This window comes from Gorilla gorilla, chromosome 19 (genome assembly GCF_029281585.2).
Source record: "Gorilla gorilla gorilla isolate KB3781 chromosome 19, NHGRI_mGorGor1-v2.1_pri, whole genome shotgun sequence".
In the NCBI taxonomy this organism is placed as follows: Eukaryota; Metazoa; Chordata; class Mammalia; order Primates; family Hominidae; genus Gorilla; species Gorilla gorilla.
Window position 1 is genome coordinate 35,745,098 of NC_073243.2, and position 72,089 is coordinate 35,817,186.

The 72,089-nt window shown below is 39.5% G+C and overlaps 2 pseudogenes; one reads left to right on the forward strand and one right to left on the reverse strand.

Moving 5' to 3' along the window:
• Positions 1-7,514: 7,514 nt before the first annotated feature.
• LOC109023794 (aconitate hydratase, mitochondrial-like) lies at positions 7,515-18,899 on the forward strand (annotated as a pseudogene).
• Positions 18,900-27,692: 8,793 nt separating this feature from the next.
• Positions 27,693-52,598, reverse strand: LOC101124204 (bridging integrator 2-like; annotated as a pseudogene).
• Positions 52,599-72,089: the final 19,491 nt, after the last annotated feature.

Sequence of the window (72,089 nt, forward strand, 5' to 3'; positions counted from 1 at the left end):
GGAAGTGGGGCCTCTGGGAGGTAATTAGGTTTAGATTAGGTCCTAAGGATGGGGCCCTGGTCTGATGACTTTAGTGTCCTTATAAGAACTGAAATCAGAGAGGTTCCTCTGTCTCTCCCTCTCCCCTGTCTGCCATGGGAGGACATAGAAAGAAAGTGGCCCTCTACACTCCAGGAAGCCGACCTTCACCAGGAACTGAATCTGCTAGCAAATTGATCTGGACTTCTCAGCCTCCAGAATTATGAGAAATAAACACCTGTTGCTTAAACTACCCAGCCTATGGTATGTTGTTACAGCAGCCCAAGCAGACAAATATATATCAAAAGCTGAAAAACCAGGAGGCTGGGGCTGGAGTATATGGTACATTGAGTGCTGGCCCTGGCAATAATGGTGAAGGGTCTAGAAGTATGATTTTGCACTTCATGCTCTGGGGCCCCTCCCATCTTTCCTTTTTAAATGATAGCCTAGTGACAAATGATATTAACTTGTACAAGACATTCCCCTGCCTCTCCCCAGGGTTATGAACCATTTTGCCATTGTCGTAATTCCACCCTTTACCACCCCCAAATCAAGAAAGGAAGTGAGTACTGTTACTCTAGGGAGCTCACAGAATCCACTGTGATTTATGTTAAAAGAGTGAAGGTATTATAAACTTTGGTCCTCAAGTTAGAAACATGTTACTTTTTTGGTAAAAGATATATTGAAATATACATATAGAAAAGGACACTAATCATAAGCATACAGGTTGTCAAATTATCAAAACTAAAAATATACATGTTACCAGATCAAGAAACAGAATATTAGCAGTGCCCCAGACCCCGCTACACTCCCTTCCTGTCACCACCTCTGCCAATGACAATTACTGCCCTGAGCTCTGGTACCACTGATTAATTTTGCCTGTTTTTCGAACTTTATATAAATGAAATCATATCATATGTATCTTTGATGTTTAGCTTTTTTAGCTCAACATTTTAAGATATTCATTCATATTATTCCGTGTAGTCGTGTTTGTAAAACCCCATTGCCAGAAGGTGTTCCATTTTATGATTAAACCACAATTTATTTACCCATTCTACCACTGATGGGCATTTGCATTGTTTCCACTTTATCAGTATTATGAATGGCACCACTTTGAGCATTCTTGTGCATGTCTTTTGGTGAACACATGTATGCACTTCTATTGAGCATATACAGGCAGTTCTCATCTTGCATAGTACCAAAATGCACAAATTTCATTTACCACAGTGTAGTTAGATAACACCAGTCCTCCAACAACACAGTTCAAATTTCAATTACCACTGTATATAAACTATGAGAAATTGCAGAAAGTACTAACTTTGCCACTAGCCATCCAGTCCACAAATCATTATGTAAATAACAGACGGGCATCATGGTCAGAGACCAATCATGTCTCTTCTTTCAAAGTCTTGGGTATTACACATCTGTTATTCAGTTCACACACAGACAGCAAAGCCTATACTTGTGTTGCCTCCTTGTCTCCCAGTGATAAATCCATGAGATTTATCAATTTTTTTAATCAATTATCAATTCTATAAAAATTGATAATTAAAAGAAGAAATTGGCCAACAAAGATGAAAACGCAAAAAAAGAGAGATAATGCTAGAGGTGAAATTTAAATTGAACATAAATGAAGTTATAGAAGAATTACAGTTGGTTATGGGAATGTCGATGCTACCACTGACTGGAAGACCCTAGCCGTTGCAGTTAGAGAAATAGTAATGGCACAGTTTTGTTTTGTTTTGTTTTTTTGTTTCTTTAGACAGAGTCTCCCTGTGTTGCACAGGCTGGAGTGTGGTGACGTTATCACAGCTCGCTACCGTCTCAACATTCTGGGCTCAAGAAATCCTCCCACTTCTGCCTTCTGAGTAGCTGGGACCACAGGTGCATGCCACAATGCTGGGCTAAGTTATTTATTTATTTATTTATTTATTTATTTATTTATTTATTTATTTATAATAGAGATGGAGTTTTTCTATGTTGCCCAGGCTGGTCTCAAACTCCTGGGCTCAAATGATCCTCCCATCTCAGCCTCCCAAAGTGCTGGGATTCCAAGCATGAGCCACTGTGCCCAGCCAGGGCTCGTTTTTTGACATAAATGATGAAAGTGATTGTGATGAAAAAGATGAAGATGTAAAAGAGGAAGTAATGCTGAGAAAAAATCTTCACAATAAACTCTAAGATATTTCACAACATTGAAAGCAAAATGGATAAAATGTTGGAAGCTGATCCAAACTTCACAAAGAGTATGACAATTCACTAAGGCATAGAAAAGATGCTTGCTCCATATGGTAGGTAATAATATGAGAAGAAGGTAATTATTGTTTAAGCTGTTTGACAATATTTTTACAAAGAAATTAAACACTTTAATTCTCAATGTTTTTAATGTCTTAAATTGCTAAATACAGATTAGTGTTACTATCTTTTTAGATTTCTTTATGCCAATGTGACAGAAAGAGAGGGTTTAACGTTTTGACAAAGTTTTCTAAAGATCACAAGACAACTGCAATTTTCCCATTGATTATTAAGATGGTTTTACACAGTTTCAGCTTGTGTGGCCATTTTTATGTCTTCCACTACTGTGCAAAGCAAGGACTGCTTGTGTTGATAGCATAGTTCTAGATTAAGGTAATGAACATTTGACACACTGCTCAACTGGCAATCAGTTCCTCTCATAAACCTCTGTCCATTGGGTTTGCCTTAAAGACTATGTTCCAATGAGAATCAATAGACCAGTAAGTCAACTTTAGTCCTTACAAGGTATAAAGCAAAATGAAGAGTGAATAATGATTAGACACTGGTTCAAGAATATCTCAATACCAGCTATCCCTTTTCTTTGTTCATAACATATAATGGCTGTCTTTAGCCATATAAACTCAAGCTTTGTCAAAGTAATGCCGTCTTTTAGCTGTGGCCCACCCCATATGTCACTGCCCACAAACTTCTGCCTAAACAGGCCTTTAGATATAAAATTGGCTGCACTCTAGTAGCCGGAGCTGAACCAGAAACAGTGACTATTTATGGATGAACCTTTACATACTATTAATAGCTGGAAATTAATTTCACAATTCAAAAAATAAAATATTAAATGGAGTAAACTGACACAATCAAAGTCTTTCTCCAAAGTATTTTCCAGAATTTCCTCAGTTCACTACAGGTAGTGAACCTGTAAAGACATAGACCCAAGGATGATTAAAAACAAGCAAGCAAAAAGCAGAGGAGGACAGTCCCCAGAGGAGAATTGTGCAGATGTGTCAGGAGAAATAGATGTCAAAGAACCTGGGCCCTGGACAGAGAGAGGGAAGACATAGCTTTTGAACTTCCCTACTCCCTTGAGGCCAGATTGCATGAGTTTCCTAAGATTCTCCTACATCCTTTCAATAAACTCCCTTAATTCTACTCATGCTTTTTAAATCAGTTTCTGTTTCATGTAACAAAATATACCCTAATGTCACATCCCAATAATATCTCAATAATTTAGCATAACTTGATGCTACATGAAGCACACATAGAGCTTAAAGTAGAAATCTATAATTTAATCTATCAAAAATTTTATAGTTTTGTAGTTATAACTTTTTATTTCTGTTTTAAAATTACAAAAGTAACTTATGTGTGGATAGTCAGTGTACAAAATCTAAATGATACAGAAATGAATAGAAAACCTGTAGCTATGAATCCTTTTACTTCCTCACCACAGATTAGTCAATCCTATCCCCTCTCCAGAGGTAAACAGTAATAACAATCTCTCTGATCTGTTGCATGCCTCTACATATATGAATGTTACGTATTTCTTAACACAAGTAGTATAATACTATATTTATTTGTTCACAACTTGCTTTTTCAATCATTCGTGTGTCTTAGATAGAGTTCTTGTCAGCACATTTATATCTTCCTGATGCTTTTCAACAGCTCTATAGTATCTATAGTGTTGATAATTATGCTCTTAATTATACCCATAACTTTTACCCTTTCCCTATTGATGGTTATTTTCAATTTTATACTATTTAAAATTACACTGCAATGATTTGTAAAAAAATCACTGTGCGTGGGACTATTTCTGGAACGTAGACTCCTAGAAATGGAATTACTGGGTCAACTTTCAGAGCTAATTCCAAGTTACCTTCAAAAGCAGGTACTTATTTACCCTCCTACCTCAATATATAAGAAACCACATTTCTCCTACACACTAACCAACCCCAAATACTAGATATTACCAATCTTTTTATTTAAAAATTAGTAAAATCTTTACCAGCCTAATGGGAGAAAAATGTTTTGTTGTTTTAATTCTTGTAATTCATAGAGCAAGCACGTAGTGAATTTTTTATTTTATTTAATTCAATTTTGAATATCTATTTTAGAGCACATAACTTCATATTGGAAAATCAAATATGAAATTTCAATCATGTCTGAGAAAAATCAGTATATAAACTGTAACCATATAGGAAACATATTTTAAAAATAGCAACATTTCTTGTAAGTTAGCAGGTAGTTAAATACATTGGTAGCATTTCTATATATTAATATTTTGTGAGCATATGCTCTTTTCCATGATATAACAAAGGTTAGTGCACAAAATAGAGAAAAAAGGATGATGTAAAATGCAAAAAAAAAAAAATGATAACTTTGCTCGATCTGCTCTTGCCCATGATATCAGCATCAATATGTGCTCACTACTCTTCCTTGACTGTCTATAACCCTGTAGAGGAGAGATTATAAGTGCAAATGGCCCACAGTGATCATGTACCCCCACACACCACCATAGGACAATAGAACTCAAAAGCTAAATTAATAAGAAGGCAGTGACACAATGGAACTGATTTCTTTCAGGCCTACATCACTCTAACATCCTTTTTCAAAATTTCTTACTGTAAAACAAGGAAAGAAAGAAACCAAAGCTGAATTTAAAACAAACTCTGAGGCCAGGCACGGTGGCTAAAGCCTGTAATCCCGGCACTTTGGGAGGCTGAGGCAGGTGGATCACGAGGTCAGAAGTTCGAGACCATTCTGCCCAACATAGTGAAACCCCGTCTCTACTAAACATAGAAAAAATTAACCAGGTGTGGTGGTGTGCACCTATAATCCCAGCTACTCGGGAAGCTGAGGCAGGAGAATCGTTTGAATCTGGGAGGCAGAGGTTGCAGGGAGCCGAGATCGCGCCATTGCACTCCAGCCCGGCGACAGTGGAAAAAAAAAAGAAAGAAAGAAAGAAAGAAAGAAAAAAAACAACAACAACTCTGTTTACTACAAAATAAAGCAATGTCATTTGGTCTCGGTGGAGCAAGTTATCCAGTCACAGTCTAATGCAGTGAAGAATTAAGGTGCTCATTGCTCCTGCAATCAGATCATCTGGGTTTGAATCCCAATGTCACCTCTTACCTTGGATAAATCACTTTCAGCTGTCCAAACTCCATAAAATGGAGATGGTAGTAGTAAATCCTCCATACAATAGTTGAGATTAAGTGAGAATTGAATGTGATAATCCTTATAAAGTTCTCAACCTCTGTCTGCTACTACCTAAATGTTAAGTAATAGTGTCTAAATTTCGTTGGGTTGAATCTTGATCCTGTTTTACAGGCTGCCTGTGCCCTAAGGTGAGAGGATATCCCCAAAGGGCTATGAAAGTGTAGGGGAATGAGGTGCCTTTCCTGGAGCTAGATACAGTGGTGAAAGCAAAGTTAGGTTTGGCCAGGCAGGCAAGATGAGAATATAAAGCTTGGACAGATGATAGACAGAAAACTGGAGCAGGCTGCTATAGAAGAAAGGGGTAATTAAGACAGGAAAGTGAGGAGGAAGGCATGGCAGCAGTTGGCCTGGAGCCAAGATGGTTCCTGCTGGATGCAGAAGGTACTTGCCTGTGTCAAAACTTCCAGCTGGGCAACTGGCTACGGTGCTGTTGGTTATCCACTGATGGTCCTGCCCTAGGGTAGTTCTTCCCAGTCTTTAAAGGAGTCTGGCTCCTTGAATAGCGACTTCAAAGAGAAACAGCCAGGAGACTAAAGAAACTCAGGCCTTTTCTTAGGAAGGGGAGAAACTCAGTCCTTTCATTCATTCAGTCAGTATTTATTGAATATCAACTAGGGGACAAGAAAGGGGCCAAATGATGAGGATACAATTGATACAAACTGGCAAACAGAGCATGAGAAACTCGCCTTTGAGAAGTTTGCTGTCTAGTAGAGGAAGACAAACTTAAACACATGAATAAACAAGTGAATATATAATCACAAATTGTAAGCAGTACTATGAAGGAAAAAATAGGATGCTATACAAGAGAACAGGAGAAAGATTCTTATTTATACTCTTAGGTTGGTGATGATGCAGGGGTAGGGTTAGGAAAGGCTTCTCTGAGGAGGTGACAGTCAAGTTAAGCACTAACAGATAAGGAAGAATTAGATAGAGTTGTAAGAAAAACTCCCATAGAGAGGAAACATCAGTTGCATAGACCCTGAGGTCGGAATGAGCCTAATAGGATCCAGGAACTGCCAATAAACTGCAGAGCCATGTGCCAGGGGCAGCAGTGACACAGGATGGAGCCAGAAGTATAGGCAAGGACCAGATGATACAGCGTATTATGATGCCATTGTCATCATTTATTAAAGTTCCCTTTGTATCAGCCCCTGTGGAAGAGGGGAAGGAAGTGAGAAATGGGGGGAACAGGACCTAAGCCTGTCATAAACAGGCCTTAAAGAAACTGGCCATGAACAGGATTTCTGTAGCAATGTGACATGCTCATGACGGCTATCATGCACACTTCTAGAAGTTGTTGGTTTACTGGAGCAGGGCAAGGAAAACCCGGCCCGCCCAGAGTGGAAAACTGCTCAAACCACAGACAATAGCAGGAGCAGCCTGTGCCTTAACAACATGCTTTTGCTGCAGATAATCAGCCAGAGGCTGTTTCTCTGCTCTTCACTAAGAATGCTTTGTTTACTGTAAGGAATGCTTTTAGTTAATCTATAATCTATAGAAATAATGCTTATCACTGGCTTGCTGTCAATAAATATGTGGGTCAAACTCTGTTTGTGGCTCTCAGCTCTGAAGGCTGTTAGCCCCCTGATCCCACTTTGCACTCTGTTTCTGTATGTTTGCCTTAATTCCTCTAGCACTGCTGGGTTCGGGTCTCCATGACCGAGCTGGTCTTGGCAGAGAAAGATGGGGCAGAGCAAGACATGAACTGAGTGGCAGACCCAGATGATAGCCACAGCCGATCCCATGTGAAGCTCTGCAGCTAGAATGGCTATCCAGAGTTGCCCAGAGTTGGCCAAGCCTTCATACTCCCACGATGAGTGGCCCCTGGATGTAGGGCTCCCTGGGAAGAAGGAAGTGGCTCCCTGTGTCTGAGGCCAGCCTGCAGGGGCTGACTGTTGAAGACATCTACCAACAGCATTCCCAGAAGCCAGACTGCTCACTGTGTTCACCATAGCCATGGTCTGGGATGGTTGGGATTTATTCAAATGCAGTGGGAAGCCTTCAAATGATGGGAATGAAGTGAGCAACACAATATGGCTGCTGTATGGAGCCTGGATCAGAGGCTACAGCTTGGAAACAGAGAAACCAGTCAAGAGGCTGCTATTCAGGTGAGGGATGCTGGATGCTGTGGCTAGGAAGGAAGGAGTGGAGGTGGAGAGATGTGGAGAAATTCAAGATATACAGAAGAAGCACAAAGAAAGGAATTAGTGAGGGCTTATTTCCAGCAATATGAAATCCATAACACGTTATGAGAGAAAAATGTGAAAATCAAAGGCTATGCAAAAGAACCCAACCAATATTCTTAAAATCAAATTTTATTTATCCAAGTGGCTTTTGTAGGATATTGCAAAGAGAATCTGATTACTTTGGGATATAGCTTTGAACTTGCTCTCTTTCAACCAGTTAGGTTTAATGTGGCCTTAGCCTTCCATTTGACATAAACATAAAGGGCCAGCAGTGGATTGGCCCCCAAACAAGTGACCAAAACAACATTTATGGGAAAAGCCAGCATTTCTTTTGGAACAAAACTTCCAGACAAAGATTTGCCTACAGTTTACAAAAGTGAGATCAAAGTTACATGAAGTTATAAAGCATTTTGATTGATCGCCACCTTGAAACATAGTGTTCTGGAGCAGCATATGATCCAAGTATCCCATTTTATAGACAGGAAGACTGAGACTCATGGCAGATGATTGACTTATGACCACATAGAAGATTTGTGGCCAAGTGTAAACTAGAATTCAGCTTTCTTCTCCGGAGCATTTCCCACTATGGCTCACATCCCTTCAAATGGTTAGATATGGAGGAAAAGCTGCAGAATTGAAGCTCCTAGACAGTTATTCCTAAAACTAGGATTCTATCTCATTAAGACAGGACAAGGAAGGTTTGCTCATTATTGTTTTTTGTTTTTTTAAAGACCGAGTCTTGGTCTGTCACCCAGACTGGAGTGCAGTGGCACAATCTCGGCTCACTGCAACCTCACCTCCCAGGTTTAAGCAATTCTTGTGCCTCAGTTTCCCTAGTAGCTGGGATTACAGGCATGTGCCACCGTGCCTGGCTAATTTTTATGTTTTTAGTAGAGACAGGGTTTCGCCATGTTGGCCAGGATGGTCTTGAACTCCTGGGCTCAAGCAATCCACCCACCTCGGCCTCCCAAAGTGCTAGAATTACAGGCACGAGTCTCCAACCCAGCCTGCTCATTATTACTCTTCACCAAAGAAACTGATGATCAAATCAACATAAATGGTCCATAAAAGATCTAACATATTATTCTCTAATCTGTCTTATCTTTTGAATATAGACTTTATTCACATTTTCAAATATTTTTGAAAGCTCCCTAAAGCTTTAAATGTGCCATTAGGACAGTGCTCACGTCCATGGATTTCCAACTTTCATATCATCAATTTTCAGTATCTTTATTCTTTTTCATAAAGGTCAGTGAACAAAAATTGCATTCTGAGATGCAATCTCTTGGATTATAGACCTTCTAGAGAATCTGCCTAATGTTCCAGTCATCACACACACACAGCAAAGACAATTCCTGACCCAGGAAAGAAATAACATGTCACTGAGACCTTTTGTATGAATCTTTTTGTTAATAGAACCAGTGAGCTTCAACTGAATTCAATCTTAAATTTCCAGAGCACCACTGCTGGATGCTCACAGAAAAAAACCGGCGCTCCTCTAGGATATCTTAAAATTTAAAATTGGTAACTTCTGTCTTTTTCCAGAATAATGTGAGGAAGCATGAAACTTTTCCCTGCTTGCATTTATTCCTGGTCCCCTTCCCAAACGTCTGCACACTGCACCTGACAATAATATGTCAAGAAGGGAGTAAGGAAAGAGGTAGAAAAGATGAGGCGAAAAGTAGGGGGAGAAGCGGGGGAAGGGAGGGAAGAAAATTTAAGGGTTAGGGAGGGGAGTGGAAAAAATAGTAGGGACTGGAGGAAAAAGGAACAGATCAGGGAAGAAAGCAGAAAGGAGAGAAGGCTTATGAATTAGCTCTCATTAAGCTTTTCCTTTCATTCTTTTCTCCTAGTAGTTAAGAGGAACTTGAAGACATTTCCATAAAAATTTATTTTTGTAGGTACAACAGATAGGACTTTGACAGCAAAAGTTCTGATAATTATCCAAATGTATATTAACAGTCTGTATTCAGGACTTTCAGAGCTTTTAAGATACAACCAATATTTAACAAAACGTAGTTTTCTTCTCTTAAAATGAATTAGATAATAACCATGCTTAATGAGCAAATAAAGACTGGAAACAGAGTATGAGACTACATAAAATAATTTCTATGAAGTGATTAAGATGGTAGCTGGCATGTAGAAGCTCAGCAAACAATAAATTATTGTTATTTGTGTAATGTTGCAACCCAACAAAACTTACAATAAAATTAGTTGTGTACATATACATAAGTGTATATGCATGCGGTAATTAGCCATAAGTTCATAAATGTTAGTGCATGTGGTAATTAGCCATAAGTTCTCATAAATTCTTGTAATTAATATTACCTTTACAGAACCAGATCTAGTTTTTCTGTTTTAGAGCTCTGCATCTTCATAATGTACCACTGTTTATGTTTTCCCTAAATGCAGTTTAATCCTCTTTGCACATTCATGATAATCCCATTCCTAGAGGCCATAGAGGCCAGATAAGTTCCCCCAAGCAGATGCCGCAGCTTCCCCACCATGCCTTAGGCAAACACTCCCCGGGCTCATCTGGAAGGGGGCTGGGCTGGGCACCTGAGGGTAGAAGAGCTCAAGGGTCCTGACTGTGGAGTATGAACTGTGCAGCATTCCCCAGAGAAAGGACAGGTGCGAGGGGACAGGCTGGGCACAGGGAGACTCAGAGCGAGGTGGTTGATGTGTTTGAGAGGACAGAGTGACAGTCAACCCTGGACATAGGGGTGTGGAGCAGAGCTGACTAGTAGGTTGGGTGAGTGGGATCTAGTTGGGCCAGGATTGGATTCAGGCAGGGCTGGGGACACCAGGGAACTTTTTAATGATTTGGGGGAGGCCTCTAAGCAGACAGAATTTGAAACCTAGCCATAATGAGTGCAAAATGGCAGAGATAAGGTCAAAAGAACACAGGGGTTCCTCTCTATGCAGGCAGAGGAAAGAAGCAAAATTATTCTCCCCTTTCTGTCCTGCTTCATGCACTTGTTCTTTTATTAATATTCCAATTGTACTACCCAGGCATTTCCTCCAGTTCTCCCATCTCTCTAGGCTTCAGGATGCAGACTATAGATAGAAGTTGGTAAGGTGAGATGGGGTCTGGGGAGTGGAAGATGGAGAGAGGAGACGGGGAACAGAATTTCTTCCAAGCTTCCTTAAACCAAATTAACCACAGAGGGATCACACAGAGAGAGTAAAAGTACTTAAACTCTGTGACTCCATCACCAAGTTTTGAGGGTTCAGTGCCTACTCCCCAGCCTCTATCTTCAAAAATGGGGATTGTAATCATTTTGGGGATTATATATCCTTCTAAGGTTGAGGAGGAAAAAGCTACATAATCATTTCCCAAGCAAATGCATCTGCATCCAAAATTCTGATTACAATTGCAGGGAGTTCATAGACCTCCTGGATAAGTCCAGGGACCACAAGTTTAAAATAATTAATACCTACATGTGTTTACTGTGAATCACATCCTAATACTAAGTAAATACATGCAGCAGGATAAGGGACTGAACATCATCTCCCTGGCGTTTTCAGGGCCCAAACTGCCAACATTTCTGCAGTTTCCAGTGGATCAAATGAGAGAGCTAAACAATGAAAACAAAACCTGCTTCATGGTCATTTCTCTCAGAGTTTGAAATGAAATAAAATTAATGACAAGGACAAAGCATTTTTTAATGGATACAAAGTTTCTGTTTGGAGTGATGAAAAGTTTTGGAAGTAGATGGTGGTGATGGTTGAATATCACTGCAACCTTCATTAATGCCACTGAATTATACACTTAAACTGTTTAAAATGGCAAATCTTATGTTATATACTGTACCACAATTAAAACAAGGCTAAAAAATTATATTTTAGAAAAGGAGGAAAGTGTGAGTATACCAATAAAAAGGAATCCAATACTATGCCTGGCATGTAATAGACACTCGATGAAAGTTACACTCTTCTCTCCCTCAACCCCAGATATGGGAATTCCTGTAGGGCTACCACACTTCCTGGTCTTTGGTGGCTCCTGTAGAGGGTTCCTTCCCTTGCTCTCTCACCCTTTCTTTTGAAATTTTTTTTAGCTTTATTGAGGTATAACTGATGTACCAAAAATTGCACACATTTCATGTGTACCTCTTGCTGAGTTTGGAAATGTGACTACACCCATGAAACCATCACCACAACCAAGGCACTAAACATATCCATAACCTTCAAAAATGTCTTTATGTTCTTTTGTGGGGTTTGGGGGGTTTGTTGTTATTGTTTGTTTGGTAAGAACACAACGTGAGATTATCCTCTTACATTTAAAAGTATACAATACCGTATTGTTAAACCTAGGTACTATGTTGTACAGCAGATATCTAGAACTTTCTCATCTTTCATAATAGAAACTTCATACCCACTGAAAAATAATTTCCCATTTCCCCCTCCCCCCATGCCGTAGCAATCACCATTCTAATCTCTGCTTGTATGGGTTTGACCATTTTAGATACTTCATATAACTGGATTCATATAGTATTTGTCCTTCTGAGACTGGCTTATTTCACTTAGCATAATGTCCTCTAGGTTCACATATGTTATCAAAAATGGCAGGATTTCCTCATATTTTTTAAGGCTGAATAATATTCCATTGTATGTTTATATCACACTTTCTGTATCCATTCATCTGTCGATGGACATTTGGGTTGTTTCCATATTTCAGCTATTATGAATAATGCTGCAATGAACATAGGGTAGGGAACACATTTAAACCACAGCCCCTTCCAGCTGTCAATCTATAGGGTCCATAGCTCCTCTCCAACAGGAAAATCATGCACTGATATCCACCTGCATTACACATAATCTCATACATTAATGGAAAAACTTATGCCTCGAGTCCTCTAGAATCTTAGATTTTCATATTCAAAATTCAGGCTTTTGCAGTCAGATCTTCTTCTGCCAAATAGTAAAGAGGCTCAAGAGCCCATTTTGAACCTCAAACTTGAGAAGTGGTTTATTATTTGTTTTCTCTGCTGTAATATTCCTTCCAGAGGAAATTGATACCTCTAGTCTAGTTTGAATGGTGAGAGTATACAAGAGATTAAAAGGAACGGGAATTTTTTCAAATGGTTAATATATTAAAATGTTGTACCCTATTCCTCAACTGTGAGTGTTTACCAAAGGATTTTATCTTTGTGTGGCTGTGCATACATGCAGTTTGGCAGGAATGCAGACCATATGCACAGACTGGCCCCCATCAGCCTGTTCTTTTTTTCTGTTTGTCAGCAATATCTGGTTATATGTTCATCAGAAATATTTTGTTTCCATCATTATTATAGTGGCTTGGATTCAGAGCCACTAGATCCATAGAATATGCAGATAAAAAGTAGAATCAGCCTATTCAACATATTTCAGTAGTAGCCAAGAAAATTCAGGCACCAAGCAGGAAAAACAAAAATGGAAAAGATTTATGTGCTTAAGAATTAATAATTGGGTATCACTCTTTGAACCAAAAAAGAATGCAAGAAATACTTTATCAGTAGCAAAGCTCATTAGTTCTTTCAATACCAATTGTAATGTCCCAAATCCCTTCTGTCTTTCCAAAAATGTTTTATTATATTTGATAATTTTTTTCATTGAAATGAACTGAAATAACTCTGAAAGAAACTTCTATACAGCTTGGAGCAGATGAGAGTTTGGGTAAGCTCAAAGATGAGAGTTTGGGTAAGCAGATGAGAGTTTGGGTAAGCCTTGGAGCAGATGAGAGTTTGGGTAAGCTCAGTGAGAATTTATATCTGTGTCAAGCTACCCCGGCTTCTAATTCTTTTCCTAATTTATATACAACTTTGATTGAATATTGCCATTTTCTATCAACCGCAGTTAAGTGAGATCTTAACAGAAGCCATTTCAACCTGAAACTTTAAAAAAGTTCAGATGTTAGTGTTTCAATGTTCAATAATTTTTGTAGACTCCTACTGTCTCTGGTTTAAATATGAGTCAAAGAAAGAGAAAGTCCAACGAAACCCAAGTGATTCATGGAAACCTAAGTTTAACTTGTTGTCCAGTTCATTTCCAGGGTCACATTGCAGGGGATGATAAACCATCTTACTTTAAAAATCTGCATAGAGGTAGATTCTATAATTTTTTTAAATTGCTTACTCTAAGAATCTATGTTCTTTGTGCTTTTTTTGTCTTTTAAAAAAATCTTTTAAGATTATAAAAATATTTATTTTTTAAATGAACATAATATAGAAAATATTAAAGAGGAACTCTCCCTCTCCATCCCCATGATACTGCGATTAGCCTGGTGCTAATCACCAAATACAAGCAGAGTTTGAGCACTTGAGTCCTCGGGTGACTCAGATGTCCCTGGGACATATCTGTTCAATCCCAAGGGCCACCCTCCAGCACTCTGTGTGTATGGAGATTGGAAGGGAACTGTCCTGAAGGAGTGCCCATGAGAAGTTTGACCTAATTCTGCCAGCTACCTATATGGTGTATGGTACTGGCCCGTTCCATTACTATCTGAGTCCTATGAGGGTATTGGGAAATGTAATTAAATATCGTAAAAGTAATTTCACTACACTGTTTACACACTGGGGCCAAGGCAACTATCTTAAGACCCTCTCTCAGATTATGACAAAACTAAGAGAGGGAGTCTTTCCTGGGGTCAGAGGTGCTCAAGTGCCTCTGTGGTGAGCCTGATGGCACAGAAGTCCGGACTTACTGCCCACTGGGAACAGACGTGCTGGTGAGCACATTTTAGAACTTCCCAGCTCCAGGACTGGGGGATTTATTTGGAGCATGTTTTGTAAAGAGCTGTGGTTCCATATAACATAGGAAAGAGGTAGGACCAGAGAAATAAGTGTTTTTACTAATAGTGTAAACCCCTTAGTATCTATAGGCAGGTGAGGGCTATGAAAACTCATATTAAATAACCATAACTTTTTATGATTCAATAATTTTATTTCCTAGGGTGTTTTGTATACTGTATTTTTCATTATTTAATGAACAATTTATTTCATTTAATATTCTTCAAAATATCCTTTTGTTTTGTACTAGCTTCTAGATATCCCATCTTGATTTGGAAGGTCTCCCCCATTCCTAGATTGTACACATAGTCTGTTCGATTTTTCCTATTTTAATTTTATGATCAAACTTCTTTACTCATTTTGAATATACATATATGTATAAATTTTCAAAGAAAGGCCTAATTTTAATTTCCTCCAGACAGTCAATTGGGGTAGCATCATTTATTAAATAACCCAACCTTTGCCCAGTGAGTTAAAATACCACTTTGTCATATATTAAGGGCTGCATAGTATGTTATAGATACCATAATTTATTTAAGAAAGGCAGCATATGTGATAGTTAAGATGTAAGATGTAGATTCTAGAGTCAATGGCATGGGCTTGCCATTTATTAGCTATGTGATCTGGAGTAGGTTTCTTATTTTAGCTCAGCAATTTTTTATTTTTTTATTGTATAAGACAAAAGGTTTGACTAAGAAATACATTTTGAAATGAATATTGTTTATTTCAATAGTTTTTGGGGTACAGGTGGTTTTTGGTTACATGGATATGTACTTTAGTGGTGATTCCTGAGATTTTAGTGCACCTGTAACCTGAGCAGTGTACACTGCACCCGATATGTAATATTTTATCCCTCATCCCCCTCCCAAACTTCCCCCAAGTCCCCAAAGTCCAGTATATCACTCTTATGCCTTCGTATCCTCATAGTTTAGCTCCCACTTCTAAGGGAGAATATGTGATATTTGGTTTTCCATTCCCGAGTTATTTCACTTAGAATAATGGCCTCTAGCCCCATCCAAGTTGCTGCAAAAGACATTCTTTTATTCTTTTTTATTGCTGAGTAGTATTCTATGGTGTATATATACCACATTTTCTTTAGCCGCTCATTGGTCAAAGGGCACTTAGGTTGGTTCCATATCTTTGCAATTGTGAAATGTGTTGCTATAAACATGCATGCGCACGTGTATTTTTCTTATAATGACTCTTTTCCTTTAGGTAGACACCCAGTAGTGAGATTGCTGGTTCGAATGGTAGATCTACTTTTAGTTCTTTAAGGACTCTCCATACTGTTTTCCACAGTGGTTGTACTGATTTACATTCCTAGCAACAGCGTAAAAAGTGTGCCCTTTTTACCACATCCATGACAGTATCTATTGTTTTTTGACTTTTTATGGCCATTCTTGCAGGAGTAAGGTAGTATTTCATTGTGGTTTTAATTTGCATTTCCCTGATGATTAGTGTTATTGAGCATTTTTTCAGGTTTGTTGGCTACTTGTATATCTTCTTTTGAGAATTGTCTATTCATGTCATTTGCCCACTTTTAGATGGGATTTTTTTTATGCTGATTTGTTTGAGTTTCTCATAGAGTGTGGATACTAGTCCTTTGTCAGACGCATAGTTTGCAGATATTTTCTCCACTCTGTTGGTTGTCTGTTGACTCTGCTGATTATTTCTTTTGCAGTGCAGAGCTTCTTAGTTTAATTAGGTCCTGTTTTGTTGTTGTTGTTTTTGTCACATTTGCTTTTGGGGTCTTAGTCATTAATTCTTTGCCTAAGCCAATGTCCAGAGAGCTTTTCTGATGTTATCTTCTAGAATTTTTATGGTTTCAGGTCTTAGATTTAACTAAGTCTTTGATCCTTCTCGAGTTGATTTTTGCATGAGGTGAAAGATTGGGATCCAGTTTCATTCTTCTACATGTGGCTTGCCAGTTTTCCCAGCACCATTTATTAAATAGGGTGTCCTTTCCCCACTTTATGTTATTGTATGCTTTGTCGAAGATCAGTTGGCTGCAAGTATTTGTCTTTATTTCTAGGTCATCTATTTGGTTCTATTGGTCTACATGCCTATTTTTATGCCAGTATCAAAGCTCAGCTATTTGTTTGCTTTGTGACCATGGGCAAGTTACTTATCCCTCTGTGCCTCAGTAGCCTCATCTGTAAAATGGGGATAAAATATTTTGTGTTATTTTCATTAGTTGATATGTTCTGCTGTGGTAACAATTCAATTCCCTATGCTCAGTGCTTAACCCATCAAAGGTTTATTTCTTGCTCTAGTCACTGTCCAATGTGGGCCAGGTGGCTCTCTTTGGTGGCTCTTCTCCATGTGATGATTTTGGGATCTGGGTTGCTACAAACATGTGGTTCCTAAATTGCCATAGAAGAGAAGACAGAGCTGAAGTGTCACTCTGAGTGATCTTTGGACTTAGGTCTATAAATGGCATATGTTACTTTTGCCTGTATTTATTGACTAAAGTCACATAATTTCCAACTGAACTGCTAGGGAACCTGGGAAAGACAGTTTTCTTTTATTCCCAGGGTGAGGAAATGTTTTGATTAACACAAAGTGCAGTCTCTGCCATATTAACTATTTGCCTTCCAGAAAGGTTATACTGATTTACATTCTCACCTTTAGTAAATGAGACTACTTACTTCTATTCACTATTGCCTATAGCAGTTGCTATATTTCTTACTTTACTTTTTATGAGTTGTATAAACTGAGAAAAATGGCAACTTCATTTTTTTATTTAATTTTATTAATTTTAAAATTAAAATTAGCCACTTACACTTATTTGTCTTGTTTCGTGAATTTCCTATCTGTTGAGCATAATAACAGCTGAGTTAATTAAGCAGCTTGATAGACTGGGGGGAAGGACTAGATTTTGAATTAGAATATTTAGCTTTGAGTACCAGATCTATCACTTATGACCTGCATTATTTGGTCCTCCTTAACTTCAGTTATTTAAATGTGAAAGAGTATATATATATATTTCACAGGACAATATAGAAGTTAGTAAAATATATGTAAACTATACATATTTTTAATATATATCATTTATCTATGTTCTTATAAAACTTCATACATTCCTTTATTGAGTCATATATTCTGTTTTTGATGATTTCTTCTATCTGTTTCTTCCACTAGACCATGAGCTTTTTGAATGGATGCATTTGCGTTTGTATTCCCGGAGCCTACTACAATTTCTAACATACAGTAAACTTTAGATGATTGTTTCTTGAATGAATGAATGAATGAATGAATAAACAAAGTGATGATATTGGATCCATTTTAGACTTTACAGGCTTAAAAAAAACCCTGCTATATATTTGTTTATTGAATCTTCACAACAATCCTTGGCACGAGCTTGGTAGATACTATGAGCTTCTGAAACAAAATGCTAGAGAGCCTCAAATATTTTATACCCTCTGTTCTTTGCTGGGTATAGCCATTGCTGTTTACCAACAGATAAAAGGGGGCCCCTGCATTGGCCAGTGGGACAGGAAAAACATCAAGAAGGGGGAGAAGAACACAATTGTCACCTCCTACAACAGGAACTTCACGGGCCACAATGACACAAACCCCAAGACCATGCCTTCATCATCTCCCCAGAGATTGTCACAGCCCTGGCCATTGCAAGAACCCTAAGTTCAACCCAGAGACCAACTGCCTTATGGGCAAGGATGGCAAGAAGTTCAAGCTGGAGGCTCCAGATGCAATATGAGCTTCCCCAAGCACATTTTGACCCAGGGCAGGACACCTACCAGCACCCCCCAAAGGACAGCAGCAGGCAGCATGTGGATGTGAGCTCCACCAGCCAGCACCTGCAGCTCGTGGAGCCTTTTGACAAGTGGGATGGCAAGGACCTGGAGGACCTGCAGATCCTCATCAAAGTCAAAGGGAAGTGTCCCACTGACCACATCTCGGCTGCTGGCCCCTGGCTCTAGTTCCACGGGCACTTGGAGTACATCTCCAACAACTTGCTCATTGGTGCCATGAACATTGAAAACAGCAAGGCCAACTCCGTGCACAATGCCCTCACCCAGGAGTTTGGCCCCATCCCTGACACTGCCCGCTACTACAAGAAACATGGCATCAGGTGGGTGGTGATTAGGGATGAGAACTACCGCGAGGACTCGCGCAGGGAGCCCACAGCGCTGGAGCATCACCACCTCAGGGGCTGGGCCATCATCACCAAGAACTTTGCCAGGATCCATGAGACCAGGGCCTGCAGGGCCTGCTGACCCTGACCTTCGCTGACCCAGCCCATTACAATAAGATTCACCCTGTGGACAAGCTGACCATTCAGGGCCTGAAGAGCATCTCCCCTGGCAAGCCCCTGAAGTGCATCATCAAGCACCCCAACGGGACCCAAGAGACCATCCTCCTGAACCACACCTTCAAGGAGATGCAGATTGAGTGGTTCCGCGCCGGCAGTGCCCTCAACAGAATGAAGGAGCTGCAGGAGTGAGGGCGGTGCCTCCCACCCACCCCCCACCACCCACTCCCTACGCAGTGCTGGCATCATGTTCAAGTTCAGGTCCACATGCGATATCAGAGGATCCGATCCAGCCAGCCATGGCTTCTTATTCCAAGATGGTGTGACCAGACATGCTTCCTGCTCCCCTCTTAGCCCACGAGGTGGCTGTGGTTGGGGGGGTTTCTTAAAATAGCTTTTTAGCCTCTGCCTTCCTATTTTTAGTTTGGTTCAGATCTCAGGCAGCTCCATGCAACTGCATTTATTTTTGATGACAAGACTCCCATCTAAAGTTTTTCTCCTGCCTGATCATTTGATTGGTGGCTGAAGGATTCTAGAGAACCTTTTGTTCTTGAAAGGAAAACAAGAATCCAAAATCAGTGACCAAAAAAAGAGGGCCCAACCTTTAAACCATGAAGTCAGTACCACATCCTTGTTCTCAGCTCCTAGATAATGCTCTCCACCTGTATAACTTCACCAGCGTTTACTCTCAGAATGCCTGCTGTGCCCTTAGCCCCCTTCTAAGAGTTCCTGTCCATAGATTCTTACTTAAGAAAGTGACGTAGTCAATTCCTTTAACTTCTATGGCCATGTGTTTTACCGCATATCTCTACCACCCACCTATGTTTTGGTCTAGCAGAGAGACCAGACCCAAAGGCAATGAATCTCTGAGCTGACCATTAGTCCAGAAAGAGGCCATATACTTCAGCTTTGTCCGACAGGTATGACAGCAGTTAACCAAAACTTATCAAACTCTTACACTTTGGGAATTGGGGGTTTGAAATACAGAATTTGGCAGAGAGTAAATGATACCAAAGCAGAAAGACAATGAGAATGCTGTACACAATTGTCAAAGTCAAATGCTTGCTGTCCAAAATATCACTACAACAGCCTGTGGATAAGACAAAGCTGAGTGTATTGTTTACCTACTAAGAAAGAACATCAACAAAGCCTTATTAACAGTCAGGATACTGATTGACATTTCAAAGTCTGGTTTAAGGTAGGTTATTTTGATGATGGAGAGGAGTTTAATTAGGATGAGAGCAGGGTTATGATAAAATAATTTAGGATTGTTGCAGACAGCTAGGTGAGAATTTTAAGAGAACAAGGTTTAGGATGCATTCTATAGAAGAGTTCATGGATCTTTGGGGAAGTTACTGGAACAAGCAATAATATTATTTGAAATTTTTATCTTCCTGGGAAAGAATTGCATTTAATAGTAAAGTTATATTGGTGAAGACAGCCAGCTGCATAGACAATTTTGATTCTCATCACAAAGCAAAAGAAGCAAATAAGTAAACAGAAGCATAAGGTAGAAAAACACTGTCCAGAGAAGAAAAACAGAGGATCTGAAACACACTGATAGGGGAGGGCCCGGTGACCAACCTGAACAGCAGAAAGGATGTTTTTTTCTCTCTGATCCAGCCTTTCTTGCTCTAGACAATCTGGATCATCATGATATCCAATCAGTAACTTGTACACTGTTCTCATGTTGAGCAAAAAGAGTAAACCAATCCAAACAGAGTATTCCATACTAAGCTTTGGGATCACAAGTTTAAATTCTCACTTACAGTTCCATTCAACAACTTTGGAGATGGAGGGAATCCCATTTGGATATGAGAGAAAAAATTACGAAGTCAAGAAATCATGAATTCTGCCGGAATGTTTAAAACTTTCAGGGCATCAGGCAGGGAGTATAAGCTCATTATGCAACAAATATCAGAACTCACAGCTCGCTTCATATACGTACTACCCTGTGAACTGAAACATGTTCATATTGGAAGTGCATTTGTTTCCAGTTACAAAAATGTGCTGGTTATGATGGATTTGGGAAATATGCTTGTTCTTCTGCATATCTACTCTGTGGCGTAACTCTTCTTCCCTCTTGTTATCTGACTTCTGCTTCCACTTGGGATATCTATCACTCTTGTTATCTACCACAAGCTCCCAAAATTCCATCATTCAAGAGTTAGTCCTTTTTGTTTTGATTAATAGCAACAGTCTGAGTGGTGGATGATGTGCAAAGAAGAGCCACTCATGAGGGACAGACTATAGCTTCTCACACACACAAGCGGCATGGGCCATAGAGTAGAAAAACCATTAGGTCTGTTTTGTGCCAGAAATCTTTGTGATGAGGAAGTTCTTCCTCATATTTCTAAACTTGGAGGTTTTTCCCCCTTAGAGCCTACATCTTTCATGAAGATATAACATTTGCTGAATTAAAAAGTCACACCAAATTGTTATTGAAATAAAAATACATATGCAACTAGCATTCTGTTCAATAGCTTATAAATTACATAATTTATAGGAAAAAGAATATAAAGCCCCTGTTTATTTCTTCTGGACACACCAAAAAGAAATTTGTCTGCAATTGTTGTATTTACCAAAGTGTTGTAGTCTTGCCTGGGACAATCAATAGAGGGTTACTTTTCCTTGAGTATCACAAGGTAGTGCAATCCCAGCTCTGCGAATAACTGGTTCTGTGACCTTAGACAAGCTACTTAACATATTATTTGTTCACTTACCAAATAAATATTTCTTAGGATTTAACTATTTGCCAGGCTCTGTGCTGAAAACTGGATAAAATGGCAGGTAAAATACAATCCTCACCCTCCATGGCTTTATAGTATAATAATATCTTCAGCTGAAAAATAAGGCAATAACTTCTACTTCAGAAGTTATGAAATTTTTATTTTTAATTTTTGTGGGTACATAGTAGGTATAAATATTTATGGGGTATATGAGTCTTTTATATAGGCATGCAATGTGAAATAACATCATGGAGAATGAGGTATCTGTCTCCTCAAGCATTTATCCTTTGAGTAACAAACAATCCAATTACACTCTTTAAGTTATTTTAAAATACGCAACTAAGTTATTATTGACTATAGTCACCCTATTGTCCTATCAAATAGTAGGTGTTATCCATTCTTTCTATTTTTGGGGGGTACCTATTAACAATTCCCACCTCCCCCAGTCCTCCCACTACCCTTCCTAGCCTCTGGTAACTATCCTTCAACTCTCTATGTCAATGAGTTCAATTGTTTTGATTTTTATATCTCCAAAATAAATGAGAACACCTAATATTTGCCTTTCTGTGCCTGGCTTATTTCACTTAACATAATGACCTCCAGTTCCATCTGCGTTGTAAGGTTATGAGATTTACATGAAATTATTATATGTGAAAAGTGCCTGATTCTGTGAAAGCTCTGTGGTCAATATTTATTTACTGTTATTTCTCTTCTTTTTCTTCCTTAGCAGAGTGTCAAGCATAATTCACTCTGATATAGTGCTAAACCTAACTTGTACATGTCAGAAGTTATATACAGGCAGAGAAGGTAAAAATGCTACACATGCCTGTCAGGTAGTCATGCTGCTTCCAGAGGCCAAATTCGCCGTTTGGGTTTTTTAAAGGTTTGGTGGTGGGCTGGTTAAAAAAGAGTCTGCTATTTTGAAAAAAATAACTATCTTAATTTGGATTCTCCTAGAAGCAGACCCTGAGACAAAGATGAAAGTACAAATAGTTTCACTGGGAGGTGATCCCAGGAAATCTCCGTAGAGGAGTGGGAAGGGAGATAGGGAAGGAAAGGCAGTGAATAAAGGCTGTGTTACCAAGCAAGTCCTGTTGTTGGCAACTAGGGTTCAGTTCTCTGGGGAGCATTTGGAGATGGTGGAGAATCCACAACTCAGAGTTGCTTCCACTGAGGGGTGAGGAGGTTGGGGTATTTGTCCAGGCACCTGCCAACCTCCATTGGCTGAAAGCTACTCCCAGGGCATCACTCCTTGGTATTTTCATCCTGCCCAAGGCTGGCACTGGGGGAACAGCACATTCCCTGGCCAGAAAATCTCCAGAAAGGTGTAAGTGCTGGAGGTAAAGAAGATGATGAGGACTGGGCATGGTAGCTCATGTCTACAGTCCCAGCACTTTGGGAGGCCAAGATGGGTGGATGGCCTGAGATCAGGAGTTCAAGACCAGCCTGATCAGCATGGTGAAAACCCATCTCTACTAAAAATATAAAAATTAGCCAGATGTGGTGGTGTGTGCCTGTAATCCCAGCTACTCGGAGGCTGAGGCAGGGAGAATCACTTGAACCTGGGAGACGGAGGTTGCAGTGAGCCAAGATTGTGCCACTGTACTCCAGACTGAGCAACAGAGTGAGACTGAGTCTCAGAACAAAACAAAGAGGAGAAGGAGGAAGAGGAGAAGGAGGAGGAGGAGAGGAGAAGGGGAGGAAGAAGAGGAGGTGGAGGAGGAGGAGGAGGAAGGGGAAGGGGAGGAGGAGGAAGGAGGAGGAGAGGAGAAGGGGAGGAAGAAGGGGGGAAGAAGAGGAGGAGGAAGAGGATGAGGAAGGGGAAGGGGAAGGGGAGGAGGAGGAAGAAGGGGAGGAAGAAGAGGAGAAGGAGGACGAGGAGGAGGAAGCAAAAGGGGAAGGGGAGGAGGAGGAGGAAGAGGAGGAGAAGAAAAAGAAGCATCTTCTACAATGTTCAAAACGTTTTGACTTGCCACTGAATGACTGTGTTGACTGGAGGTCTTTTCATTCTTATTAGAAGTCAAATAAGATCACATAATACCACAGACCTTGATGTAAGCAATTCTCTGTTGCCTGAAAGATATTTCCATTCCTTAGCCTTTCAGTCCAGTTCTTCCATGAGCTAGCTCTATACTACCTGTCTCTCTCCACTCCTTGATAAGACCCCTTTTGCAAGCACACAAGAGCCCCAGATGCATATTCCTACCCCAAGAATTATATTCATTCTCTTTCTCCTGCTCAGAATGTCCCCTGCCTTGACCAGTTGCCCCTCTTCAAGGCCCACATCAAGCCCTAAGCCTTTCGTTAAGCATCTTGACCACATTCCTGGCCTTAACCTACCCATTCCTGGAGCTTCTTGTCTGCATCACTCACTGAGGACCTTGTACTCCTTGCCCTCCATGGTTTATCATCAAGTGAACAATCCTGTCTCTCCAAGTGGACCACAAATCCTATTCTCATGAGTAGGGAGACTGCATGTTCCTTCTGGAAATAGCCACATCCTTTTTATTTTCATGCTTTCAATAGTCAAGTGCTTAACAAATGTTGAGTTGTTACAGTGACCTGTGTTGCTCATATCTAACTATATATTAGGCAGTCATACCTCTTTAAGTGCAATGAAGTCTCCCTGAAGTGTAATCCAGGTTTCTGAGAACCAGAAAGCTTAATTGATTCAACAATTACCTTGAACTTTAAAAGGAATTACTAAAAAGTGTTTTAAGGAATCCTACTTACTTCATTGTTTGGCAGCTTCTGCATATCAGGTCCCTTTGCATTTATTGGCATTTATTGCTGTAACATGAAGCAGCATGGTGTCATGATTAGGAGTATGATTTCAGGCACCAAATAGATGTGGGTTAAGAGCATGGGCACACTGATAGTTGTGACCTTGAGCAAGGGAAATAGCCTCTCTATGCCTCAGTGTGTTCACCTGTGAAATGGTGATATGGTTTGACTGTGTCCCCACCCAAATCTCATTTTGAATTGTGACTCCCACAATTCCCATGTGTTGTAAGAGGAACTTGGTGGGAGGTAATTGAATCATGGGGGGATCTTTCCCATGCTGTTCTTGTGATAGTGAGTAAGTCTCAAGAAATCTGATGGTTTTAAAAAGGGGAGTTTCCCTGCACAAGCTCTTTTTCTCTTGTCTGCCACCACATGAGATGTGCCTTTCACCTTCTGCCATGATTATGAGGCCTCCCCAGCTATGTGGAACTGTAAGTCCATTAAATCTCTTTCTTTTGTAAATTGCCCAGTTTCAGGTATATCATTATCAGCAGCATGAGAACAGACTAATAAAAATGGGGATAGCATTATCACATCCATAAGTTTTCATGTAAAGCATTTAGCTCAGGCTGTAATAATAGAAACCACTCATTACATGTTGACTATCATTATAAGATAGATCAATTTTATATTATAATATGTACCCAAAATTAAATTTAGATTTGGATATACATTAGCAAAAATTTCAGTTAATTGTACTCTCTCCTATTAAGGAGTATAGCTGGAACTCTCTTAATACACCTTCACTGAACCAGTTCACAAAATTAACAACCACTCTCCATTCCCTCTGTAACAAATGCTGACTAACACTTGCAGGAGGCTGAATTATCCACATCAGGAGGCCATGCTTCTGGACACAACCTAGTACTTCTCTTCCCTCCTGTGGAGCTGTATTTTCACTAAAGATTCAGCTGGGTTTGCTCCCAAACCTGGTTATGCTAGTTCCCTTCAGCATAATAATATAATTTGATTGAATATTACTCAAACTGACAAAATATGGGTATGAAAAAGTAGTAATTATGTTAATAAAAATATAAGTTGAATATTTTGGAAGGAAAAATAAATTTGGTAAATGTTTAAATGAATGAGGTGTGGGGAAGGCAACTATAAAAGAACTCTAGAAGAGTTCTACACTCACATTTTGTTTTTGTTTTTGTTTTTGCAGGAGGCTTTAAATACTCATTGTACTTTAAAGATGAAACTGGGAATCATAGAGAAGACAATATGGGGTTAGCTGACACATGAAAATGATGCAGAGCCTTGATTAGCCAATTCATGCTCAATGAAAAGACCTTAGACCCACATTGGCAAATGGGTGAATAAATGTACATGTATAGGTTTCAAGTTAAAATATAATGTTTAAGGTGTGTTTCTTTTTTAACTATTCTCATTTATGGCCTATTTGATTTCTGACTAGCTATGATCTTTATCACAATAAAAATATTTCTTCCCTAGTTTGCATTTCCATACAAAGGCTGAAATATAGCTTAGCCTCACTTGTAGGCTAAAAGCCCTGTACAAGTAATCTAGCTTTTTGAGAAGAATCCAGAATCTTTTGCAAATATTCACCTTAGGGGCTGCATTTTGACAGCTCCATTTCTGAAAGAGGGCCAAGAGATGGTTCACCAGTCCTGGTCTCCCCAGTTACTTTTCAACACAACCAACCTGCACTCTGGGAGCCAAGAAGTCTCCAGAATGTTCAGTAGGAGCATCCCTATCCCAAGATGTGGTCTGGAATTAGTCTTGTCATCTTACACACAATATACATGTGGTGAACTTGGACCTCTACATACTTTATGAAATACAACCCCCCTCTACTCCAAAACTGTCTACGTCTACCTAATCCCTAACCCTTTCAAGGCTTTCTAATTACTTCCCCGCTTTCCAGCACCTGGACTTAAACCCTCTATGAGCTCACCTGCCTGGGACCCTGAGGCTCAACTTGCTCTTATTTATACCATGCTGTGTGAGCTGGAACTTTCCCCTAGATGCAATGGCATATTCAGAAGCATGATACAGTTATCTTCCTGATTTCAAGTGTGGTCCATGTCTGGAGACTCCTAATTTATATCCTACTCACTGGATCAGATCCTGGGGACCTCCATACCGGCCAAACCCACTTTCACCCTGCTGGTTAGGATACTATCACTTGGAAAGCCCTGCTGGTTAGAACACTATCATTTGGAAAGCACTATCATTTGGACTAGATTCCTAGGCTGGGTCCAAGCCTCTGACTCCTTATCCCTCACTGGCCTATTCCTGTGGCATGGTTTACCTCATGGGAAACCTAGTATGGACTGACTATGCCATGAATGAGGGCCATTCTTGGATTCTTGCCTTCATGGCTTCCACCATATTCTAAATCAAATGCACTCTCCTGCCATTTGGGAAAACAAAGAGTTTAGCCTATTCTAGGTTTATTCCAACTCACCTGGCTTGATCATCTTCTTGGGCAATGTAATTTTAGGATATAGACCAAAATCTGTTAAGCAAAAGTACCTTATTTTGGATTTATCCTGAAATAATTCTGCAGAAATTTTCTGTGGAAGACTTTAAAACAATCACCTGTTTTGGTTTGTTTACTCTCCTCTACTTCATGAGCTGTTACCTAAGATAAGAAGAAACATAATAGGGCTTTCCAGAGTTTTCATGTAAGGGCCCCCCACCCTCATACCAAGTAATGTTTAGAGAAATGGTATGAGGTCAGAGCAAGAATGGGGTCATGTCTGATCCTATCCTACATACTAGTTATACTTGCTCCAATAGTTGCATATTTTTTGACATTTTTTACAGTCAAGAGTTGTGGGGGGTTTTCTATTTCAATAAGGAGAAAAAACAATTTTATTTTTGTTTTTTGAGACAGGGTCTTACTCTGTCACACAGGCTAGAGTACAACGCTCCACCCCACTGCAGCCTTGACCTCCCAGGCTCAAGTGATCCTCCCGTCTCAGCCTCCCAAGTAGCTGGAACTACAGGTGCCTGCCACCACACCCACCTAATTTTTGTATTTTTTTTTGTCAGAATCAGACTTTATTTAGCAATCTGAAAATGTGTTCTTCTGGCTTTAAGTCTTACAAAATGGGTCATAAGTCAAAGACAGATTTGTTCACTATCTCTGAGTATGTGTGCTTATGTTTCTGTATAGACAGGTGTCTATCTATAGATGCTTTTGCTTTTTATAGTGATTATAGTTCCACTTTAGTTAATGTATAAAGTCTTATTCTAATAATGCTAAAACCTGAATTAAGTATTCCTTGAGTCTAATGTTCTCTTCTCCTTAGCCTGCCTCTCTCCACCTCTCCCATAAGGCTTCTCCTCCGCCTCCATTAATGTCAGGTCTTTAGAGTGCACCAGCATTCCTACTGAGAACCCAGGGATGGTTGCTGGCTCTTATATCTCTCTGACCTATACCCTCTGGTTGAAGAGCTTCTTTGGGGAGGTGTGGGGTGAGAGGAGTCTTGGCAGTTTCTCTTCAGAGTTGTGCATTTTCACTTGTAGATACCTATTCTTGAGGTTCAGGTGCTGTGAGGTTGCTCTTGTCTGGTACTGTGGAGATTTAAGCTGGTCTTGGCCCTCCGAGGAGTCAGCTAAGACAAGCTTATTATCCTCTTTCTTGTCTTCCATCTTCTTTGCCTCTCCAGGCTCTGAAGCAATCTGAGATGTCATTAAGGTGGGAAAAGTGCAAAGTTCTTCAGGGTTCTGATTGTGGATGTTTTCATTTTCTTTGACCTCAGGAGTTCTTACTGGCTTCTCTTGTAGTTCTGGATTAGGGGAGAACTCTAGGGAGGTCCTAGGACTTGGAGTCTCAGTCCCCAAGGAGACCCTAGGGCCAGTGGTTGAACCCCCTCCAGAGGCTGGAGGACTGGAGGGTATGTTCCCTGAGGAGGTCCTGGGGTTTGGAGTGGCTCTGGGTGGAGAAGGCCTACTAGGGGGTGCTGAGGTCCTCTGGATATAGGTTCTCTTCTTTGGTTGTTCAGATCCTTCACTTTCTGTGCGGGTTTGGAGGACTACTTCTGTGGCAGATGATGAAGGCTGCCCTGAAGGGCTCAGGGTTCTGCCTGGTGATGGAGCTGGGGAGCTAGGGAGAACTTCCTCCTGGGACTTGCCACTCCCAATGGTAGGAGAGGGCTGGGCCTAGGCAGGGCCACTGCAGGCTGGTAGAGGCTCTTCTTCCTCAGAGGAGCTTGCGTCAGATCCTTCCTTCTCTATTTCCTCATCTTCTAAGTGCTCCTTGATCTCAGAATTATCTTCCCCCGGGCTGCATCAGGTGCCAGATCTTCAGTTGTTGTGACAGATTCACTCTCACTCTTCAAGGAAAGTGTAGAGGGACTAGTAGGTGAGGTAAGAGGACTGGAGGCCATAGATGTTCGAACTGGGGGATAAATGACTAAAGAGAGCCTGCTGCTGCTTGATAGTCCCTTCACCACAAAGACTTTATTGGAATATTGCTTCTGCAGTTTGCTCATCACCTCATAGAGATTGCAGTTCAGCTTGCTCATTTCCCTGTAGAAGACATCCCTCAAATTGGAAATGTTTTGGAAGATGGTCACATAGCAGCCAATATGACTATTATAAAGAATAGGCAGCTCCTCTAGTAGTTTTTGGTTCAGATCTTCAAACATAGTCTGGGCTTTGTTGAACTCTTCCTCTGCCTTGGCAGTCTTGGCCTCATCTTTCTTCTTGGCATTCTGCACTGCATCCAGGTGATGTTGGGCACCATCATAATCCACGAGTTTTCAACCCCACTTGGCAATTCTCTCCTCAATCTCACTGAACTGGGTGAAGTAGTAAACCAAAGGTGAACAATTTGAACAAAGCCCCAACAACTTCTACCAACAACAGGCAGAAGACCACAAGCTATACAAGGACCTCAAGAACTTCCTTAGTGCAGCTGAAGTGATGCATGAAAGTTCAAAAAGAGTATCAGAAACCCTGCAGGAAATCTACAGCAGCGAGTGGGATAGTCATGAGGAGCTGAAGACCATTGTAGGGAATAATGATCTCCTTTGGGAAGACTACGAGGAGCAACTGGCTGTGAGGACCATGGAAAACTAATTTTCTTATTTTTTGTAGAGATGAGGTTTCGCCATGTTACCCAGGCTGGCCTCGAACTCATGCAATCCACCTGCTTCAGCCACCCAAAGTGCTGGGATTACAGGCTTGAACCACTGCACCTGGTGACAAAACTATTTTAAACTGGAGAGAAGTGGATGGAATCAATCAAATGTTTGTTGAGCCAACTGTGTACACTGATTCATTCATCCCACAAGTATTTATGGAGTGTCTGCTCTGTGAAGTCCCCATGCTGGGTGGGCCCTGCCTGAAGATGTACAAACTAACAATAGGGAATAATCCTATTGACATGGAGTTTACTGGGCAGGACAAACTTATATCAAACACCGGCTATTATTGTGCCTGTGGATGGATCATCCTGACATCTTGGTATTTCAGTTGCTGAGTGGTGATTGTATAATTTTTGTGATTTTTATGTCTTTTGTGAGGAGGATGGGCAAATAGGTGCAATTTTACCATGTATTATTTTGGAAGTTGGGAGGATAAATGAAAGAGATGAAAGATAGGTTAATTGGTTTGCATATTTAACAGTAGCTTACAGGAAAAAGGAGTTAAAATGAAAGGTCAAAATGAGAATTAAAGAGAAATGTGTATTGATGCTTTGCATGCTCTCCTGGTTTTCCAACAGCAGTTTAATGGAAAATCAGAAACAATTTTACCACTTTACAATAGTTAAACAAAGAAAACATTACCAAGAACAAAACCCTCCCTCTGCTACCTTGAGCCCACTTGTCTCCCCTCTTGCTGGTGTCTCTCTCTCCCACAGACAACACTTTCCAGTCCTGGCACTCCTACAGTATGTCAACAGAAATAAGAGCGTGTGCCCAGCAGCTACAATTAGCTAGTCACAGAGACTGTGAAAACCCATTCAACTCCCTGGCTTAGACTAAGTGGCATTTTAAATATATCTGTGGTACTAGAGGAAAAGCAGGCAGGAACAAAGACGCCAGTACTGTCTCCAAATAAGAACAAGGCTTCAGTGTCCCTCCACTGGGATAGCAAAAGGATTCAGGACCCTGACACACATGCACAAGTGTTTTCTTTTGCAGACCAATCTGGCCACATTTTGCTGTGATTTGCATGGCACTGTGGAAATCAGTGTGGTGCCTTAGGAAAGAGGAATGGAGGATCTGTCAGGAAACCTGGATTCTGGAGCCAATGCTGTGGCTTCCTCGAGGCTTCTAAGTCTCAACTTTTCTGCCAAGTGAGGACAGTAATGTTCAACTTCTCACCTCTCAGCACAGAAATGAAAATTAAATGGGTTAATATGTCAAAGTGATTTTTCAAATCGTAAGGAACGATACCTATAGGAATCATTAACACTGAATGACATTGTTGAATGTCAAAGGTTTTTCAATGCAAAATAAGGCAACTACATAAGAGTTTATTATACACAATTATGCTGCAAATCTCTGCACTGCTGCAGAAGTTATCTAGCACTTGAAGAGGTACTGTTTGAGGCTGGTGGAGCCAAAACCACTGACAATGATAAATCTACAGTGTCAGAGGAAAGGACAACACAGGAACTAACGATATTGCAAAAGGTGCTGAGTAGTCAGCATAACCAAATCCAGATGTCCATGGAAGAAGGGCAGGGGGCATTTCTGACAATTGAAATTTGCAAACAAGCCCTGAGCCACCATCAAGTGAAAGACGTCTCTCCCCTTCCTACCATATGGCCAAAGTGACTTACAGGTAGCTCAACCATGGCACAGGTTTGGCCTCATTGCTTTCCTTGCTCACCTGGCACATAAAACTAATAAAAATCATTGCTGGAAACAACCCAAATGTCCCTGACTGATGAATGGATGAGCAAAATTTGGCACATTTCTATAATGGAATATTATTCAGCCATAAAAAGGAATGACATACTGATATATACTACAGTGTGGATGGATCTTGAAAATACATGCTAAGTGAAAGAAGTCAGATACTATGTGACTGGTAAGATACATAATATGTGACACAAAAGGCAACATATTATGTGACTCCATCTGTATGATATGTCCAGAACAGGCAAATCCTAGAGACAGAAAGCAGATTGGTGTCACCTAATGCTGGGGAGTTGGGGGAAAACAAGAGCGACTGCCAATAGCAGGTGTTAAAAATTATCTAAAAATTGATTTTGACAATTGTTGCACATATCTGTGAATATACTAAAAACCATTGAATCGTGTACTTTAAATGGGAAACTTGCAATTTTTTTTTTTAAGTCACGTTCCCTCTCTGACCTGTTCCTAACTAACACTGGCATTCTCTGGCCAAGGCCAACAGCATCACACAGTTAAATCCAATCTCTCCCATTAGGGCTCCTATGAAGAGATGGCTCTGTGTGCAGGGACAGGGCTCTGAAACCTTATTGCAGACCCATGCTGCAGTTCTCAGGCGAGGCTTCCTCAGGGCACTTTTAATAGTCTGTCTTCCTTCAAGCCTCTATTAAATTAGAACAATTTAGGTATTTTGGTTTCTCTGTTTTCTTTCATGGTCTTCTCAGAATCAGATTAGAGAGACAAAAATAAACAAACTCTCTGCTTTTCAAAACCAATGACTATTTAAAATGGATCTGTCTAGGTTAGGGACAGACAGCCTTGGTCCCAACCAGTAGCCACTAGCTGACATTTCTGCACAAACCCACAGTTATCACCTTTGCTCTTACTTATGCCTTATGATGTTTCCCATTTACCCAAAATAGGTCATTCTTATTACTCTCTCTCATGGGCTCTTCTCTTTCTTAGCAGTTTTGTGTGGGTGTTTGCTTATATCCCCATATCCCATCCTCCCCCCACCCCACCGCGCTGCTCTATAGCCTGCAAGGGTTACCATAGTGTAGCAGCTCTGACAGTGAAGTTCACATTCCTGGCCCCAGAACCTGGCACAGACAAGACCTCCAATAAACATTTACTGAAGACATAATAAAGCCCTCAGAGTGCTGCTTTGGAGGTGAGCCATGATCAAGATTGCCTCATTTCCTTTAAGTAATAAGTAATATTTAGTCAAAACAGTCTGAGCTCCTCCACCTGTCCTTAAACCAATTTGTAGTGAGCACACATTTTCTCCCAAGTGTTCTTCCCTTTGGAGACAACCCATCATCTATGGAGTCTTGAGGGGTTGGTCGTTTGGCCCCACACCTGGTCAATGATATGGCCAGTGGTTGTTATTCTGGCCACTGTGATTGGCTAAAGGTTGGGCACATGACTAAAACTTGGGAGATTGGAGTCCTCTTGAAACATCTCCACTAGCACTTTCTTTTTTTTTTTCTTTTCTTTTTTTTTTTTTATTATACTTTAAGTTTTAGGGTACATGTGCACATTGTGCAGGTTTGTTACATATGTATACATGTGCCATGCTGGTGTGCTGCACCCACTAACTCGTCATCTAGCATTAGGTATATCTCCCAATGCTATCCCTCCCCCCTCCCCCCACCCCACAACAGTCCCCAGAGTCTGATGTTCCCCTTCCTGTGTCCATGTGATCTCATTGTTCAATTCCCACCTATGAGTGAGAATATGCGGTGTTTGGTTTTTTGTTCTTGTGATAGTTTACTGAGAATGATGGTTTCCAGTTTCATCCATGTCCCTACAAAGGACATGAACTCATCATTTTTTACGGCTGCATAGTATTCCATGGTGTATATGTGCCACATTTTCTTAATCCAGTCTATCATTGTTGGACATTTGGGTTGGTTCCAAGTCTTTGCTATTGTGAATAATGCCGCAATAAACATACGTGTGCATGTGTCTTTATAGCAGCATGATTTATAGTCCTTTGGGTATATACCCAGTAATGGGATGGCTGGGTCAAATGGTATTTCTAGTTCTAGATCCCTGAGGAATCGCCACACTGAATTCCACAATGGTTGAACTAGTTTACAGTCCCACCAACAGCATAAAAGTGTTCCTATTTCTCCACATCCTCTCCAGCACCTGTTGTTTCCTGACTTTTTAATGATTGCCATTCTAACTGGTGTGAGATGATATCTCATAGTGGTTTTGATTTGCATTTCTCTGATGGCCAGTGATGATGAGCATTTTTTCATGTGTTTTTTGGCTGCATAAATGTCTTCTTTTGAGAAGTGTCTGTTCATATCCTTCGCCCACTTTTTGATGGGGTTGTTTGTTTTTTTCTTGTAAATTTGTTTGAGTTCATTGTAGATTCTGGATATTAGCCCTTTGTCAGATGAGTAGGTTGCGAAAATTTTCTCCCAGAGAGATGTTCTAAGACAGAGTTTCTCAATATTGGTGCTCTTGACATTTTGTTCTGGAGAATTGTCTGTTATGGGAGCTGTCTTGTACATTCTAGGATGTTCAGTAGCATTCCCAATAGATGCCAGTAACAAGCCCCAGTTGTGACAACCAAAAATATTTCTAGACATTGACAAATTTCCATGGGGGTGGGGTGCAAAATTAACCCTAGTTAGGAACCACTGCTGTAAGATGTGCCAGTGAGGACAAAATAAACTGGACTTGCCTGCATCTGTGCTCCTATTGGCTCCCTGGAAGGAAGCTTCCATGGAGAAGCCATCTGCAACAAGAGAAGTTAAAGTCAGCAGAAAAAGAGAAAGAAAGCTGAGATGTGGAGAAAGAGACCTAATAATATCTGTTAAATTTCACCTGAATTTGATTTTGGGGGGTTACTTGCAACTAAAGTAGACTCTTGACATATATAATCCCTCCATCACCTTAATCCATAACAATCCAGTTTTTCTTCTAGAAAGCCATTTGCCTATTCTAACCGAATAAGATGAGCTGGTCAAAAATGACCATGATTAGGCAAAAAAAAAAAAAAAAAAAAAAAAAGCAGACATAAAAACCTCCTGCCCATCCTTGGATACATCTTGATCAACTTTTGTATTCTTCATACCTGTTTTAGCACAGTGTGGGACACAAAGTAGCTATCATCCAAAGGAGGTAGGAAAATTTCCTGGCACTGCTGTAACAAATTATCACCAATCGAGTGGCTTAAAGGAGCAGGAATTTATTCTCTCACAGTTCTGGAGACCAGAAGTCTGAAATCAAGGTGTCAGCAGGATTGTTTTTCTCTGGAGACTCTGAGAGAAGCCTTTTTTGGTTGTCACAACTGAGGCTTGTTACTGTCATCTACTGGGAATGCCTCTGCTCCATGCCTTTCCTAGCTTCTGGTAGTTACCAGCAGTCCTTGGTGTTCTTTAGCTTGTAGCTGTGCCGTTCCATCTCTACTCTCATCATCACACGACCTTCTTTCCTGTGCACCTCTGTGTATGAGAGTCCTCTTATGAGAACATCAGACACTGGACTTAGGACCCACCCTATCTAGTATGACTTCATCTTAACTAATTAAATACACAAAGACCCTATTTCCGAATAAGGTCACATTCTGAGGTTCCAAGTGAATGTGAGTTTGGGAGGATGCTATTAAACCCTATGCAGATGGCAGAACAATACCTTATATTTACAGAAAACTTTACAGTTTCTAAAGCATTTTTAAGAAAAGAAATAGGGCAGACAGTTATGCAAGTCCCATTTTTTCAGGGAGGCCCTGATGATGAGTGAAGAACACTGAGCTCCATAGAGTGAGCTAGAGAACCACCTGACACCACCAGCTGGGAGACTGGAAATAAGCTGGACAGCCCAACTGCAGACCACTATCCCTCTCTTCTGTACTCTGCCTCAGTTTTATCTGCAGCCTCAGCTCAGGGATCTAAACGCTTACTACCTTGTTTTAAGAGCCATCTGAATTTCCATTTGGAATTCTATCCAAAGCAATACACCACCAAAGCCAGCCAAAGAAGCTGCTATTTATTTTTCCAGTTTATTTTGCAACATGGGCATGCATCTTTTAATGCATATATTAATCAAACTGCTTTCTAGATGCTTTGACCCAGAAGCTAAGTTCAAAGACTCCAGCAAGGCACTGGCAATGGCAGCCAGAATCTTGGCATTTGACGGTTATTACATAGCAAGGGTCTTTGTTCTCATGTGATCACTAGCAGTAGCTCCTGGATGGAAGCAAATGAAAAAATAGAGGTAACTTTGCCTTGCTTCATGGACATATCCTGGAGTAACAAAACTCAGCATCACTAGAGAATCTTGGAACATTCAAGAGTTCTTTAAAATAAAATAACTCATTACTTCATGATCATAATATAATATGGCAGGACTAAAATCTAAACTGAAGCTAAAAGTAGAACTCTGGGAACACATTTTGAAGCACGGTCATTTTTACCTCCAGTTACCAGTGATAATCATTTGAAGTGTTGGATTATCTCCAATCATTCTTGCTTTCCAGTAAGAAATAGGACTTGAATTTCATTTGTCAGAAGGGACTCTGTTTTCTCTCTACTTACTGTCAGTATCTAGCCAACTGAAGAATTTGACAGAGTGTTAATTCTTGCTAAGATATACTGTCCTTAGGTAGCAGTTATTAATCAAAGCAAGACTACAAATAGTACTTTAAGTGAGGATTTACTAAAATCAGTTTTCGCATTGGAGACATTAGTGCTGCCTATGTCTACGTTTACCTAGAGTTAGGATGACAGATGGGAACCATGTTTTCCCTAGGATCCAGTCCCAGAAGTTATGGTGTAAGCTTGGGAGGAAGACATGAAGGCAAGCTCATTGAGTTGTGCAGACAGATGAATCATTTGTTGGGATTCAGGGCTCCATTTTACACTTACTCCTCACATGGACAGATAACTTTGTTCTTGATGCTCTGGACAGGGGCAGCCCATCCTCACAGCTCTGATCAATTTGCACCAAGAGGGTGAGAAGTCACAAGACACTCAGAGTTGCTGGGCTATTTCACTGACCACCGACAGCCTCTCTCTCTCTCTCTCTCTCTCTCTCTCTCTCTCTCTCTCTCTCTCTGGGTTTGTTTTGTTTTGTTTTGTTTTTTTGAGGACTGTGGCTTCTGAGACCCCTGATTCCAAGTAATCCAGATCAGAAATATCTTAAGAGCCCCCATTCAGTGAGCTGGTTCTTTTTGCCTTCCAAAGACCTGTTGTCAGCAAACAAAATACCCTAGCCAAAATAAATGATATTTTTATAGGCAGGACTTTAATTACCTGAATCAGGAAAAAAAAGTTTATCTCTCCCTAACTTAAAAACCCACCAAACTATATCAAAACTACCAAACATCCATTACTGAGATGTGAAGAGCACATATTTGGTCTTGAGCTATAATGTGTAATTCAAGCTTTAAACACACGTGTGCTTACGTAAAACTCTATAACCACCCCCCAGAAGATTTTATGCCATGAGTACATCTTTCACAACACTGTTAATTCATTACTTTTATTTTTTTCTTTGAGTAAAAGAGGAATGCAAGTAGAAAACTGAGTTGTAAACAAAATTTTAAATCTCAAAACAGAATTCCGAAGATAAAGTTGATAATTCTGCCATGAGAATAATATGTAATTGTCAATAATTTGGGTGATGAGGAAATGTAGAAACTTCCACACAAGAAGAGAGTATGAGTCAACAATTTACAAAGTTGAAGTCTAAAAGAAATGCTGTGTCAAAATTTGTAACACCCTGAAGTAAATGGAGAAGGTTGACATGAGCTCATTTACCATAATCTGAGCTGTGAGAACAAGGGTCTCATCATCTTCATCGTTGGTGGTTCTCAAACAAATGGAAGATTTTAACAAGACTGTGCAGGCTGAAATTCTAAACAGATTTAATACAGTTAGGCTTCAGGTTAATATGCAGGATGCTGAGAGTTCTGCAGTGAAATGAAAGAAAAGTACGGGATGGCTGGGAGAAAGTGTAGGTCACACTTGTTTTGAGAATTTGGTGTGAAAAGACTGTCATTAGCAAAGACAAAAACCTGTGAAGAATAAACCATAGGTTCAACAGAAAATGATATAACTTTCTTTTTTTTAAAAAAAAAAAAACCACCTTTTTGTGGTACTTCTGACTCCTACACACAACACTCAAGGGTCCTATCACCTTTCATAATCTTGGACAAATCAGGTCATCCAGATGGATTTCAGTTATGCATGTGTACAAAATGAAAGGTTGAATAATCTCTAAGGGCACTTTGAGCCCTGACATTCTATGCTCTTATTCTTTAGAATCATTTTGGAATACTGGAACAATGATAGACCCTGGAATAAGAGAGACAAGTATTTAAATCCTAGTTCTCTTCCTTAATAGCTGTTCACTTTTGAATAACTACTAAGTTGTTCAAAACTATGTAAGTTTATTGAGCTCAAATTTCTTAACTGAAAAATAAAAACAAGAATCCATCTCACAGGATTTTATGAAGATTAGCTCTAACATATATAATATACCTAGCCCATTGCCTGGCACCCAATGCACAGTCAACATTAGCCTTTTAGATCATCCTGCTCACAAGTTCCCCTTCCCAGCTTTCTTCACATCTTACTGAATAGACTTGCTTCCCAATACAACATCACACATCCCATACAAATACCTCTTTTCATCATGCTAACTTTGTAATCATTTTGTTAGCCCTATTTTAGTTGATCAACTTTATGCAAATCCCAAAACAAATGCCCAGCAAATTATGAGCCAGTTTCATAATGTTAGAGATCCAAAGGGAAGGGAAGACATAAAAGTCTGCACTAAAAACCATGGCTCTTCCATGGCTATGGCAAACTACACTGGAAACAGATTTCACAGTATGGAAATTATCAGAGGCAAAATAGACCATTTGAGCTCTGGGAAAAGCATTTCAACCCTGAAGGATAAGAACAAAAGGAAAACAGTAACTACAACAAATGGCCAAATCCAAAGGTTCCTTTCTACCTGGGTTGAAGCACAGAAAACTAGAGCTGAAAGGGATGACAGCTAATCCAGACTCCTTATTCTATAGATGGAGAAACTGCTTGCCCACTCATTTCTTAGCCCCATACAGCACCTTCTGTGAAGGCACAGTAGCCTGAATTTCTTGCACACAGGGACATAAGATTTCCTATGTGTTAGTGTGAGTGTCTACCACCTTATTAAGAAAGAAGACCCAGATTACTGTTCAAAAGCAAGTGGTTAAGAACTATCCAGGTGTGAGAGCCAAGATGGCCGAATAGGAACAGCTCCAGTCTACAGCTCCCAGCGTGAGCGACAAAGAAGACGGGTGATTTCTGCATTTCCATCTGAGGTACCGGGTTCATCTCACTAGGGAGTGCCAGACAGTGGGCGCAGGACAGTGGATGCAGCGCACCGTGCATGAGCTGAAGCAGGGTGAGGCATTGCCTCACTCAGGAAGCGCAAGGGGTCAGGGAGTTCCCTTTCCCAGTCAAAGAAAGGGGTGACAGACGGCACCTGGAAAATCGGGTCACTCCCACTCGAATACTGTGCTTTTCTGACCGGCTTAAAAAACGGTGCACCAGAAGATTATATCCCACACCTGGCTCGGAGGGTCCTATGCCCACGGAGTCTCACTGATTGCTAGCACAGCAGTCTGAGATCAAACTGCAAGGCGGCAGCGAGGCTGGGGGAGGGGCGCCTGCCATTGCCCAGGCTTGCTTAGGTAAACAAAGCAGCTGGTAAGCTCCAACTGGGTGGAGCCCACCACAGCTCCAAGAGGCCTGCCTGCCTCTGTAGGCTCCACCTCTGGGGGCAGGGCACAGACAAACAAAAAGACAGCAGTAACCTCTGCAGACTTAAATGTCCCTGTCTGACAGCTTTGAAGAGAGCAGTGGTTCTCCCAACATGCAGCTGGAGATCTGAGAACGGGCAGATTGCCTCCTCAAGTGGGTCCCCGACCCCTGACCCCTGAGCAGCCTAACTGGGAGGCAACCCCCAGTAGGGGCAGACTGACATCTCCCACGGCCAGGTACTCCTCTGAGACAAAACTTCCAGAGGAATGATCAGACAGCAGCATCTGCAGTTCACGAAAATCCGTTGTTCTGCAGCCACCGCTGCTGATACCCAGGTAAACACGGTCTGGAGTGGACCTCCAGCAAACTCCAACAGACCTGCAGCTCAGGGTCCTGTCTGTTAGAAGGAAAACTAACAAACAGAAAGGACATCCACACCAAAAACCCATCTGTACATCACCATCATCAAAGACCAAAAGTAGATAAAACCACAAAGATGGGGAAAACACAGAGCAGAAAAACTGGAAACTCTAAAAAGCAGAGCGCCTCTCCTCTTCCAAAGGAACGCAGTTCCTCACCAGCAATGGAACAAAGCTGGACGGAGAATGACTTTGATGAGTTGAGAGAAGAAGGCTTCCAAAGATCAAACTACTCCGAGCTACAGGAGGACATTCAAACCAAAGGCAAAGAAGTTAAAAACTTTGAAAAAAATTTAGACAAATGTATAACTAGAATAACCAATACAGAGAAGTGCTTAAACGAGCTGATGGAGCTGAAAGCCAAGACTCAAGAACTATGTGAAGAATGCAGAAGCCTCAGGAGCTGATGCGATCAACTGGAAGAAAGGGTATCAGTGAAGGAAGATGAAATGAATGAAATGAAGTGAGAAGGGAAGTTTAGAGAAAAAAGAATAAAAAGAAATGAACAAAGCCTCCAAGAAATATGGGACTATGTGAAAAGACCAAATCTACATCTGATTGGTGTACCTGAAACTGACGGGGAGAATGGAACCAAGTTGGAAAACACTCTGCAGGATATTATCCAGGAGGACTTCCCCAATCTAGCAAGGCAGGCCAACATTCAGATTCAGGAAATATAGAGAATGCCACAAAGATACTCCTCGAGAAGAGCAACTCCAAGACACATAATTGTCAGATTCGCCAAAGTTGAAATGAAGGAAAAAATGTTAAGGGCAGCCAGAGAGAAAGGTCGGGTTACCCTCAAAGGGAAGCCCATCAGACTAACAGCTGATCTCTCGGCAGAAACTCTACAAGCCAGAAGAGAGTGGGGGCCAATATTCAACATTCTTAAAGAATTTTCAAACCAAAATTTCATATCCAGCCAAACTAAGCTTCCTAAGTGAAGGAGAAATAAAATCCTTTACAGACAAGCAAATGCTGAGAGATTTTGTCAACACCAGGCCTGCCCTAAAAGAGCTCCTGAAGGAAGCGCTAAACATGGAAAGGAACAACTTGTACCAGCCACTGCAAAATCATGGGAACTGTAAAGACCATCGAGACTAGGAAGAAACTGCATCAACTAACGAGCAAAATAACCAGCTAACATCATAATGACAGGATCAAATTCACACATAACAATATTAACTCTAAATGTAAACAGACTAGATGCTCCAATTAAAAGACACAGACTGGCAAATTGGATAAAGAGTCAAGACCCATCAGTGTGCTGTATTCAGGAAACCCATCTCACGGGCAGGGACACACATAGGCTCAAAATAAAAGGATGGAGGAAGATCTACCAAGCAAACGGAAAACAAAAAAAGGCAGGGGTTCCAATCCTAGTCTCTGATAAAACAGACTTTAAGCCAACAAAGATCAAAAGAGACAAAGAAGACCATTACTTAATGGTAAAGGGACCAATTCAATAAGAAGAGCTAACTATCCTAAATATATATGCACCCAATACAGGAGCACCCAGATTCATAAAGCAAGTCCTGAGTGACCTACAAAGACACTTAGAATCCCACTCAATAATAATGGGAGATTTTACACCCCACTGTCAACGTTAGACAGATCAACAAGACAGAAAGTTAACAAGGATACCCAGGAATTGAACTCAGCTCTGCACCAAGCAGACCTAATAGACATCTACAGAACTCTCCACCCCAAATCAACAGCATATACATTTTTTTCAGCACCACACCACACCTATTCCAAAATTGACCACATACTTGGAAGTAAAGCTCTCCTCAGCAAATGTAAAACAGAAATTATAACAAACTGTCTCTCAGACTACAGTGCAATCAAACTAGAACTCAGGATTAAGAAACTCACTCAAAACCACTCAACTACACGGAAAATGAACAATCTGCTCCTGAATGACTACTGGGTACATAACGAAATGAAGGCAGAAATAAAGATGTTCTTTGAAACCAATGAGAACAAAGACACAACATACCAGAATCTCTGGGACACATTCAAAGCAGTGTGTAGAGGGAAATTTATAGCACTAAATGCCCACAAGAGAAAGGAGCAAAGATCCAAAATTGACACCCTAACATCACAACTAAAAGAACTAGAAAAGCAAGAGCAAACACATTCAAAAGCTAGCAGAAGGCAAGAAATAACTAAAATCAGAGCAGAACTGAAGGAAACAGAGACACAAAAAACCCTTCAACAAATTAATGAATCCAGGAGCTGGTTTTTTGAAAGGATCAACAAAATTGATAGACCGCTAGCAAGACTAATAAAGAAGAAAAGAGAGAAGAATCAAATAGACACAATAAAAAATGATAAAGGGGATATCTCCACCAATCCCACAGAAATACAAACTACCATCAGAGAATACTACAAACACCTCTACGCAAATAAACTAGAAAATCTAGAAGAAATAGATAAATTCCTCAACACATACACCCTCCCAAGACTAAACCAGGAGGAAGTTGAATCTCTGAATAGACCAATAACAGGCTCTGAAATTGTGGCAATAATCAATAGCTTACCAACAAAAAAGAGTCCAGGACCAGATGGATTCACAGCCAAATTCTACCAGAGGTACAAGGAGGAACTGGTACCATTCCTTCTGAAACTATTCCAATCAATAGAAAAAGAGGGAATCCTCCCTAACTCATTTTATGAGGCCAGCATCATTCTGATACCAAAGCCGGACAGAGACACAACCAAAAAAGAGAATTTTAGACCAATATCCTTGATGAACATTGATGCAAAAATCCTCAATAAAATACTGGCAAACCGAATCCAGCAGCACATCAAAAAGCTTATCCACCATGATCAAGTGGGCTTCATCCCTGGGATGCAAGGCTGGTTCAATATAAGCAAATCAATAAATGTAATCCAGCATATAAACAGAACCAAAGACAAAAACCACATGATTATCTCAATAGATGCAGAAAAGGCCTTTGACAAAATTCAACAATCTTCATACTAAAAGCTCTCAATAAAATAGATATTGATGGGACGTATCTCAAAATAATAAGGGCTATTTATGACAAACCCACAGCCAATATCTTACCGAATGGGCAAAAACTGGAAGCATTCCCTTTGGAAACTGGCACAAGACAGGGATGCCCTCTCTCACCACTCCTATTCAACATAGTGTTGGAAGTTCTGGCCAGGGCAATCAGGCAGGAGAAGGAAATAAAGGGTATTCAATTAGGAAAAGAGGAAGTCAAATTGTCCCTGTTTGCAGATGACATGATTGTATATCTAGAAAACCCCAATGTCTTAGCCCAAAATCTCCTTAAGCTGATAAGCAACTTCAGCAAAGTCTCAGGATACAAAATCAATGTGCAAAAATCACAAGCATTCTTATACACCAATAACAGACAAACAGAGAGCCAAATCATGAGTGAACTCCCATTCACAGTTGCTTCAAAGAGAATAAAATACCTAGGAATCCAACTTACAAGGGACGTGAAGGACCTCTTCAAGGAGAACTACAAACCACTGCTCAAGGAAATAAAAGAGGATACAAACAAATGGAAGAATATTCCATGCTCATGGGTAGGAAGAATCAATATTGTGAAAATGGCCATACTGCCCAAGGTAATTTATAGATTCAATGTCATCCCCATCAAGCTACCAATGACTTTCTTCACAGAATCGGAAAAAACTACTTTAAAGTTCATATGGAACCAAAAAAGAGCCCACATCGCCAAGTCAATCCTAAGCCAAAAGAACAAAGCTGGAGGCATCATGCTACCTGAGTTCAAAGCATACTACAAGGCTACAGTAACCAAAACAGCATGGTACTGGTGCCAAAACAGAGATGTAGATCAATGGAACAGAGCAGAGCCCTCAGAAATAACACCGCATATCTACAACTATCTGATCTTTGACAAACCTGACAAAAACAAGCAAAGAGGAAAGGATTCCCTATTTAATAAATGGTGCTGGGAAAACTGGCTAGCCACATGTAGAAAGCTGAAACTGGATGCCTTTCTTACACCTTATACAAAAATTAATTCACGATGGATTAAAGACTTACATGTTAGACCTAAAACCATAAAAACCCCTGAAGAAAACCTAGGCATTACCATTCAGGACATAGGCATGGGCAAGGACTTCATGTCTAAAACACCAAAAGCAATGGCAACAAAAGCCAAAATTGACAAATGGGATCTCATTAAACTAGAGAGCTTCTGCACAGCAAAAGAAACTACCATCAGAGTAAACAGGCAACCTACAAAATGGGAGAAAGTTTTCACAACCTACTCATCTGACAAAGGGCTAATATCCAGAATCTACAATGAACTCAAACAAATTTACAAGAAAAAAACAAACAACCCCATCAAAAAGTGGGCAAAGGACATGAACAGACACTTCTCAAAAGAAGACATTTATGCAGCCAAAAAACACATGGAAAAATGCTCACCATCACTGGCCATCAGAGAAATGCAAATCAAAACCACAATGAGATACCATCTCACACCAGTTAGAATGGCAATCATTAAAAAGTCAGGAAACAACAGGTGCTGGAGAGGATGTGGAGAAATAGGAACACTTTTACACTGTTGGTGGGACTGTAAACTAGTTCAACCATTGTGGAAGTCAGTGTGGTGATTCCTCAGGGATCTAGAACTAGAAATACCATTTGACCCGGCCATCCCATTACTGGGTATATACCCAAAGGACTATAAATCATGCTGTTGTAAAGACACATGCACACGTATGTTTATTGCGGCACTATTCACAATAGCAAAGACTTGGAACCAACCCAAATGTCCAACAATGATAGACTGGATTAAGAAAATGTGGCACATATACACCATGGAATACTATGCAGCCATAAAAAATGATGAGTTCATGTCCTTTGTAGGGACATGGATGAAATTGGAAATCATCATTCTCAGTAAACTATCGCAAGGACAAAAAAACCAAAAACCACATGTTCTCACTCATAGGTGGGAACTGAACAATGAGAACATATGGACACAGGAAGGGGAACATCACACTCTGGGGACTGTTGTGGGGTGGGGGGAGGGGGGAGGGATAGTATTAGGAGATATACCTAATGCTGAATGACAAGTTAATGGGTGCAGCACACCAGCATGGCACATGTATACATATGTAACAAACCTGCACATGTGCACATGTACCCTAAAACTTAAAGTATAATAATAATAAAATAAAATAAAATAAAAACTATCCAATTACTGAAAATTTAAATAATATATGCATACATAAATTATGTATGTGCATTTTGTGTGTGTGTATATAGTGCAAATGTATTTAATATATAAATAACTGTTCTATCTTTATAAGACAGGTTCAAATAGAAACCCTAAAGATACTACAATAAAAATTAATGTTTTTGTGGAAAATTTCAATTCTGAACCATTCTCTAGATATTTTTAAATGCAACATTAATCCACATGCTCCGGGAGTCAAGACAGAGCCCCCAAGCTAAAATAATCCAGAAAAGGTCACCTTCTCTACTCTCACATCACCCTTGACAGGAGTGAAAAAGAAGCAACAGAATGCTGCATGCATGTGGCATGAGGCCCACACCTCCAAAAAACACAGCCCAGGCCCATGAATTGCTTGGAAACCATGAAGTCTGAGCCCATCATGCCCTTCATCACTTTTCCCATCTGTTACAAAGTCTACTAGGTTATCCATCATACCGACTCTAATCTCTGAATTATTTTGGGCACTGAGGCAATTCCCCACCATCATGCTTCCTCCCCAAAATTTCTATTTGGTTTTTAATTAAACTACTTTTTGTCACTTTACTGATATTCTCTATTTGGTGAGAGCTCATTCTCATATTTTTCTTTGATTCTTTAGACATAATTTCCTTCAGTTATTTGAACATATTTAAAATAGCTGATGTAGAGTCTTTGTATAGTAAGTCTAATGTCTGAGCTTCCTCAGGGACAATTTCTATTGATTGCTTTTTCTCGTGTGTGAGCCACACTTTCTTATTTATTTCAATGCTATATAATTTTTTGTTGGAAATTGGACATTTTAAATAACATAGCATGGGAACTCTGGAAATCAGATATTTTTCTCTCTCCAGGATTTGTTGTTGTTGCTGCTGTTGCTGCTGTTTGTTTATTCAGTGACTTTTCTGAAGTAATTCTATAAATACTGCATTCGTTGTCATGTGTGGCTGCTGAAGTATCTGCTTGGTAAGCGTGGTGATCAGCAACTAAGTAGACAGATATTTTCTTTAATGTATGGAATCAATAAGTCTTTACCAAGAAACTCTGTATGCATCTTCAGAGAGGCCTTCAACACTCCATCAGTCAGTTTACAACTCTGCTTTAGCACTTACCTCCTGCCTGTGCACAGCCTTAAGGTCAGTAAGAGGTGAGAGCACAAGTCCTTCTCAAGTCTCTCCTGGGCATGTGCACAGCCTTACACATGAGCATGGCCTTCTAGATTCCCAGGAATGTGCAGGACCCTTTTAAAATGGCTTTTGGTCATTTCATTTCCCAGATTTTCCTTTTAAGCTTTTTGATTGGGCTATTGTTTGGTCAAACTGTTATCTATCACCTCAGGTTGCTAGGATATTAAACAATTGCCATTGATTGTTTTTGACAAATCCTCCCGGAGAAAGCAGGCAAGCTCTGACTCAGGTTAAATAAAAACAAACATTGTGAGTGGGGCCTTCCATGAAACCACCAGACAGGTCAAATAATGACAATTCTCTGTCAATGGAGCTTCGAAAGGAGCTCCAAACACACTTTGCTCCCTCCAGAGACTGTCCAGCTGCTGGTTTTCACTGGCATCATGAGCTGTTATTTTTCAATACTACCACAGAGCTAGAGAGAACAGGATCATAGCAGATAGGATGACTATACTTTAAAAAAATGTGTTGTACTCAGGTGGCAAACACCCTAGATACCCTGACTTGATCACTGCACATCATATACATGTAAAAAATGTCTCATGTGCCTCATAAATTTGCACAAATAAAAAAATAAAATTTTTATTAAAAAATAGGGTAGTGACTAATGTGACATGAAACACAGCAAGACCCAAACCAGGGGCACATGAAGATACACAATACCAGGGAAGAAATGGATTCCTTTAGCCTCTGAGGTAAGAGCTGGAGTTTCAGTGCAATGCCAAAATCAATTCTGAGGAATTTGAATGAGAGATTACCAAATGCTATGAAAAGCAGTTAAAAAGGTTCTAACTTCAAGATAAAGATCAAAGTTTAGGAACCTGGGAATCAGGGAGTAATAGGAAACAGGTGATCAGATTTTGCTGGGGAGGTCAGGGTTTATCTGGCCCTAAGCTGTTTTTAATGGGTCAGGGACCATTGCAGGCCCCTCTAGCATCTGATAGATCTCTGCAACATGAATGGGTGGTGCTGGCTCACAGACTAGATGAGGCCTTAATACAGACAAAAAGGAAGAAAGAAATTTACTCTACAATTCAATTATGCTAGTCAGTGGCACATTCCTTTCCCAAGTCACAAACACATTTACATGGTCTGAGATTGCAAGGCAGATATCTCAAAAATAAATTTCTCAAATGAAAGAAAATGGATTTTAAATTGCAGAGGTAACATTTCTATTTCATGCCATCTGTTATAACTCAAGTTTTTCCAGCTAATGGATTATTCATCAGAAACGATGAAAACATTTTTGAGATCAAAAGTATGTTATTGGAAAGAAAGATATTCAAAAATGTTAAGATAATTTAAAAGTATTTACTCAATATAGTTTTTCTCTTAAAACTTACAGATATTGATTATGCATCAGTATACTTGGATAGACCAAAATGATGATATATTAAGCCCTTTCCTCAAATAAACCTAGAAATGTGAGTGAACATCTTATCTATTTTACAAATCTCCTTGCACTACTACTAAAGTGTGGGCAGTTACATGAAGAGAGTTCTACCTTGTAGATTCCCTTCAAACTGACATGATAGACAAAAGTAGCTGACCAAAGATTAGGAGACCCAGTTCCTGGTTATCTCTCTGTTTCCCCTCTGCAGACACAGTTAATCCCAGTGGTCTAATCTGATCCAAGCAAAAGTCTCAAAGTCCCTGGTTTCCATCCCAACCAATACTGACTGCTGATTTGTATCAGAAAACAATTAGGATTTCCTAAATTGGGGCTTGCACAAGTACCTCAGAATGAGAAGGAATCAAGACATTCGGTCAACTACATGGTGTGGTTAAGAACAAGACACAAACAAAAAATAGGATGAGATATCTACCATCAGCCTCCCTACATAATCAACACAGCAACGTTGCTCAGAGGAGAAAATGAGATTGCAGTAATATCTTGACTCTAATATCAACATACGGCCAACCAGAAACAAATGGTAGGGGAAGGCTTTCCCTAACATGATAGTTAGAAGGCAGCCATTGAGTGGTCTATCCTCATTCACCTCTGCTGACACTGATGTAGAAGCTCTCTCACCCACCTCCACTGCAGGCCTAGCCCTACCCACATAGTGAGCAAGTACCAAAGTCAACAAATGACTAACTGTAGCATTCTAGCTTAGGGCAATTCCTATGCTCACTTCATTAGACATCACAGGAGCCTCGCAATGGGAGACTAAACAAAGAGGTATAGGACTCTGGAGACCCCCAATTCACAAAAATGCATAAATGTCCTCCTCTAAGCAGGAGATAGACCTGGTGGCATCTATCTGGGTGTTGCCATCATGCCTTCAACTTCTGATGTTCTTTTTCCTTTCTTTTATCAGTGATGGAATGATGGAAATTTATAGAAATAAGGAGTATAGGCATTTGGGATTGTATGCAGGTAAGCACCACCTTTGAAGGCTTCTAGGCTGTTGCCACACTCCAAAGCAATGGCTAGGCTTTGTCCCCACTCTGCCTTTCCTAGGGGAAAGCGATTGACACACTATCCTGTAGACTATAACTGTATTCTATGTATAATAAAGATTTACTACAATGGGAGGAGGTTTGCTAACACTTGCTGCTTTGCTGAACAAGTGTACCTGCTTTGCAAAACATTGACCTAGGCAAATGAAAGAACAGTGGCACGCTCCTGGAGTGCTGACTTCATTTTCCTTCACAATTTAAAGTCCACATTGTGGGTAATTTTAGCATTCATTATGAAAATGTGGCTACCTTTAAATATAATGCATTGAAAATAGCACAGGAAGCCAGATGTTTAAGTTGACATACTAAATCTGTAACTCTTTAATTGTATTATCTTAACTGTTTAATTGTATTATCTTGGTCACGTCTCTAAAATTCCTTGGCCTTTCTTTCTTCAAAATTAGGGTGACTGAAATGGATTAGTGATGCTTAAGACTGACTATACGTTCGAATCACCTGTAAAAGTTACAAAAATCCCAGACACCACTGCTCAATCCAAACCGCTTACAGTACACATCTCTAGAGTGGGCACCTTGGACAAGCTTCAAGCTTCCTTTCCTTTTCTGTTTTACAATCTTTGAACTCAATGATAATTTTGAAAGCATTTATCCATTCAGTGGATGTGTATGCAGTGCCTATTATGTGCCAGGTTTTTATGAGGTGAATTGAGCCCTCACCCCTAATTCATACATTGAAGTCCTGACCCCAGTGCCTCAGAATGCGACTGTATTGTATTTGGAGATAATCTTTAAAAATTAATTAAGTTAAAATGTGGTCACTAAATCATTCTACTATAAAGACACATGCACACATGTGTTTATTGCAGGACTATTTACAATAGCAAAGACTTGGAACCAACCCAAATGCCCATCAATGGTAGACTGGATAAAGAAAGTGTGGCACATATACACCATGGAATACTATGCAGCCATAAAAAAGAATGAGTTCACGTCCTTTGCAGAGACATAGATGAAGCTGGAAGCCATCATTCTTAGCAAACTAACACAGGAACAGAAAACCAAACACCACATGTTCTCATTCATAAGTGGGAGTTGAACAATGAGAACACATGGACACAGGGAGGAGAACATCACACACTGGGGCCTGTCAGAGGGTGGGGGGCTGGGGGGAGGGAGAGCATTAGGAGAAATACCTAATGCACGTGGGGCTTAAAACCTGACGAGTTGATAGATGCAGCAAACCACCATGCCACATGTATACCTATGTAACAAACCTGCACGTTCTGCACATGTATCCCAGAACTTAAAGTAAAATAAAAAATAAAATAAAATGTGGTCACTAGGGTGGAACTAACTTAATATAACTTGGGTCCTTATAAGAAGAGAAGATTACACAAAGGAAGGCCACGTGAAGACATAGAGAGAAGACAGCCAAGGAGAGAGGCCTCAGAAGAAAACAACCCTGCTGACATCCTGATCTCAGACTTCTGGCCTCTAGAATTGTGAGGAAAGAAATTTCTGTTGTTTAAGCCACCCAGTCTGTGATGCTTTGTTAAGGTAGCCCTAACAAACTAATATAAAGGATAATATGCAAGATTCTAGGTATAGCATAGGGCAAAACACGGAAACAGGCCACCCCCACGGCATTTACAGTTTAGCAAGGGTCAGATAAGAAAAAATTACAAATTATGTTAAGCCACGGGAACCTGTTACAAGGTGCTGTAACAGAATGCCAAGACAGGTAGTAGTTGGCTTACATTAGATGAAGTTGGTAGAGAAGGACTCTCTGAAGAAGTGATATTTATTAAAAGCTGTTAAGTTGAGACCTAAAGGCTGAGAATGAGACAGCCATGTGGCAGCGAAAGGAAAAGCCTTCCACTCAGAGAATCAGGAGAGGCAAAGGCCCAAGGTAAAAAGAAAATGTGTGTATTTGGGGAAGTGAAATGCCTCTGTGGCCAAAATGGAGTGAGTGATGAAGGGAGTGACGTGAAATGAGTTTGGGTAATTGGGAAAGGGGCCAGTCTGTTGAAATCCATGGTAAAGAGTTTGGATTTTATTTCAAAAAAAAAATTTTTTTTTTTAAAAAGCAAGGAGACTTTAAGCTCGGCTTCAGATAAACCATGTCTACTGGTACCATCTTTTTATTTAAATCACAAGGTTGTGGCCAAAGCATCGCCCCCACCTGGTTGCAGCGGACTACACCATCTTTCATTCTTTTGAGAGGTACAGAAGCCCCCTTTGTCAGGTTTAAAATTTACACAATGGACTGAGATGAAGAGAATGTTACTTTTAAAAGTTTCTAAACTTGAACACAAATTATGAGATCCTATTTTCGATAATGATAGAATACAAATTTACTCTCCTTTTTAAAAAAACAATTGAACACTTTTAAGCAGGAAATTGATGTTTGTGTAATGGAAAGTAAAATAAGGTTCTTGCAGTCTCAGCTTTGGCTACAGCATCAAGATAATAGACACCATTTTTTGAAATTAGGCCAATGCTGATATTTCAAAGGGGTATTTTAAAAACCGCTTTGAGGACATCTAAGATCTGCTCCTACACTAAGTATATAAAATCAGGATTTGGAGATTTTAAAAGATAGCTTATTCTTGTTTTTGTTGTTGCTTGGTTTTTGGGGGGTTTTGTTTGTTTGTTTTGTTTTTGTTTTTTCAGAATTTTTGGAGAAAGCTGTAGGAATGCTCTAAGTCCCATCATATATACATATATACATTGTCCAGAGCATCATATTTGTGCATTATATTAATGATATATCAATTTGACTGCATGAGCAAGAAGCAGCAAGTCTACTGGAAGCCTTATTAAGGTACCTGCATTCCAGAGGATGGAAGATAAACCCTGAGGAAATTTAAGGCCTTAACTCATCCAGAAGGATTTTAAGGATCCAGTGGTCTGAGGCATGCGAGAACATCTTTAAAGTGGAGGATAAGACAAATACTACAAGATCTCACTTACATGTGGAATCTAAAAAAGTTGAGCTCATAGAGGCAGAGAGTAGAAAGTTGGTTACGGGGGGCTGGGGTGGGGGTGCTGGAGAGATATTAGTCAAAGGGTTCAAAATCTCAGTTAAACAGGAGGAATAAGTCCAGGCAATCTATTACATAATATCGTAACCATAGCTAACAACAATGTATCGTATGCTTGAAAATAGCTAAAAGAGTAGATTTTAAGTGTTCTCAACACAAAAAAATGATAAATCTCTGAGGTAATGCATATGATAATTTAGCTTGATTTAGCCATTTCACAACGTATACGTATAATCAAAACATCATATTTATACATCATAAATACATGTAATTGTATTAGTCAATTAAGAAATAAATGCTAAATATTTTAAAAATAAAAAACTAAAGTGAAGGACAAATTACATCTTGCATCTCCTACCACTAAGAAGGAACTGCAATGCCTAGCAGGCTTAGGTTGAACAACCATCCCAGTTTGCCTAGGTCAGGGGAATTTCTGGGACTCAGGATTTCCAGTGCTAAAGCTGGAACAGTTCCAGGAAAACTTGCCTGGTTAGTCATCCTAGAAGACATCTTATTTTTTTAAAGCCACTTACAGTCAAGTATCTGTTTCTTGCAGCTGAAAACATTCTGACTTATACTATTTCAAAGTCTCAAAGAGAACCACCCCACCGTCCCCCGACCACCAAGTAATAACTCTGTAAATGTCTGTGGATTTAATTGAGCTCTGAGTTGAATTAGTTGTTACTGAGTTAAAAGAAGGGCATCTCTGTCAGTTATATCCTAAGTGTCTAGCACAATCCCTAGACCATAGATGGTGTTTGGCAAATATCTGCTTAAAGCCAGAATGGCTTCAGGATCTTAGCAAGCAAAAGGGAGACTTTAGGAGTCCACATGGAAGGCTGAAAATGAGAAAAACTAGTTCAGTGAAACTAAAGTTCTGGAAGAATCTTTCTGCTCAAATGGACAAGGAGGAAGCTGCCCCAGGCAGGGTCAGAGAAACAGACTCTGAAGAGGACTCTGGCCTCCCCTGGTGGCTCAGAGGGGAAGGCAGTGTGCCACTTAGGAGACTGTGCTAGGGAGGATATGGGGAAGGGGAACGTAAAAGACAGCCACAAGAGATTTTCCTTAGCAAAAAGAGACAGAATATGATTTCTGGTAACTTTCTTAGTAAGAATTAAAGAGCTGAATCAAAGGAAATTAGAGGCTGTCTTATCTGTACTCATAGGAATGATGAGCTCCTAGGAGTGATGGCAAATGACAGCTCTCAGTAGAGTCTCATCTCCTTTGCTTGCCCTCAGCTAAAAGGGGCTGACTCACCCAAGGTCAAGCCCACATCCTGGAAGAAGCTTGTATTCAAAGATTTGTCCATGCAAACAGTATAGAGGCCCAAGGCCCTCAGTTCCACTAGGGGCAGCTCTGAAAGGCCATCCTGGCTTCAGAGCTCCCCACGGAACTGAGTGAGGCTTTTGTTTGACTGTACTGAAATCCAATAGCTTCTTGTCCTGCAGCAACTCTCTTTTCCTCATTGCCACAATGGTGTTGATCCAAGAGCATTTCCCATAGATTTGGGACATGCAAATCTCCTTCTTGGAGTCTGCTTATTAGTGTCAAAAACTGGGAAGAGTCTGAGATGTTTACCCTACTTGTAAGCTAACAAGTTCATAGATGCCAGCAGAAGACACAAGACTCCTGATTCAAGAAAAAAGAATGTTAGCTGACATGGTGGCACAACCCTGTAGTCCCAGCTACTTGGGAGTATGAGGTGGGAGGATTTCTTGAGCCTAGGAGTTCCAGGCTGTAGTGCACTACAATTTTGGCCTGTGAATACTTTTTTTAAAAAGAATGTTATTACTCATAGCATAGTAGTTAGCATGAACTTCTGCTTAAATTGATTTTTCTTGCTTCTCATATCCCACAGGTGATGCAGATTTCACAGTGGGTTTGCGTCACAGCTGAGAAACCCTGAGCTTAGGCAATCTCAGTCTTTTAAAGAAGACTGCTAGCAAATCTGCCTGTCCTTTGCCCCAGAGGGAGATATGACATTTATTATACTGGTCAGGAAACTGGACTTGGAGGCAGACACTGTCTCTATTTCCTACACCTCTTTGGATATAAACATTCTTAAATAGATAGTTCAGTACAGAGGCTAATAAAATATTATGTTATAGTTGAGTAAGCTGACAAATTGATAAATGTCCCATCAGCTCAAAATGTTAGACATCCCTGGACTCTAATTAGGGTTTGGGGATGGGAGGGTGACAAAAGGGGGAGTATTTTCTTGGAAATCTCTAGAATTTCTTTTGCACAAAGAGCCACACTTTAAAACAATCAGCATTAAATTTTCTTGTATGTGTCACAGCTTAACCTGGTTATGTAATAATTTTCACTTGTTGAGTCATGAATGCATTACAGATGCTCAAAATAGCCTTTATTCTATTGTTAAGTTTCTTTTGTTTCCTTGAGTTTCAAGTGTTATTTAGCATCTTAAATGTTGCAAAGGTTTATTCTATCATTATTAATTATACTCTGAAGATTCAGTATTTTTGCACACTAGAATGAAGTACATTGTTGCTAAGTTCTGTACAATATGGTTTTTTCTTTTTCTATTTTAATTTTTCACTATTAATTTTTTATTTATAATTGACATATAATAGTTGCACATACTTATGGGGTATAGTGTGATGTTTCGGTGCATGTATACATTGTATAAGGATCAAATCAGGGTAATTATAATATCCATCACCTTAAACATTTATTAGTTATGTATGGTGATAACATTCAAAACCTCCTCTTCTTGTACAATATGTTTTTTAAGTTCATCATTTAGTTAAGTTTGCAGAACAGTCAAGAAGCATGTATCAACCCAGTTTTACATTGTAAAATAAAAATGACCAAGTCCATCAACACTATGAACAATACCCAATAGTTAGAAAAGGCAAGTCTTCCTTTAATGGACATATTGAGCCATTATCCTATGATGTAATGATGTTGCTTCTGTAGGATATTATTTAGCCATGTAAAAACAAAGTATGTTATTTGTTATTGGAGTTAAAACAGACTCTAATTATGCACAGTTTGATATCAATGATATAAAAGCAATCATGGCGCAATCAAGCAAAATGGCATTGTTGGCAGGTTCCACTTAATATTCCTAAATTACCACGTTGGCAAAAGTCAAGCATTTATGAGTGTTACTGCAAAGCCAATCAAATAGTCCATTTGCATGGTCCCCTTTGGTGTTTCTCAAAAGTTGATGCTCACACCCAGGGAGCATGGTTAGTTCACAGGGTTATTTTTCAGTTTACCTTCCTGAAGAAAATCTCCCAAGACTAGGGTATATCTTCCCGAAGTTCAATAGCATCCAAAATCACTTTTGCTGATCCCCAGTCTTTATTAATTTTTATTAATCAGAATTTGCAACTTCTTGCATAACCTTCAATTATCAGACTAATAAATAATACCATTGTGAAAATTCCATTAAATAGAGTACTCAGACAATTGTCTGCTCCAGTTAGTTCTATTTCCCAGTTAACAGGATAAACCAGAAATACACCTGAAAGAAATGTTTTTTTTTTTTTAATATTATTATACTTTAAATTTTAGGGTACATGTGCACAATGTGCAGGTTAGTTACATATGTATACATGTGCCAGGCTGGTGCGCTGCACCCACTAACTCATCATCTAGCATTAGGTATATCTCCCAATGCTATCCCTCCCCCCTCCCCCCACCCCACAACAGTCCCCAGAGTGTGATGTTCCCCTTCCTGTGTCCATGTGTTCTCATTGTTCAATTCCCACCTATGAGTGAGAGTATGCGGTGTTTGGTTTTTTTGTTCTTGCGATAGTTTACTGAGAATGATGATTTCCAATTTCATCCATGTCCCTACAAAGGACATGAACTCATCATTTTTTATGGCTGCATAGTATTCCATGGTGTATATGTGCCACATTTTCTTAATCCAGTCTATCATTGTTGGACATTTGAGTTGGTTCCAAGTCTTTGCTATTGTGAATAATGCCACAATAAACATACGTGTGCATGTGTCTCTATAGCAGCATGATTTATAGTCCTTTGGGTATATACCCAGTAATGGGATAGCTGGGTCAAATGGTATTTCTAGTTCTAGATCCCTGAGGAATCGCCACACTGACTTCCACAATGGTTGAACTAGTTTACAGTCCCACCAACAGTGTAAAAGTGTTCCTATTTCTCCACATCCTCTCCAGCACCTGTTGTTTCCTGACTTTTTAACGATTGCCATTCTAACTGGTGTGAGATGGTATCTCACTGTGGTTTTGATTTGCATTTCTCTGACGGCCAGTGATGGTGAGCATTTTTTCATGTGTTTTTTGGCTGCATAAATGTCTTCTTTTGAGAAGTGTCTGTTCATGTCCTTTGCCCACTTTTTGATGGGGTTGTTTGTTTTTTTCTTGTAAATTTGTTTGAGTTCATTGTAGATTCTGGATATTAGCCCTTTGTCAGATGACTAGGTTGCGAAAACTTTCTCCCATTTTGTAGGTTGCCTGTTTACTCTGATGGTAGTTTCTCTTGCTGTGCAGAAGCTCTTTAGTTTAATGAGATCCCATTTGTCAATTTTGGCTTTTGTTGCCATTGCTTTTGGTGTTTTAGACATGAAGTCCTTGCACATGCCTATGTCCTGAATGGTAATGCCTAGGTTTTCTTCTAGGGTTTTTATGGTTTTAGGTCTAACATGTAAGTCTTTAATCCATCGTGAATTAATTTTTGTATAAGGTGTAAGGAAGGGATCCAGTTTCAGCTTTCTACATATGGCTAGCCAGTTTTCCCAGCACCATTTATTAAATAGGGAATCCTTTCCTCATTGTTTGTTTTTGTCAGGTTTGTCAAAGATCAGATAGTTGTAGATATGCGGTGTTATTTCTGAGGGCTCTGCTCTGTTCCATTGATCTATATCTCTGTTTTGGTATCAGTACCATGCTGTTTTGGTTACTGTAGCCTTGTAGTATACTTTGAACTCAGGTAGCATGATGCCTCCAGCTTTGTTCTTTTGGCTTAGGATTGACTTGGCGATGCGGGCTCTTTTTTGGTTCCATATGAACTTTAAAGTAGTTTTTTCCAATTCTGTGAAGAAAGTCATTGGTAGCTTGATGGGGATGGCACTGAATCTGTAAATTACTTTGGGCAGTATGGCCATTTTCACAATATTGATTCTTCCTACCCATGAGCATGGAATATTCTTCCATTTGTTTGTATCCTCTTCTATTTCCTTGATGAACATTGATGCAAAAATCCTCAATAAAATACTGGCAAACCAAATCCAGCAGCACATCAAAAAGCTTATCCACCATGATCAAGTGGGCTTCATCCCTGGGAAGCAAGGCTGGTTCAATATAAGCAAATCAATAAATGTAATCCAGCATATAAACAGAACCAATGACAAAAACCACACGATTATCTCAATAGATGCAGAAAAGGCCTTTGACAAAATTCAACAACCCTTCATGCTAAAAACTCTCAATAAATTAGGTATTGATGGGATTTATTTCAAAATAATAAGAGCTATCTATGACAAACCCACAGCCAATATCATACTGAATGGGCAAAAACTGGAAGCATTCCCTTTGAAAACTGGCACAAGACAGGGATGCCCTCTCTCACCACTCCTATTCAACATAGTGTTGGAAGTTCTCGCCAGGGCAATTAGGCAGGAGAAGGAAATAAAGGGTATTCAATTAGGAAAAGAGGAAGTCAAATTGTCCCTGTTTCCAGATGACATGATTGTATATCTAGAAAACCCCATTGTCTCAGCCCAAAATCTCCTTAAGCTGATAAGCAACTTCAGCAAAGTCTCAGGATACAAAATCAACATACAAAAATCACAAGCATTCTTATACACCAACAACAGACAAACAGAGAGCCAAATCATGAGTGAAGTCCCATTCACAATTGCTTCAAAGAGAATAAAATACCTAGGAATCCAACTTACAAGGGATGTGAAGGACCTCTTCAAGGAGAACTACAAATCACTGCTCAAGAAATGTTTGTTAAAAAACCTTCATAAACATATAATGTACTTTAAAGATTTAATAAGTATCCTAGTAAAAAATAATAGCTAACACTATGGATTACTTGCCAGGGGCCAGTCACTGTCTTTATATATGTTAACATATTTAATCTTCACAGCAAACCAAGGATGTAGCTACTATTTTTCTCTTCATTTTACTGACAAACTTATTAATTTCCTCAGATTAATTGAGGAATTAGGTGAAATGAATGGTGATATGGTTTCGGTATTTGCCCACTCCAAATCTCATTGAAACATAATCCCCAGTATTGGATATGGGGCCTGGTGGGTGGTGATTGGATCATGGGGGCAGATTCCTCATGAATGGCTTAGCAGCATCCCCTTGGTGTTGAGAGTACTTGCTCTGAGTTCATGTGGATCTGGTTGTTTAAAAGTGTGTGGCACCTCTCCACTCACTCTTTTGTTCCTTCTCTCACCATGTGAGATCTGTTCCCCCTTCACCTTCTGCCATGAATTTAAGCTTCCTGAGATCTTCACCAGAAGCAGATGCTGGAGCTGTGCTTTTACGTCTTGCAGAACCATGAGCCAACTAAACCTCTGTTCTTTATAAATTACCCAGCCTCAGGTATTTCTTTATAGCAATGCAAAAATGGCCTAATACAGAAAATTGGTACTGAGAAGTGGGGCACTGATATAAAGATACCTGAATATGTGGAAGCAACTTTTGAACTGAATAACAGGCATAGGTTGGAACAGTTTGGAGGGCTCAGAAGAAGAAAAGAAGATGAGGGAAAGTTTGGAACTTCTTAGAGACTGGTTAAATGGTTTTGACCAAAATGCTGATAGTGATATGGACAGTGAAGTCTAGGCTGATGACATTTCAGATGGAAATGAGGAACTTATTGGGAACTGGAGCAAAGGTCATCCTTGTTATGCCATAGCAAAGAACTTGGCTGCATTGTGTTCATGTTTTAGGGATCTTGAAATTTAAACTTAAGAGTGATGGTTTAGGGAATCTGGTGAATAAATTTATAAGCAGCAAAGCATTCAAGATGTGACCTGGCTTCTTTTAAAAACCTATGCTTAGATGTGGGAGCAAAGAAATGACTTAAAGTTGGAACTCATATTTAAAAAGGAAGCAGAGTGTGAAAGTTTGGAAAATGTTCAGCCTAGCCAAGTGCTATAAAAGAAAAGCCCGTTTTCAGGGAAAGAATCCAAATGGATCTTGGTAGAGTTATTTGCATGTCTAAAAGGCAGTCAGGTGCTAATAGCCAAGAAAATGAAAAAAAAAAAAAAAGGCATTGAAGGCATTTTTCAGATATCTCTGAGGCAGCCCCTCCCATAACAGGTCCAGAGGCCTAAGGGGAAAGCATGGTTTCATGGGCCAGGGCCAAAGCCCTGTGCCACCCCAGAACACTGCTCCCCATACCCTTGCTACTTCAGCTCCAGCCATGGCTCAAACGGCCCTAGATACAGCTCAGGTTGCCACTTTGGAGAATGCAAGCCATAAGCCTTGGTAGATTCCATGTGGTGTCAAACCTGCAGGCACACTCAGTGCAAGAGTGATGGAGACTTGGTGAGTTCCACCTAGATTTCAGAGGGTGTATCAAAAAGCCTGGGTGCCCAGGCAGAAGCCAGCCACAGAGGCAGAACCTTAACAGAGAAACTCTACTAGGGCAATGTGGAGGAGAAATGTGGAACTGAAGTCACTACACAGAGTCCCCACTGGGGCATTGCCTAGTGGAGCTATGGGAAGTGGGCTACTGCCCTCCAGAACCTGGAATGATAGATCCACTGGCAGCTTGCATCCTGAGCCTAGAAAAGCTGCAGGCACTCAGCTCCAACCCATGAGAGCAGACATGTGATTGGCATCCTTCAAAGCCACAAAGGCAAAGCTGCCCAAGGCCTTGGGAGCCCACCTCTTGCACCAGTGTGCCCTAAATATGGAACATGGAATCAATGGAGATTATTTTGGAGCTTTAAGACTTAAGGACTACACTTCTGGGTTTCAGACTCGCATGGGGCCTGCAGCTCTTTTCTTTTGGCCACTCTTTCTCTTTTGGAACAAGTATGTTTACCCAATGTCTGTATCCCATTGTATCTTGGAAATAACTTGTTTTGATTTTAAAGGTTCATAGGTGGAAGGAGATGAATATCAGATGAGACAGAACTTTGGACTGGATGTTGGAATGAGTTGAGACTTTAGGGGACAGTTGGGAAGAGATTATTGCATTTTGCAATGTGAGAACCTGAGATTTTGGGGTGGGCCTGGGGCAGAATGATATGGTTTGAATATTTGTCCACTCCAAATCTCATGTTGAAACGTAATTCCCAGTGTTGAAGGTGGGGCCTGGTGGGAGGTGTTTGAATCATTCATCCCTCATGAATGTCTTAGCGCCATACCCTTGGCGATGACAGATCTCGTTCTGAGTTCACATGAGATCTGGTTGTTTAAAAGTGACACATCCACCGTCACTCTTTCTTGCTCCCATTCTCACCATGTGAGATGCTGCCTGCTCCTCCTTCACCTTCTGCCGTGATTGTAAGCTTACTGAGGCCCTCACCAGAAGCAGATGCTGGAGCCATGCTTGTATAGCTTTCAGAACCATGAGCCAAATAAACCTCTTTTTTTAATATAAATTATCCAGCCTCAGATATGTTTTATAGCAATGCAAAAATTGCCTATTACAAATGGTAAATTCAAGTGAGGATTGGAACTCAGCACTCTGGCACTGCTCATGTAATCACTATGGTATGTGGTATGGCCAGAGTAGGGTATGTATTTATGTGTAATAGCTCCTCAGTGATTATCTTATATCAGGACCACCACTATAGACATGAATTTCCATTGAGTAACAGTATACATAAAACAGCTATGACAGATTGGGTAAAGGGTATGAGCTGGGGTGGGGGAAAATTAGTTTAGGGCTTGAACTCAGTTTATTTTGGGGTTTTAATAAAAGTATGGAGAAGAAAGAATAAAAATTGCCAATTATTCCTACCATTAGTAACATTTTAACAGATGTTTTGTCAGTCTTTTACTACACAGTATAGATGCATTAAAAAATTAAAGGCAGTTTATAATAAAATAGGTGAGCAGATTCTGAAAAAGAAACAGACCTTTAAACCTAAGAGCTCTAGACTTCAACTTCCTCAACTGCAAAATGGATATAGGACTAGAACTTAAACTCACTGAAGAATAGGAAGATATTTCATATAAAATACTAAATATGATGCTTGGCACTTAGGAAACACTCTACGAAACTTAGATATTGGTATTCGTATCAACTATACACAGCATTTTCAACTTCCTTTCCCACCCATCTAGACTGTGAGCATTTTCTCACTTTATTAAATATTCTTTAAAAACAATTCTCAAACTTTTAATAGCTTTATTGAAGTATAATTTGCATGCATACAATTCACCCTTTTTAAGTGTACCATTCAGTGGTTTTTGTTATATTTACAGATGTGTTCCAGCATCTCCACAGTCAATTTTAGAACATTTTCATCACTTCAAAGAGAAACTTGTTTTTTTTTTTTCTATCACTCCCTGCATTTGATAAGTTTTGGTATGTTGTGTCTTCATTTTCATGCATCTCAAATTATTTTCATATTCTCCTTTTGAGTAAAAAGTCAAAAAAATAACAGAAGCTGATGAGGTTTCCGAGAAAAGGAAACACTTATACCCTTCAACACTGGGAATTACATTTCAACATGAGATTTGGAGTGGACAAATATTCAAACCATATCATTCTGCCCCAGACCCACCCCATGTCTTATTCTCCTTTTAAATGCATTCATCTTGGATGCATTGGATATTTAGAAGTGTGTTGTTTAATTTCCACCTATTTGTGAGTTTTCCAATTTGTTTTTTTTTTGCTATTGATTTCAAATTTCATTTCACTGTGATCAGATAATACACTTTGTATTATTTCTTTTAAATTTACTAAGTTTTTAAAAAATGATCCAACATATGGCATATCCTGGAGAATGATGTGTGTGCATTAGAGAAGATTGCCATATTCTGTTGTTGCATGGAGTGTTGTAGGTCTTGTTGGTTTATAATGTTCTTCAGGTCTTCTATTTTTATGTTGATCTTCTATCTTGTTCTGTCTACTACTGAAAATGGATATTGAAGTTTCCAATTATTGTTGTTGAATTATTTATTTCTCTCTTTATTTGCTTCATATATTTTTGTGCTCTATTACTAGGTGCATATATGTTTATAATTATCATATATTGCTGATGGATGACCTTTATTATTCTAAAATCTCCCTATTTATCTGGTAATATTTTTGGTTTTAAAAGTCTATTTTGTCTGATTATCAGTATAGCCACTCCAGCTTTCTTGTGGTTGCTTTTTGATAATATGTCTTTTTACATCCTTTTGCTTTCAATCTATTGTATCTTTCAGTCTAAAGTGTGTCTTCTGTAGATAGCATAGAGTTGGATCATGTTTTTAATCCAGTGTGACAATCTCTGCCTTTTGATTGGGTGATTTAATCCATTCACATTTAATGTTGTTATTGATATAGATTTACATCACTATTTTACTTTTTGTTTATTATATGTTTCATGTCATTTTTTCCTCCTCCACTTCTCTTTCATATCTTTCTTTTTCCTTAGGTAACTATTTTCAAATGTAGCATTTTATGCCTAATAATATTAACCACTTTTAGGTGGTTGCTCTAGGATTTGCCATACACATCTTAAGTTATCAGAATCCACTTCAAATTTACTGGCTTAATTTCAGTGATACATAGACACATTACTCCTACATAGCTCTATTCCATTTCTCCCTCTTTATGACATTATTATTATGCATATTACACCTATCAATTTACAAACCCAACTATACCCTGTTGTTATTATTACTTTATCATCTCTAGTAATTTCCTTTTTTAACTTTTATTTTAGATTTGAGGGTACACGTGAAGGTTTGTTACATAGGTAAACACATGTCACAGGAATTTATTATACATATTATTTCATCATCCAGGTATTAAGCCCAGTACCCAATAGTTATCTTTTCTGCTCCTCTCTCTCTTCCCACCCTACCCCTCTAGTAGAACCCAGTGTCTGTTGTTTCCTTTTTCGTGTTCATAAGTTCTTATCATTTAGCTCCCACCTGTAAGAGAGAACATGCAGTAGTTTGTTTTCTGTTCCTGCATTAGTTTGCTAAGGATAATAGCCTCCAGTTCCATCCATGTTCCCAAAAAAGACATTATCTCATTATTTTTATGGCTGCATAGTATTCCATGATGTATATGTACCACGTTTTCTTTATGCAATCTGTCATTGAAGGTCATTTAGGTTGATCCCATGTCGTTGCTATTGTGAGTAGCATTGCAGTGAATATTCACATGCATGTGTCTTTATAGTAGAATGATTTATATTCCTTCAGGTCTATATCCAGTAATTGGATTGCTGGGTTAGATGGTAGTTCTGTTTTTAGCTCTTTGAGGGGATGCCATTCTGCTTTCCACATGGTTAATTTACACTCCCACCCACAGTGTATAAGTGTTCCCTTTTCTCTGCAACCTCATCAGCATCTGTTATTTTTTGACTTTTTAATAATAGTTATTCTGACTGGTGTGCAATGGTATCTCACTGTGGTTTTTATTTGCATTTATCTAATGATCAGTGATATTGAGCTTTTTTATATATGCTTGTTGGCCACATGTATATCTTCTTTTGAGAGGTGTCTGTTCATGTCCTTTGCCCACTTTTTAATGGGGTTGTCTGTTTTTCTTGTAAATTTGTTTAAGCTCATTATACATGCTAAATATTAGACCTTTGTCAGATGCATAGTTTGCAAAATTCTCTCATTCTGTAGGCTGTTTACCCCGTTGATAGTTTCTTTTGCTATGCAGAAGCTCTTAAGTTTAATTAGATCCCACTTCACAATTTTTGCTTTTGTTGCAATTACTTTTGGTATCTTTGTCATGAAATATTTGCCTGTGCCTATGTCCTGAATAGTATTGCCTAGGTTGTCTTCCAAGGTTTTTATACTTTTGGGTTTTACATTTAAGTCTTTAATTCATCTTGAGTTGATTTTTGTGTATAGTGCAAGAAAGGGGTCCAGCTTCAATCTTCTGCATATGGCTAGCCTGTTATCCCAGCACCATTTATTGAGTTGGTAGTCTTTTCCCCACTGCTTGTTTTTGTTAGCTTTGTTGAGGATCAGATGGTCATAGATATGTGGCTTTGTTTCTGGGCTCTTTATTCTGTTCTATTGGTCTATGTGCCTTTTTTGGTACCAGTACTGTGCTGTTTTGATTACTGTTAGCTTGTAGTATAGTTTGAAATCAGTTAATGTGATGGCTCCAGCTATGTTCTTTTTGTGTAGGATTGCCTTGGCTATTCAGGCTCTTTTTTGGTTCCATATGAATTTTAAAATAGTGTTGTTGTTGCTGTTGTTGTTTTTTGTTTGTTATTTGAAGAATGTCATTGGTAGTTCAATAGGAATAGCATTGAATCTGTAAATTGCTTGGGCAGTATAGCCATTTTAACAATATTGGCTCTTCCTATCCATGAGCATGGAATGTTTTTCCATCTGTTTGTGTCTTCTCTGATTTCTTTGAGCAGCGTTTTATAATTCCCATTGCAGAGATCTTTCACCTTCCTGGTTAGCTGTATTCCTAGGTGTTTTATTCTTTTTGTAGCAATTGTGAATGGGATTGCCTTTCTGATTTGGCTCTTGGTTTGGCTGTTGTTGGTGTATGGGAACACTAGTGATTTTGGAAATTGATTTTGTATCCTGTAACTTTTCTGAAATTGTTTATCAGCTGGAGGAGCTTTTTTGGGCCGAGACTATGGGGTTTTCTAGATACAGAATCATGCCATCTGCAAACAGAGATTGTTTGACTTCCTCTCTTCCTATTTGGATGTGCTTTATTTCTTTCCCTTGCCTGATTGCTCTGGCTGGGACTTCCAATCCTGTGTTGAATAGAAGTGGTGAGAGAGGGCATCCTAGCCTTGTGCCATTCCTCAAAGGGGAATGCTTCCATCTTTTGCCCATTCAGTGTAATGTTGGCTCTGGGTTTGTCATGGATGCTGTTATTATTTTGAGGTATGTTCCTTCGATACCTAGTTTATTGAGAGTTTCTAACATGACACGATGTTGAATATTATCAAAAGCCTTTTCTGTGTCTATTGAGATAATCATGTGGGTTTTTTTGTCTTTAGTTCTTCTTATGTGATGAATCACATTTGTTGATTTGCATATGTTGAACCAACCTTGCATCCCAGGGATGAAGCCTACTTGATCATAGTGAATTAGCTTTTTGATGGGCTGCTGAATTCAGTTTGCAAGTATTTTGTTAAGGATTTTTGCATGATGTTCGTCAAGGATATTGACCTGAAGTTTTCTTTTTTTGTTGTATCTCTGCCAGGTTTTGGTATCAGGATGATGCTGACCTCACAGAATGAATTAGGAAGGAGTCCCTGCTCCTCAATTTTCTGGAATAGTTTCAATAGGAATGGTACCAGCCCTTCTTTGTATGTCTGGTAGAATTCGGCTGTGAATCCATCAGGTCTTGGGCTTTTTTTGGTTGGTAGGCTATTTATTACTGATTCATTTTCAGAGCTTGATATTGGTCTCTTCAGGGAATCAGTTTCTTCCTGGCTTAGTCTCGAGAGGGTGTATGTGTCCAGGAATTTGTCCGTCTCTTTCTTCTAGTTTATATGCATACAGGTGCTTGTAGTAGTTTCTGATTCTTGTTTTAATTTCTGTGGGGTCAATGGTAACATTTACTTCATCATTTCTAGTTGCACAAAAACAACTTTTGAAGTGTATCAGAGACGTAATGTTTCCTGTAATTTTTTTAAATTTTAAGTATGCTACAATGAATGTTCTCATAAATAAATGATTTTGTAGTCTTCTGATATTTTTCCCCTTAGGATAAAATTCCAAAGGCAAAATGGCTTGTTCAAATAACGTAAATATTTTGAGACTTTTAATGTAAATTTCCAAATTGATGTCCAGAAAGAATATGCTACTTACATTAGTATCTGAGATATGAGAACATGTAAATCTGTAGAATTAAATTATTACAATTATTTCTAAACTTTGCCAATTTAATTAGTGAAAAAATGATGACATTTATTAGATGTGTTTTATTCTAATGAAATTAAATTTTTGTATGTATGTTGAAAATTTGTATCTCTTTTGTGAATTCCCTATTCATGTCCTTTGTCTACATTTTCACTGGGGCTTAAATGTCTTTATCATTGTTTCATAATAGTCCTTTCAATTTCACCAATTGATTCATGTATTCATGAATTCATTGTATTAAACAAATACCTATTATTAAAACACACTTTACTACATAGATTACCAACATATCTCTTTTTCATTTGCTTTTATATTTGTACATAATGATTTTGATGTACAGATATTTTTAATTTTATGTATATAATCTATCAATGCTCTCCTTTGGTTTCTGGCTTTGGTACTAGGCTTTAAAAGGCCTTACCTAGAGATGTTATGTATGTCTACATATTTATGTTTTTCTACTTTTTAAATGACTATTATTTTTCTTTTTCTTTTTTTTTAATTTTATTATTATTATACTTTAAGTTTTAGGGTACGTGTGCACAACATGCAGGTTTGTTACATATGTATACATGTGCCATGCTGGTGTGCTGCACCCATTAACTCGTCATTTAGCATTAGGTATATCTCCTAATGCTATCCCTCCCCTCTTCCCCCATATTTTTCATATTTAAATATTCACGTTTATATTCAAACTATCTGGAATTTATTTCATGATAAATTATAAAGTAGGACCCTAATATGATCATTTTTCTTTCAAAACAGCCAGTTATTTACATTTCTCTAATAAGCACATTTTCTCTAATAAGCATGCTTTTCCAATACTTGTATAAAATATGATATTCTTCTATTCACTAGGATCTTTTTCTAGTTTGTCAATTCCCCTCTGTTATTCTCTCTATACCTTCTTGAGCTAATATCTTACTGTTTTAAATACTGTATCTTAAAATTGTATCCTTTCACCGCTATGTTGTTTCTGCTGTTTTTCCCAAAAAATACCATTCCAGGGAATTTCAGAATAATTTTGCCTGGTGTAAGAAGAACCAAATTGAAGTTTAAATTGGAATTAATTTCAAGAAGATATAAATTAATTTGGGAAGAATTTTTATAATTTTTATTTCTTTCAGTACTAAACACTGGTAAATCTTTTTATTTATTCAGGGCCTTTTTTCATATTACCTAATAAATTTAGCAATTTTTCTTATATTGGCCCTATATATTTCTTGTTAAGATTTTTCCAAGTTATGTGGTGTTTTTGTCCCATCATTGATGATATTTTTCCATTGTAATTTCTGATTGCTTCTTGCAATCTATCATATATATATTCATATATACTATCATATATATACATATATATGTATATATAAATATATATATGATAGGTTTTGTTATATATTGTTAATATATTATATAAAATAAATAATATATATTTTGTGTGTGTACCAGCATGGCAGATGTATACATATGTAACTAACTGGCACATTGTGCACATGTACCCTAAAACTTAAAGTATAATAATAATAATAATAAATATATATATACGTGTGTGTATATATATATTTGAGACAGAGTCTCGCTCTGTCGCCAGGCTGGAGTGCAGTGGCACGATCTCAGCTCACTGCAACCTCCAACTCCCCGGTTCAAGCAATTCTCCTGCCTCAGCCTCCCTAATAGTTGGGATCACAGTCACACGCCACCACACCCACCTAATTTTTGTATTTTTAGTAGAGACGGGGTTTCACCATGTTGGCCAGGATGGTCTCGATCTCCTGACCTTGTGACCCGCCTGCCTTGGCCTCCCAAAGTGCTGGGATTACAGGCATGAGCCACTTCACCTGGCCTATATTTATTTTTTAACTGGCAAACTTAAATAGTTTTTTAAATAGTTTTTCCTTACTTTTGGGGGCTTTCTACATAAACAGTCTTATCACTTGCAAATGAAAATAATTTTTATTTTTATTTTCCAGTATTTATACTTCTCAATTCTTTTTCCCATCTAAATATAGTAACAAATATTTCCCCAAATCATCAGTGGTTATACGTCTTGTTCTCATTGATTGCAGTCCTTTCATTGCTTAACTGTTGGGCACAATATTCACTTTGGGTGTTTTGATTTTGAAAAAAGCCTCATTTCATTTCTACTTCAATTAAAAACATTTTTAAACCAGAAATAGGCATTGAATTATATGAAATGTCTTTTTTGCATCTATCTAGATGATCACATACCTTTTTTCCCTTTGGCATCTATTGGCATATTATATAAATAGATTTCCTAATATTAAACCATTCTTTCAATTCTGAAATAAACCTCATCTAATCTTGGCATATTGTCCTCGTATTATGCTACTGAAACAGTTTACTGAGTATTTTACTCAGATTTCTAAATCTCTATTTATGTGAAGTTACTCTGTCATTTCTTTTGTTGCTTCCATCAGATTTTGGCATTAGGCTCACACTAACCTTGTTTAAATAAATGGAAAATATTTCTTTAGCAGTTTAAATATGTCATGCCACTCTCTCCTGGCCTGTAAGGTTTCCACTGAAAAGACTGCTGCCAGATGTATTGGAGCTTCATTGTATGTTATTTGTTTCCATTTTCTTTATGCTTTTAAGATTCTTACTTTATCCTTGCCCATTTTGGAGTTTGATTATTAAATGCCTTGAGACAGTTTTCCCTGAGCTAAAACGGCATAGTGTTTATTAACCTTCTTGTACTTGGATATTGATATTTTTCTCTATGTTTGGGAAGTTCTCCATTATTATCCCTTTGAATAAACTTCTTACCCCTATTTCTGTTTCTACGCCTCTTTAAGGACAATAACTCTTAGGTTTGCCCTTTTGAGATTATTTTCTAGATCCTGTAGGCATGCTTCATTTTTTTAAATTTTTTTTACTTTTGTCTCTTCTGTGTATTTTCAAATAGCCTGTCTTCAATCTCATAAATTCATTCTTCTGCTTGATCAATTCTTCTGTTAAAAGACTCTGATGCATTGTTTAGTATGTGAAATGCATTTCACAGCTCCAGATTTCTGCTTGATTCTTTTTAATTATTTCAATCTTTTTGTTAAATTTATCTGGTAGAATTCTGAATTCCTTCTCTGTGTTATGTTGAATTTTTTCTTGAGTTTCCCAAAGCAGCTATTTTGAATTTTCCGTCTGAAAAGTCACATGTCTTTGTTTCTCTAGAATTGGTCCCTTGTGCCTTATTTAGTTCATTTGGTGATGTCATGTTTTCCTGGATGGTGCTGATACTTGTGGATGTTTGTCTGTGTCTGGGCATGGAAGAGTTACATATTTATTGGAGTCTTCACAGTCTGGGCTTGTTTGTACCTGTCCTTCTTGGAAAGGCTTTCCAGGTATTTGAAAGGACTTGACTGTTGTAATATAGGCTGTATCTGCATTTAGAAGGCACCCCAAGCCCAGAAACGCTGTGGTTTTGCAGACTAGATGTACCACCTTGATGGTCTTGGACAATATCTGGCATAATTCTCTGGATTACCAGGCAGAGACTCTTGCTCTCTCCCCTTATGTTCTCCCAAACAAACGGAATCTCTCTCTCTGTTCTGAGCTGCCTGAACCTGGGCCGGTGTGACACAAGCATCCCTGTAGCCACCAATGCTAGGACTGTGGCAGGTCAGATCTGAAGCGAGCCCAGCACTGGGTCTCACCCAAGGCCTACTGTAACAAATCTCCAGCTACCACCTATGTTTACTCAAGGCCCTGAGAATCTACAATCACCAGGTAACAAAGCCAGCCAGGCCTTTGTCCTTCTCTTCAGGGTGGTGAGTCCTCCCAGGGCCAGGGCAGGTCCAGAGGTGCCATCCAGGAGCCAGGCACTAGAGTCAAAGACCTTAGAGGTCTACCTGGTGTTCTATTTTACTGCAGCTGTGCTGGCATTTAAACCACAAGATGCAGTCCTTCCCACTCTTCTCTCCCCTTTCCAAAGGCAGATGAGCCTCACCCTGTGGCCGTTACCACCACAGGCCCACCGGGAATACTGCCAGACTACCACTGATATTCCCTTAATGCCCAGGGCTCTTCAGTTAGCTTATGGTGAATGCTGCCTCACCTTGGACTCACCCTACAGGGGAGTGGGCTCCCCTCTGGCCTAGGGTAGGCCCAGAAATGTCATCCAAGAGCCAATCAGGACCCCAAGAGCCCACTTGGTGCTATATCCCCCTGTGGCCAGGTGGGTACCTAAAGTGCAAGACCCCAAGAGCCTAGTTGGTAGAATCAGGGACCCCAAGAGCCCACTTGGTGCTGTATCCCACCTGTGGCCAAGCGGGTACCTAAAGTACAAGACAAAGTCCCCTTTATTTACTTTTGCATCTGCTTTTCTCAAACAGAAGGAGTTTCTCCCTATAGACACCACACACCGCATTTGGGAATGTGCTGAGTCTCATCTGAAGCCAGTAAAGAAGGAAAAACTCATGCTTATGATGTTAATCTCTCAAGCAAAGCCTATGCCCTGCAATTCATGTCAGGGAACCAGGGAAAGCTTCTTGGTAGAGTGCTGGTCAGAGGACATATTTACAGAGACATGTTGGGTAGGAAGAACTGTGGGCAGGGGACTCTGGAGTGGCAGGATGGGGTTTGGCTCTGAGTCTGACTTCCCTTTAACTCCACTGACACCCAGCCCTGGGACTCTGCCCCCAACTCCAATTCCCTTCTCAATTCTCAGCATTATATGTCACCACCCTCAGCTTATGACCTAATAGCTTTGGATTGGTGGATACAGTAAAGTGAAGGTTTTATTTTGTTTTGGGGTTTTCTTAGTTAGTTTACTATTGGAAGCACTTGCTGTCTTCCAGGAGCAGGTACTTCCTAAAGCAAGCAGCCAAGTCTTTTTGTTTTTGTTTTTGTTTGTTTGGTCTGGTCCCAGTATTGTTTACCAGAGCGACCCTTTCCCTCTAGTCTCACTCTCCTCCAACCCATCCACACATAGTAGCCCGAGTGCTCATTTAAGAGAACAAATCTGTTTGCATTACTCTCCCAAAGTTTTGTTTGGTTTTGTTTGTTAAATACCCTTCATAAATGGTCAGTGGGAAAAAGCCATTCCAGAAAGAGTTTTGTATACATGGGTGTTATCATTTGGCCTCGATCTTTCTCCAATCTTTTCACTTTCCTTCCTATACCTTAAGTTTCAAATATACCAAAATACTTAGTCCTTCTTTGTTTCTCTTGAATTTCTACGCCTTTGCAAATGTTTATATTTCCTCTCTTAGTCCCTTAAGAGTGGTCCAGTTATTCTTCAAACTTCAGTTCAAATGTCACTTCTGAGCTTTCCTTGATGTCCTGGCCCTTCATAAATGTTCCTCACATATCCTGTGCTTATTTCTGTCATAACTCTCATCCCTTTTCATTGTACCTATCTGTTTCCTCATCTTTATCTCTCCCAACAGACTATGCACCCCCTTGAGAGTAGGGACTGTGTAGTTTATGCCTTCATCATCAGTACTTAGCATGTGCCTGGCACATAGTATGCACTCAGCTAAAGTTTTCTGAATAAATGAATCGCAGATCTCACCCTCAGCACACAGCTTTTGCTGAGAGAGGTAAAAACAGGACCCTGGAAGGGAAAGATCTCCCAAGATGAGAAGTTGTTAAGAGTGAGAAGAGACAATGAAGGGAAAGACAGGAAATCTTCACCATCAACAGGAAGGAAACATTCCAAAGATCTATGTTCTATGGAAATTCTTCTTATGTAAGAAACATCCAGGAATCAAATATAACAGATGTACGCTTTACAATCACAAAACTCCATATAAAAAATGTAACTTTATTTCTATTATGCATTTGTATCTCTGACCTAATGGCAGACCATTTAATCAAAACAATTCTATAGCTTTCCTCAGTCCAGTCCAGGAATTTTTCGCATTTTTCAAGATTCTTCCCCTTCTCCTTTCCTTCTCTCCTTCACTCTCAGGGTGGTCTAAGTTCTCCCAGCATATTGTCCTGGCTTTGGAGAAGGAGCCTGTGGTCCGCCTACTGTCCTCTGTCCCAGCCAGCCCTTTCCAAGGAGGCTTGATCCGTCTTGTGTTGGGTATTGGCTCTGACCCCTGTTGCATCTGCTACTGGAGAACACACATCCCACCATGCCCTCTGGTTGATAGGTCCGTGTGTTCTAAGTCTTCCTCTGCCAAACTATCCATGATTGGCCAAACATCAGGTGGCTTTCCTACTCTTACCCAATCCTTAGTCTCCTCTCAAGGAGACTTAAGAACCTTGGAAACTTCAAGGCACAGAAGCCTGGGGGTGTGGAGAAGCTATCTTAGGTTCTCTCTCTGCCTATATCTACCTTGCTACCATGTTTTTCCCACTGTGGCTGCCCTGCACTGACACAGAGAAATCAGCAAGACTTTCTTCTCTCAGCATTCCAGCAAGAAAGATGAAAACGCATTTTCTCAGCTGCCAGATACTTAAATCCACCGAGGAAGCCCTGTCATTTCCTCCACTACACCCTAAGAGGGGATAGGTAGAAAGCCCCTTTCTCAGGGACCCTCACTAATGACTCACTGTCTTATTTTCCTCTCCAAGTTCTCTCTAAGCCCCTCCTCTGCCTAGAAACTAACCTAACTTTTCTATCTTGGAGGCTTACTGTTTATGGCATAAATTCTAGGCTCTGGATTTGTACCATAACCTCTTCAAGAAAAATCTTTTTTCTCTCAAAGTTATTCACCTGCCATCAGGTTACCTGGTTTGGATTCTGGAGATATGAATTTGAGGCTTCATTTCATACTGGATTCTTAGGTGTTTTGTCTTCACTAGGAAAATAAGCTTCAGCCTTGGCCAATGATAATGCTAGAAAGTTGGCAGGGTAGACCCAAATTTCAGTTCTATCACTTATAACTCTGTGATTCTGGAAATATTCACTATCTTCTTTGAGCTTCAGCTTCCTCGTTGATAAAATAGGGGATAGTTGTGCCCCAGCCATAGGTTTATTGTGAATAT